The sequence below is a fragment of the Mustela putorius genome, unplaced genomic scaffold (genome assembly GCF_011764305.1).
Source record: "Mustela putorius furo isolate JIRA1106 unplaced genomic scaffold, ASM1176430v1.1 tig00003987_pilon_pilon_pilon, whole genome shotgun sequence".
Taxonomy (NCBI): domain Eukaryota; kingdom Metazoa; phylum Chordata; class Mammalia; order Carnivora; family Mustelidae; genus Mustela; species Mustela putorius.
Window position 1 is genome coordinate 17829703 of NW_025422126.1, and position 72089 is coordinate 17901791.

The following is a 72089-nucleotide window of genomic DNA, read 5'->3' on the forward strand; positions in this document are numbered from 1 at the left end:
GAAGATATCTTCCATTTGAGCCTATAGCAATTGTTGCAAATCTGCTAAACATTAGGTTTGCCAGATCCTTAAAAAGAATCGCTATAGCATTTCTGGTGAGATGCTTTTTGAACGGAAAAGCTTTTACTGCTTTTGCAGTGGTCAGCTGCAAGTTCACCACGTTTAAAATAGAATGTCATGCCTTTTTCCTTTTTCATCTCCTGATTGACCTCTCTGTCTCTGAGATCACCCTTCTTTTGTTCATCCTGGTTTAAGATGATGAAGGAATCTTCTCATTTCTCAGGGCTAGTGCAACTATGATAGTTACCTACAAAAGGACAAGGAAGTAAGTAAGCCCCTTACATACAATGTCTCATTCAATTCCTTGTAAAGATTGTTTTACAGATTAGGAATCAGAGTGGTTAAGTAGAGCTCACTCATTGACTTGGGATTAGAAACCAGGTCTCCGTGTTTTCGAAGTACAGCTTTGTTCTTCCTCCCTCAACATGTTCTTTCTCTTCCTTCCCCAGTTCTGTTGGAGAACCACCCCATTGTTCCATTGATCAAAATTTTTGGATCAATAAGTGATAGTGTTGAATTGACTTTTTCAGGAAATGGTCCCTATTACTCTTTTTGTTAAAGGGCTTACCACACCATCTGGCACAAAGTAAGACTTTGATAAATGGTAGCTATCATTATCAATAAAAACAACTAACTGGGTGCAAAAATCTAGGACATCTGGCAGAGTTAAGTTGGAAGAGATAATGGCGAGAAGGTGACCACGGTCCAAGCTGGACCTGAACAATTAGAATTTCCTTACCTCCTCGCCTTGCTTGGAATGTGCGATCTGCCCTTTCCCACAGTGGGAGATCTTCTAATGCCATTACCTTGAGGAAGATGTCCTCGAGGCCATCCAGATGGTACACATGCCTGAAACCAGGTAAGGCCTCTTAAGATGCTGGTAGGCATGTGCAGAGATCTACCCATCTTGTAGCTGCTTCAGATGAGCCTTGTAAGTTCTCTTGCTTATTAAACCTGCCACAGATCAGTCTGGAGTGACCTCCCTCTTTCCTCAGTCTCTCCTTGCCCTCTGTGTATGGCGTTGGGGGGGAGGGGCAGTCTGTGAACCACCAAGGAATGTCCTAGCTGAAGCTACCACAGGGGGCCGGGGGCAGCAGTGGGTTCAGGGGAAGAGGCCATAGTGATGCTACTGGTGTGGATGGCGGAGATGAAGTTCTAGAATATAGGTGACGTTTGGTGGGGTGAGGTCCGGAGCTGATGACCAAGAAAGAATTCTTGAGACATCTTTGGTGCCAATGGTGCTTTATTAAAGTGGGGGAACAGGACCCGTGGGCAGGAAGAGCTGCTGCCCCGGGGTTGTGAGTAGTTGCAGGTTATGTACCATGGAGTTGAGGAGAGGTAAGGAAAAGGGAGGTTTCAGTAGAACTTTCATATGCTAAAGAGGACCTACAAGATACGGATACCAGAGGCCTTGCCATTGCCAAGATTGTTTTGCCCTCTCACAAGGTATTAAGGAAAACAATCTGAGGGTTTTGAAGGGGCGAGGGGTGGGGGGAGCGGAGGTGGGGTGGGTTGGGGGAGCCAGGTGGTGGGTATTAAGGAGGGCACGTATTGCATGGAGCACTGGGTGTGGTGCAAAAAAACAATGAATTCTGTTATGCTGAAAAGAAAAAAAATTTCACAGATGTCCCACCCAGGAGTGGGGGTAGGGGAAGGTTGGAGGGTGTCACCTTTTTCTTTGATCTCAGCCAGCCTTCTGTTCCCTTATCAGTGGCAGCACAGTCGTGGGGCTCCAGTACTGAAGAATTCTTGAAAGCAAGCAACAGAAGAGGCTCTCCACTAGTGGAAGCACTGTTCTTGCCAGGTGGGGTTTTGCCATCAGAGCCCTGCTCTGAAGACACCAACAGGAGGAGTAAGACTAGGTCCTGACCCCAGAGAGACCAAGACAAGGGGCTGGAACCAAAAGAGCCACTAGGGTTCAGAGAACAAATGGGGAGCTCAGTGTCCAAACAGGATCTGACCGAGGGTGGGATTATGACAGCAAACTGAGTTACCCACCAGATACAGGCCCCCTGAGCCCCACCTGCCGAGCCCTTTAAAATGGTTCCTCCCAGTCTATAGCTGAAAGAAAATGGGTAATGAAATTTCCACTGTGAAATGACTACTCACTGGGAAAAAAAGTACCTGTAGGCACAGAAGTATGCTTCACTATGCTGGGGCTTGTACATCTCCAAGGGGTTACTGAAATTTTATGCAGAATTTAGGATTAGTGTGTGCTGTTTTGATGGGGAACGAATCCATCATTTTATCAGTCTCAGAACTTTTATCTGTCTCAGCGTCTGTGGTCCATGACCTCGCAAGGACAAAGGAATGATGTTTTAAAGAAATTTTTTTTTAAAGATTTCATTTATTTATTTGACAGAGAGAGATTACAAGTAGGCAGAGAGGCAGGCAGAGAGAGAGAGGAGGAAGCAGGCTTCCTGCTGAGCAGAGAGCCCGATGTGGGACTCGATCCCAGGACCCTGAGATCATGACCTGAGCCGAAGGCAGCGGCTTAACCCACTGAGCCACCCAGGTGCCCCAAGAAATGTTCTTTTTAAGCACAAATACTACAGTCTAGTTTTTTCCTCGGTCAAAAGTCTGGTGAGTTGAGATGGGGTGTTCACCTTCTATGGCAGATTTGTCTCATACACCTGGGCCTCCAATTACCATTCTATCTTCCCATTTGCTCCTCTCTATTTTGAAAATACAGATTCAGCAATTTCTGGTCCACTAATGAGCTCCATTCTTACTACATGGCTAAGCGTTTAATAAGTATAACATCTTTTTCAGATCATAGTGTGAGTTCCTATGGGGTGAAGGCTACCATAAGATGGGCCCAGACTGTTGTCCTCACATGGAGAAGAAGTGGCCTGTCTTCTCTCATTTCTTCCATCCTCCCCAACCGCTCGGGCCTTGCACATCTTTTACTCCCCGGTCTTCATTCTTCACAGCCCAACTCAAATTTCATGTATTCTCTGGAAGCTTCTGGGATAATGTTAGCCCCCTGGAATTCTCTGCCTTCTCTGAAGTCTATATTACACTTAGGTGCTGGGAAAAATGCGTCAGGCAGTGAGCGTGTTGTAGGCAGGCTTTCTCCACCATGGCTCCACTCAAAATAATTCTTCATTGTGGACTGCCTCTCCTCGCCCGGCATGACAACCCAGTGTCTGCTAACATCGGCAAACGGCCCCTGAGACAAATCACCTCTGGCTCAGAACCACTGTTGAAGCGTGATCTTCATGTATCAGGCGATGTGATGTGTTAGACTCTGTACAGACCTTATTCAGGGTCATAGCCCATTCTCCTACCTTTATCTTCCTTTACTGCCGTTCACCCCTGGCTTCTGAGCTCACCTTGGACTGTGCTTTACCTTTACAAAGCACTTCAAACTCTTTACAAAGGGGCAGGTAATATATAAACACTTACTGCTTCTTTTACCCTTTGCCACACATAACCCAGAGAGGTAAATGTTACCATTGCCTTCTAACAGACAGACACCGAAGGCTAAAAATCTGTGTTCAATAACTGAACTCTAAATAACGAACACGAGAGCAGCGAAGACTCAAAGTCAGGATTGTCTTCTTCCAAAGTTCACGGTATTTTCAGAGCACAACGCTGCTTTGGTTACTTTCTCTCTAGAGACTCCTTGTTACTGCTCAACTGTATTTCAGCCTGCAGACCAGGGATCATGTCTATTGCCTCTTGGGAATACTGAGCATTTCTTAAGATGCCACAGGAATAGTTAATTCAAGGGAAAATAATTCATTTAATTTTTTTTTTTTTTTTTTTTTTTAGCTCTCCAGAACCTCACAAAAGAGAATGCTGGTATTAAGAGCATTCGTTTTCTACCACTTAAAACTACACTGCAACTGTTCAATACTTTTGAAGGGTCAGAAAATACATTCCAGGAAAAAAAAAATCATCTCTATGATTTCTTTAAAGCACAACCCTAGCTTCATGGCATTTCCCTCATTTCCACAGGGGAAGCCTACTTCTCCAGTTTAATTCTTTTCCATTGATTGCTAGGATTTCAATCTCTTTAGGCCTTCTGCATTAGAGACAGGAACATGTCTGTTTTTCATTTTTCCCAACTTGAAAGGTTTGGAGTTTATCATATTCTTTCCCCTTTTAATGACGTGTAGAACTGAATTTCAAAAAACAAATATGCCTTTTAGGACAGAAAGCTCCAACTCAATGCTTGGATCTGCATCACATCCTCAACTTTGGAAAAGTAGAAGTTAAATTTTTCACTTCTGCTAACTCTTAGAAAGCATTTAAGGAAAAGTAGTCTTGATAAACAGACTTCTGAAAGGAAAGAGGAGGAAACTAGCAAAGGCGTTGTGTTTCCTGTACAAAGGCTAGTTTCTCTCCTGAGATTTTGGTCAGCTGTCATCACGAGGACATTCTGTAGCACAAGCAGGTCCGCTGAGGTTTCAATTATTTTACAGTCCAGGCGATTTCACACTTCCAATCACAACTATGGTTCAATGAGGCCAATGTTTTACAGCTGATGAAACGAAGACCCAGTGGCTAACTGACCCGCTACCAATATTCAATTTCAAGTTCACCCAATTCCTGTCAGAGCAGAAGACTTTGATACATTTAAAGCTTTCCAGTTATGGTCAGGAAGTTTCCACTTAACCTTCATCCAAAAATAAATCTTTATTACAGTTAAATAGAAATATTAATATCGCTGTATTTAGAGGACAACTGTTAAATTAAGCCTTCCAAACCACAGCATGTGGGCTGAAGCTTAAGAGTACTACTAGCTCCTGAGAGATAATAGGATTTCTGAAAGTTGGAAAATAACTTAGAAATGATTTTACAGAACAAGGTGAGTTTATGTGTCTCACAATATACAGATTTCCTCCTTTTGTAACTGGGAGGCAGAATTGGGAGGAATAGTAAAAGTTCTGGATACAGTGGAATCTAGATTTAGCTTTATGAACTAGTAGTTATCTATAGCTTTACTAACTAGTAGCATGCTACTAGGTAGTAAAGGTATGCTACTTCACCCACCTCTGTAAGCCCATTTTTATTTTAATGGGAGGTGAACCAGATGACCTTCCAGCACTAATGTTTTGTGACCCCATTATGCTTACCTTATCCTTACAGGAAAATCCCAAATAGGAAGATAAACGTATTATGACCTTAGATTAGTGTTTTTTGTTTCAAAATTGAGGTGACTTTTCTCTTAGCCATAGCCTTCACACTTGATGGCCTCACTGTTTTTCTCTCCAGAGGTAGCCACAGAAGCAATCACATGGTGAAGGATGTAAAAACCTCTGTACCAAGGGGCGCCTGGGTGGCTCAGTCAGTGAAACGTCCGCCTCTTGGTCTCCGCTCAGGTCATGATCTCAGGGCTGTGTGACTGAGCACTCACTGAGCACGGAGTCGGCTTGGGACTCTCTCCCCCTCCCTCTGCTCCTCCCGCTTGTGCTCTCTCTTTTTCAAATAAATAAAAACAAACAACCACATCTGTACCTAAAAATCAAAATTATCTCCCTCAAGTTTTTTAAAGTTTTTGTTTCTTTGAGTTAGTGTTCCTCTGTAGATTCTTTTCTTCCTTAAAAGAAAAAAAAAAATCTCCCAAGCCCCTCCTCTACTCTCATAGAGCTTGTTATTAATAGAACATGTCTCAACTGCCTCCTCACAGCAAACAGTTATCTTACGATTTGAATTTAGAAAAGGAAGACTTGAGTAATAACTAATATTTACATACTCCTTTCTATGTTCCAAGCACTGTTTACATGCTCTACATAATAGGAAGGCCTTTAATCCTCAGAGAACTCAATGAAGTAGCTACGTATATCCCTTACTATTCAGTCCCTGGCTTTCATGCTTGGAGGTCAAACAGAGGTCAGTGAGCAAGGCTGCCTGGCTGGGAAACTGAGTTATCTGAATCTACTTCAGTTTCCCCACTTGGGACGGTGAAAGACTTGAGTTTAAGGAAAGCAAACAATGGTGCCCCAAAGCGCAAATCTATTTGGTTCCTCGGTTGCAACAGCAGGGTTTAGAGGGAGAGGTCACAAAGGGAGGGTTATCTATCCAGTTCGCTCTGGTTCACAGCTCAGGCACCTGAAAAACAGGTGGGTTAAGGAAAACTGCCTCAGGCCTTATGCTAATATGAGGCAGAGCCAGAAAGGTGATCCAGGCACTGGGCACCCAAGTCACCCAAGTCAATGCCATGCTTGTGGCTTCACTGCCCAGCTAAAACTTCACTTTCCTTTTTGGACGGCGTTGTCTCCACATGTACAATGCCGTTCTCCTGGATAGGTCTTTGGGGAGTTTAGCCAGAGTTCCCATTCCACATTTTTTGCAGAGCTCAATCCGTCAACAGTGATTAAATGTTCTATTAACACCACTATAAACAAGTCTGAGATTACGAAATTTGTTTTTTCTACAGTTTAAGAGTTTAATCACAGGTCTTTAGGAACAGTGACGTTCCATTCAGTCGCCATCTTTAATGAATTCTGCCACGGGGGATGAAGCAGTGATCTCTATCATTTAGAAACCGGAAAAGCAGACTTCCAGAGCAGATAAATGCAGGTTGAAGTGCAGTGGATTCTCGGTCTCGGTAATCCCTCTCATAATGTCAGGAAAGTTAGGGTCCCCGAGAACCACGGCTTGTCAACTAATCACACTTGTGAGAATTGCTCCCCATCGCCAGTTAAGTTCCCACCTCTATGTAGTCTTTCAATTTTTGCTGAAGTATTTTATGAATGACACCAGCAATGATTTCCTTAAGAGTTCATCCCAGATTCTCATGAAATTATGCAAAACCATGGGTTCCCTCTATCTTCATGACTTACTCTCTTTGGGGTCAGCAGACAGCTGTGCAGGTAGAAATCCAGAGGATAAGCTCCTGTTTTCCTGTTAAATAATACCTTATCGGTTAACCTGACAGGTAATATCTCTATAAGTTCTAGTGAAAAATAAATCCATGCTTGGTTTCAAAGTCAATTTACACTTTCACAATAGCAACAAGGCAGGCAAGGAATAAAGCCAAGACTAAGAGAGCATTCATAGCTCCTTGGAGGCCTTCCACATGACAAACGTGCTGGCTCTGCACAGCATTCAGTGTCTGCTTTTGAGTCACCATGAGGGAGAGAGTCAAAGGTATGGGGCCGGGGCAAGGACACCCCAGAAGCCACACCTTACACACGGGGCATACTCTTGCAAGGAGAGAAAAGACGTCATTGTAGTGAATTTCAATACAAAAAGCCTATGAGGTTCCGGACAAAACTCTGACGCTTAACGTCAAAGTGGAAATTTCCAAGTGTACACCTAGTATCTCTGGTCATTTTAGATTTTCTGGTCGAAAATGCTGAGACTCAGTGTATAGGGCGCTCAGGGAGAACTGGCTTTAGATCTTGGTTCTAACCAGACCCAGTCATTACCATTTGGTGACCTCACTGAATCACTTGCCCTTTTCTAAGCTAGGCATTCTTTCCATGCAGAGAGAAGAACAGATCCCATGAGCTCTATGGCTCCTACGGGTTCCAAGAGGCTTGTGGGTTTTGCTTATGTGTTTGAACTCTGACCACCCAATCTGCCTGATTGTCACATCATTTCTAATAGATGCTATCTGTTTAACTCAGCAAAGAGGTTTCATATCACTGTGAAATATCCCTTGGAGATCTCAAAGATCTGTCCCAATCTAAACTGTTAACTTCCCACTAATGAGGCTGTAAATCTCACCCAGGGAAGGCTGACCAATACTTCCAGAGACAAGATAAGCCAAAAGTTTAACCAACCCAGTTTCATCAAAACTCATTTCTCCCTTTGGCCTCTGGCTTATCAAATATCCAGGGGATAATTTTAGGCTAACCAGTCATTATTTGAGTATGCTCCTTAGCATAAAGGTCCATAGTTGTTGTTGTTGTTGTTGTTGTTTTTTCAGTTGAAATATACTCACATTCTTTGTTTTTAAAGTACTTACATAGATAATAACCATGAATCTAACTGAACGGTCAGTGGTGAAAACTGTTAAGCATGTATATATATTTTGTAATCTGTATCACCTGAACACTTACAGAAAAAAACTTTTTTAAAAAATGTAATAATCATTGCCATATTTTCTTGCGATTTTTATTTTAAAGATTTTATTTGAGAGAGAGTGCGCGCATGTACTCCTGAGCAGGAGGGTGGGTGTGGGTCATGGGGGCTGGGGAGGAAAGCAGAGGGGAAGCAGACTCCTTCCTGAGTGTGGAGCCCAACCTGGGGCTCAATTCCAGGACCCTGAGATCATGACCTGAACCGAAGGCAGACGCTCAGCCGAGGGACGCAGGCGCCAGGCTCTTGTGATTTTTACAATTTAAAAGTAAGTCTGTGTTCTCACAAAGGCTTGGGAAAAATGTAACATGTTTGACTTACACATGATTAACAAAATCCTGCGTTTTGTTACTGCAGAGCTGTCAAGTAGGCCAGAGGTCAGTTCAAATTAAAGGCAGTTTTAATTTTAAAGGCCACAATCTTGATAGGCATCTACCTGGAATCCCTGAAAGTGCTGCTCTAAGGGGCTCCCGTCTGGGAACGGGGCTCCCGTCTGGGAACGGACCCCTCCCCCCACCGCCCGTGGCGAGCGGGGAGGGCCGGGAGCGCCCCCTACAGCTGCGGAATCGGCGTGGCGGCCATGGCGATGCTCTCGATGGCGCACTCGTCGGTTCCTCTGCGGATCCGGAAGTACCCGTTCTCCCCCCAGCTGGCGCCCCAGCTGTTCTTTACAATCCAGTAATCCATGCCAGAGGCCGCGTCGGTGCCGTAGCCCACCAGCAGAACGGCGTGATTCGTCAGCTCGAAAGGGTTGAAAGGGTCCCGCAGGCCCGTGTGGTAATAGATCCCAGAGCGGTAGTGGAAGAAGTCATCGTAGACTTGAAAAGCGACGGCCATGGGCCCGTGGTGGACCAGCTCGAGCTTCATCAGGGCCTCGTTGCAGGCCCCGTAGAAACCGCCCACGTAGTGGTACTCCGAGGAGTAGTGGCGGGGACAGTCCTTCTTGGGTTTGCAGGGCGAATCCGCGGCCTTGTAGGGGAAGCAGGCCTCTTCCACCAGCCCGAAGTCTTGGGCGTACTTTCCTGCGATGAGGTACGGGAAGCCACCTTCACAGCCTGAGGAGGAATACCACACACACTGGTCACCCCTCCGTTAGAGAGCGGCACGGAAGAAATGGTCCCCTTTCTTTTTTCTTTTTCCCCTTTCTTTTCTACTCCATCGATCCTGTTACACTCAGGAGCCGTTCCTAGCTTAAATGCTACTGGGTCCACTGCCCACAGCCCTCTACGTACCTGTCCTCTCATCGCCATCGCATGAACACACAGTTATCTGGCATTTGGGCTGGAAGGAACTATAGCCTAGTGCTTAGGTGGGAAGGCTCTGAAGCCTGACCATGCAGGTTCAAATCCTAAACTGTGGAAGAATTTCACTTCTCTGTCCCTCTGTTGACTTGTTTGTAAAATACAGATAGGAAGAGAACTTTCCTTGTGGGAGTAAATTAGTTACTTCATGTGAAACCAGGAAAAGTTGGCCACTCTTGTCATGATTAAATAGCCAGACACCACAACATGGCTCTTCCTGAAGGAAGTCTGCTCTGACCACCACCTGCAAAGAAGCTCTAAATCAGGTTCCCATCACCCTCCTCCAGTCCTGGCCATATTGTACACATCCCTAAGCCTGGATTTTTTCTTCAACGTTCCTTTGATTATTTAATTTCTACTTTCCTCACTTCAGTCTAAGCGTCATGAGGGTAAGGACTGTCTTTGATACTCAGTCCCCAGGGCCTAGAAGTCACCTTGGTGGTAGTTTTGTAAATATTTCAGAAAGACTAAAAGGTCCAATGACAAAGAATCATTCCTAAGCAGTTTCACTTCATAATAGCCAAATCTGGGGATGACAGCAGAAAACTTTACGACGAGAATGTTTTGCTCTAAATCAATGGCAGCTGGGCTTTCTACACCGTCACCTGAGGCCTGTTCTGGAAGCCAAGTACACATCTGTCACTCTCCCCTAGAGAGAAACCAGTGTTAGCGTGGCTGTAGTATGAATTCGGATTCAGAGTGAAAGTTTAGTTGGAACTGAAAATCTAATATTTAGAATCTATGTGGCCTTCAAAATGTTATAGAACAACTTCACATCTGTCCCGGCTCTGTAAATAGGGCTATAAATAGGACTGTCTACTTCTCAGGGTTTTGAGCCTTGTTGGATAACGTACATAAACGGCCCCGAAGAGCTGGTGCTCACTCAGTACAGAGTAACTACTGACATTTTGCTGAATGGTGCAGTGAATTCCATGAGAAGCACTTGTTAGTAAGTGAGAAGGCCTGAACTCCAGAACTTGCACCCAGGCACTCTTGACTGTAGACACTGTGCTCTGTGCCACACCATCCTTTTACCTTTGTCGACCATGGCCAGATACACCCAGGTAAATAGCGCCTGAAATACGACACTCACCTTGCGCATATTGGCTGCAAGAGACCACCTCCTGAGGGCTCAAGATCGGGGTCTGCGTGTTGTTGGTTAGTATACGGATTCGCGCTTCCAGCATTCCCATCGAAGCAAATGCGTAGCAGCTTCCACATGATGCTGGTGATCAAAAGCAAATACATGTAACCTAAGGGAACTTTGAAGCACTTACAAAGAAACATGGACACATCTAGAAATCCGAGGGGAGAGATGCAGTTAATATATTTATACTGAGTTCTGCTGCTGTTGTTCATAAGGATCAGTCCAATACAGACGATTCAATCGATAAATACTATTAACCTCATAGCAAAACATAAAGATCTCAGCTTTTTCACCGAAAGGCAAATGTTATGACATGGGGCTTTCCTTGAGACTATTTAGGAGGCAAAACAAAAAAGAAAATGAAATCCAAAACACTCCCCTAGTCTCTGCAAAGCATTTGACAGTATTCTTGACAATGAAATTATATAGGTCTATAGCACATGGAGCCTCTCAGTTGAGAGAACCCTTTGGAGGGATATACGTGAGCTGAGCTTTCCAGTATCTTAAGAGCAGCATTTTCTTTTTCTTTTTTAAAGATTTATTTATTTATTTGAGAGAGAGCATGACGAGCACGCACACAGGGCAGAGAGGGCCAGAGGTGGAGGAAGAAGCAGACTCTCTGCTGAGCACAGAGCCCGACGTAGGGCTCGATCCCAGGAGCCTGGGATCATAGCCTGAGCCAAAGGCAGACACTTAATCAATGAGCCACCCAGGTGCCCCTAGTGATGCCTTTTTAGATACAATACAATCTTCTAATGCAGACTGTGTTCTTTTCAGTTTATAGGTCTGCATCTACTTTAAACAATCTTTACATTTTCTTCCCCATCATCTTGTCACTAAATAGGCCAAAGTTAACTGGCACATTTTGTTTTTAGAACCATCCAAGTAACACTATCCTTGGAACCCCGCTTTCAAACGACAGAGTGTCAAAGAACTAGATTAGCGAGAGTAAACTGACAAAGCCAGTGTTCCTTTCATGAGTCTGCTAATAAATAACATCCCAGGAATCTGGAAATGGTCCCATTTTGATTATCCGGCATTCCTGGGCCACAGCGGCCACAGAAATAATCACTCTTGCTACTAAACACAGAACTCTTCTCATCAGACCATCCAGCACTGTGAGAGGGCTAGGCCATGTGTCCATCCAAGAACTCAGTATGCTGTTAACAGAGACACCATGGGAATGAGGTAAGGAGATGACCTTTCTCAAGCCAGTGACGTTCCCAGAAGAATCTGTCAGTTGCCAAGAAAATTAATGCCTCTCTTCAGTTAAGGCTGGAATACAGATTTTAAAAGGTCTATTATCCCTTAAGAATACTACAGCTTAAAAAAGAATAAAGGGGATCTGGGGCGCCTGGGTGGCTCAGTGGGTTAAAGCCTCTGCCTTCTTCTCAGGTCATGATCCCAGAGTCCTGGGATCAAGCTCCACATTGGGCTCTCTGATCCGTGGGGATTCCTCCTCTTTCTCTCTCTCTGCCTTGCCTCTCTGCCTACTTGTGATCTCTGTCTGTAAAAATAAATAAAATCTGAAAAAGAAAACAAAAGAGTAAGGGGATCTGACTCATTCAGAGGTCTGTGGTGAATACATTTATTTCCACCACCTCAAACAGGTAATGTTATTTTTACACGGTTTAAGTGTTTTCAGCTATAGCTTCCCACAACAGAGAACACACTGAGCTAAGAAGAAGGAGTCAGGAGTTTTCTCCATCCTCAGCCTGTCTCTCAGCCGTGTGGCCCTGGGTAAGTCACTGGACCTTCCTGGCATTTCTTTTTATCTTGTGTATAAAATGAACAGCATGGAATAGACAGGGTTAAGGTCTCTGCATTCCAGTACTCATGGTACAGGTGGTATTTAGAACAAGGCTTAAATGAACTAGAGTTTAGACAGTAGGAAAACACTACACTTCCTAACTAATATGACCTGAGAGACATTCCCCCCTCTCTCTTGAAGATACAATAGTAAATAAAGACAGCATAGCGCAGAGAAGAACCCAGAAAGTCCAAGCCTTCCAATTTCCTAGCTTCTTCTCCCTCTCAAACTTGGAAGAAATCCAGCTACATGGCTGGTGCTTAAAGCTGCTTTCAATTGTAAAGGTAAGACCTCATTTGTCCTGCCAATATTTCTTCTTTTCATTATCTTGATCTACTCTCTGAATACAGAAAAGTTGTGAATTCCCTTCACTTGGGTAATTCTGAATTCTGAGTGTTCTAGAATGCTGGTGTTCCTGAAGTCAGTGGAAATTTCCAAGTAGCCCTGTTTTTAAGAAGAGAAAATAACTAATATTTTCCCCAACCTTAAGTAAAGAAAATTAATAGGAAGTCAAAAGGGGAACCTTAAAAATTGCTCATGTCAGTACAAACCATATTTACAGCACTCAAACAATATGGGATATCAGAGATAATAGCTTTTGCCAAACTACAAGAAAAGCAGTGTCAAAGAATTTGGCTTTAAAGAGTCTAATTTCTGCCCCCTTGCAAAACACCCCCCCACCCCCAGATTATTGTCTTGTCACCAGTCAGCTGTATCTTTTAGGAAGTAAGTGGAACTAAACTTCTCTTTTGGCCATCTCCCATGCCCCCGATGGATTTTAAAAACTCTCTGTGAAGTAGTTACCCTTTGGTTATTTTAGTACTTTGCTTGCAGATCTTGTGAAATGGCAAGTCCCTGGGCCAAGAGCCATGCCACAGTACTCTTTATATCCCTAGCCATTAAAAAAAAAAAATCTTAACAGATGTTAGATGCTCTATAAATACTCTATAATACAGCAAAAGCAACCATGCATCAGGCCTTCAACAATCAACACTTGACATACATTATATACTTAATCCTGTCAGAGAGGTTTAGGGAATGCTTGATGACAGTAAATTTTAATCCTCTCTTAATATCCCTTTAATTTCACTTTCCATTCATTCCTCAATTTACCTTCAAAGTTCTCTCATTTCCTAACCCCCCTTTCCAAAAAAGCCCTCCCCGGGAAAGGAAAGGTAGGGAAGAATGTTCAGGATCCACATATTCTCTCGAGTGGAAGAGTCCCAGAAGAATGTGTAGAAGCAAAAGCAAAGAGTCGAGTCTGATGTCCTCTGTAGGACAGGAACGTGATTGGCTGGGCTCTAAGACCTGCTTGAAGCTCCGCCCACTCAGAACACTTGGCAAGAACTCACTGAGCATGGAGCTGAAGGGCTTGTGGTGACTGCTGAGGAGTGAGAGGGGCTGATTATCACTGAGTATCTAGGGAAGGGGAAGGACAATTTATCTTTGGGTGCTATTAATTTATACTCCTCTCAGGAGACACTAATCAGAATGTTTCTAGACAACAAATACTACATCTATTTTATAGTAACAAATCAGTCATGCATACTATAATTATCTTCAAAATGAGCTGAGAAGCAATAAACCTGAGTATGGCATAAATGATCCTCCATGTGATTGTTGGCTAAAATTTAGGATAACAGGATAATTTGCTAGTGAGTACTATTAGAGGAAGAGTTATTAAATCTATTCATATTGGATCAAATTTCCAGAAATAATGGGTAAAATGCAACAAGAGTGACACTTTTGGTAAATCTGGGCTGTGTAAAGCCTCCATTCAGGAAGCGGGGTTAATACTTACCATCATGTGTCATGTTCTGACAGAAAGTGAATTAAAAATGTCCTTACACAGTTCAAAAAATCTACTTTACCAGAAAAAAAAATTGAAAGGATGCATTTTTCTGGGCTCTTACAGTCATTAAAACTAAATGATGGGGGGCAGGGAGAGGTGGAGAGTGGGTGGACAAGTAGCAAAGAAGGATTCCACCAAACCACTTGTAGGAGGAAGACCAATTTTAACTCTAGGTGAACCTTTGTTTCTACATGAGTCTCTCCTGCGAGAGAGGGCAGAGTTTGTCTTACCTATTACTGATTAATTTCATTAGCTAGCTAGAACATATTTTGAGAAGGATGCCCAAGAATGCTGGGCTCTGCTGGAGAGCTTATCTATTATCCAGGTCTGTCATGGATACAAAAGAAGAGGTGGCCACTGGCCACGTACGTTATATTTCTTTACTAAAGTGGATCATGCCTGTTGCATCTCTGTATGCCCTGAATCTACCCAAGAGCCTGGCACATAGTAAATGTCCAATAAACACTTCCAAATGAATAAATGAAAAATCAGTCCTTTTTACCTTGGTTTCGAACAGGAGTAACAAAATTGATACCATGAACATTTCTCCAATCCCACGATGCTGGCAAATGTAACATCTTCTCATTTATGTCAGCGGTCAGTGGTGCAGGTTTGGGCCTGGGATGGAAATACACATCAGACTTCAATATAGAGTCTTTTTTGAGGATAATTTCCTAACCTTTAATTCCATGACTTTAGCTACCTGGCTGCCTAGAATCTAGATTCTGGCCTAAAGAGCACGTGTCCCATCAGAGTTTCCATTACACATGTCCATTATGCAATCTATCAATTACACCACTAAGCTGTGTCAATGGCTTTTATTATCTGTGTCTTTTTCAGGATCCATTATCTTTCTTCTATGAAATGACACTGGTTCTGTACATCACGGAGAGGTTACTGCTAGTATACTTAAATACTGCATTTTCTTAAACAGATTTTGACCAAGAAAGTAGACACATGGGACGTTAAAGATGGCCTTTGAAGGATACAGAGAAAAGAGAGGAGTGAGGCAGGTGGAAAAGAAGGGAAAGTCTCAGGATAAAGTAGACTGACCAGCTCCTTCAACAACAGACCAAAATCCTTCATCAGTATCGAAGTGTAGCCTATACAATGTAGTTGGAAAGTAAGACCCGAAAAGCAGAGTTGCCTGGAACAATAGATAGACACATTGTCTGGAAATGAGAAAATTGTCCTACAAGCTTCTTCGTATTAGTAATTTAAGACAAATAGCATTCCAGCTCTAGACATGCTAGATTTCTTGGGAGCTTTCCAAGTCTGCTAAATGACTTCATTGTTCCATGTCTTTGTGCTGCTACTCCTTTTATCTAAAATGCCTGTTGCCGGGTGCCTGGGTGGCTCAGTGGGTTAAGCCGCTGCCTTCGGCTCAGGTCATGATCTCAGGGTTCTGGGATCGAGTCCCGCGTCAGGCTCTCTGCTCAGCGGGGAGTCTGCTTCCTCCTCTCTCTCTCTGCCTGCCTCTCTGCCTACTTGTAATCTCTCTCTGTCAAATAGATAAATAAAATCTTTTAAAAAAATAAAATAAAAAATAAAATAAAATAAAATGCCTGTTGCCCACTGCTTAAAAGAAATCCCTTTAGGGGTTTTTCTCTGATTTCTAATTTAAGGACTACTCCCAGAGCAGCCCCTCATCACCAGACCCCAAGTAAAACTCACTGCTCTTCTCTTTCAACTCTTTAGTTAGGACACTACTATTATACCCTGATAATATGTATCTTTCTGATACTGTAACTACTTGAATTTCTCATTCAACTTGGCATTGCCAGACTGCACTATTCCAATGTTTCAGTGGTTATCCTGTACTTTAGACCAGATTCCAATTTAGTCACTGGTAAAGATTATTTCTGGACTTCTTTGTGTCCTCTGTAAGTACTCCCAAGGAGCTCCCTTCTGCACATGCTTCTTTTAGAGAGGATGTTAAGTCAAGGCTAGGACACAATGGAAGGGAGAGGAAATAAAGGGAGAGAAATAAGAATCACATATTAATAGCCATCATAACCTTGAGAATTATTAAAAATAGACAGCACATTCCATACAGAAATGTCAACTTTTCACTAAAATATTAACTAAGCCAGGACACTGCTGGAAGCTGTATGTGACACAGAGATGAACATGAGATGGTCTTTGACCATATGAAGGTCAGCATTAAGAGACATGAAACAGAGCAATCACAATCACAAATACAAAGAAGTTGTATTATCATAAAATATACAACTTGGATAGTACCCATGGAATAACCAAGGTACTTTAAAAATCTATGCACCATGAAAACTGTATATATAGGGCAGGGGAAAAATCAAACCAAGAAACAAATATTGGATACTTCCTTCAAGATTTGTAAGTAAACATTAGGGTATGAACAACTTTTGGAAGGAAATAAATAGTTTCTGTGATTTCACACTGAGAGCCCAAAAGATTTGATCAATCAACAGATATTAACTAATTGTCTTGTATATACTTAGGAATACACTATGTAATTTGAAAGATAAAGAAGGAATAGAAATTTGGCAGCAAAATGTAATTTCAGAGCAGGTATTTATCTTAGGGTCATACTGACCTCCTACAAGTGATTTCACCACTTACTAGCTGTGTGACATTTGTCAAAGAGTTTAACATCACAAAACTCCAACTGACTCCTACTAAAATGGGTATAATCACCTATACCTCAGAAGATTATTATAAAAGCTCAACGTAGTAATGATTAACAAGTGCTTAGAATACTTCCTGTCTCTGCAAATCCTTAATAGAGTAAGCTCTTATGATGGTAACTACCACTATCATCATCCGTGTCAGTAACAGGACTAAACATGATGCAGATACATTTATTTAAGTGACCATCTGGCCCAAAGCAGGCACTCAAATGTTAACTTGCTTCTTCCTGGCATCCTATAAGGCTGGGTGTTTGCCTGTCAAGATACAGACAGACAAAACCAACAATGTGACAATCGATCTCAATGATGTGAAAACAAAGAGTGAAAGAGGAACTGGTGAGACAAGAAGACTGCCAACATTACTGGTACACTACACATTACAGGCTCTTCCTTTGGCTCTAGATTTCTTAAGAATCTGGTGAAAGCATTACTCTACATTCTACATTATTCTACACTTCTGGCAGTCTCAATGACTCTATAAACCTCAAGTTAAGAATCTCTGAGAGATTCTATTATGTCACTGGATTCTTCTAAAAGAACTAATTCATGTACAAAAATGCTACCAAAAACCAAGTAGCCAGACCACAATGTCTACTTTGGTATTTCCCATTTCACTCAGTTCTACCTCCTACCCTTAAACTTCTGAATGGAGCCTTAGCCTTAAAAGCAGCCCTGCAGGAAGCTAGCCTTTCTCTAAAACAAAGATGGTTGGGTGGAGGGACAGAATCATCAAACATAAAAGCAGCATGGCCCATGAGGCATGGCCATGCAATTGTGTCTGAGGCTCAGATCTTTCATGTGGGAGCTCTGGGACCCATAGGCTCAAGTGCTGACACTTCTTCCTCTCATGCTCCTTTGGATTTTCACTGAACAGTTCTCGACTTCCTGTCTCACATATGCACAGTAGAACTCTGTCACTTTAGCAAACCTGAGAAGGGACACAGCGTGCTCCCTTCCCTAATTTCCATTAACCAGAGCGTCTCATGGACTAGAAATTCCTTAGAACACACTTTAATACTGTAGGAGATTCTTTTGAGAAAGGGGCAGAATAATGAGAGAATGCTATCAGTTGTGACAGGAAAATTCTCCATATAGCCTAGTAGTTGAAAAATGTCAGAGCATTAGGATTATTAGTCTGCAAATGAAAAAGTGAGAAATGCATTTTAGTTAATTAACCAATTAGTGGTCTGTTCAAATAAAATCTGAACCAAAAACTCTATAGATGTTAAGGAAATAATCATTGTATTCTCTGAAAACTGGAGAATGTTTCAATATACTAAGAGAGAAAATAACCGACCTACATAATTTATTGAGTCCCACTGACTCCCTATTGGTTTCCAGTTCTCTGCCCTTCAGTTATACCAATTTCTTCTCCTGGAACAAAGTATGGCATCACAGGAATATCCTTGGTCATTTAACCCATGTTAAGGGACCACATATCCTGGTATATATAGTTTGGAGGAAATTTTTAAAAATCTGCCAAATTCCTGACTCTATAAATTCGAAGTATATTTGATTCAATCTCCTTAAGAAAGAACTAAGCTATGGGGTGTGTAAGCTACAGATGGGAAGTGTCACTTCTGGCTGAGGGTAGCTAATAGAGATAAATTGATATAGAAGAAGCCATTTTTTTTTTGCTGGCCCTTCTAACAAAGAGGTTTTGAGATTTTTATAGGTGACAAATCTGAGTTATTACAGGCTAGCTCGTGAGGGATACTTGAAGCAAAGGGAACAGCATGAATGGAGGTAACTTGAAAGCAAAGATTTCGGTAATTGTGTCATATTGTTTGAAAACGGGCCATGGTACTAAATATAGGCATAGTCACATTTAGATGGCTTTGGTTACCAGTAAATGTATTAAGAGATAACAGGTAGTGATGCAACCATAGCTGGATACAGGAAGATGAAACTGGCATTTCAGAGAAGGGCTGAGAATGGGGCCCGGGAGGGGAAGAGACCCAAGAGATAGCACTAGAGAGACAGGAGGTGGGAGGCTGATCATAATGCAGCAGAGAAATGATCAAACCCTACACCAGCATGTAGAAAATGGCCAGGGAATGATGGAAGTGGCAGATGTTGTGAAAGCAAGACCCATAAACAGGACTCGGAGAGCATCAGAAAACCTATGGAAAGGAGAGGGAGAGAGAACAAAGATAACCTAAAAAAGATTAGGCTTTCATGGCCAACAGAATGGTGGGCAAACCAGGGAGAGCAAGATGAAAGGGAGGGTGACCTTCAACACAAATACCTTCATTAGCAATACAGGGATATATGCTTTATTACCTGGGCATTCTCCAGCTACTCCGGCCACCGCCTCTCCTCATCATGTCTCTCAGGGTCAGTGTCTCATATTCCATGTATCTGGTTGCAGTCCAAGACTTCTGCATGGTATTGATCGCTTTCACAAACTCATCGTTATACTTGTAGAGCCTATGAGAGCTGCCAACAAAAATAAGGTAGCCTCAGTTATCCTCTTTATTGATGTAATTAGACTCCATTAAAAGAGGTACCCTTATGCTCTGGACCTTAAGTGGAATGTGTAATCATCTTTTAGGAAGGCATTTTTTTTGTAATGTACCTGAACCACTTTATTCAAATCTATAAAATAATCTTTATTCTATATTTTTAGTATAAAAATCCATAAGCTAAGTGCACCTCACTGCAGAGAGAGACATGATACTGAATTTCCATAGCAGTCAATGGTATAGTCAAACATCACATGTTCAGAACACAAAATTTAGATAAACTGAAATGATCAGATAAAATAATCGAACTTCAGAAAACAAAAACCGAACTAAAACAAAAACTGATCCCTGAAATATTCTTTAAAAAAAACATATTTTATTTATTTATTTGACAGAGAGAGACAGTGAGAGAGTGAACACAAACAAAGGGCAGAGGGGCAGGGAGAATCATGCGGAGCCCGACTTGGGGCTCAATCCCAGGACCCAAGGATCATGACCTGAACTGAAGGCAGACACTTAACAACTGAGCCACCCAGGTGCCCCAGATCCCTGAAATATTCCTAACCCTCATGAAACTTCACTGGTCTCAAGTCATTTTGTAGTGAGGCATTCAGAGTATGACCCCATTAACCCAGCTCAAGAATCCTTGGGAGCCATGAGTAACTGCATCATCCTCTCTAGCATTAAATTTTACCAATTTTTTTAATCAAAAAATCCCCTTAATCTGGCTCTAAATTTATCAGGCTTCTGAAATGCATCCCACTCCTTGCTCCTCATATTTTAAACAAACCGTTGTTTATAGTAGTTTCTGTTGATATCTTTTGTTCAAACAAAAATCGGTTTTTCTGGTACCAAAGCAAATTTGAGTTTGGTTCATACATGGAGAGACAACCTATGAGGAGGGTCCAAAAAGCACCCTTCACTTTTGCCTGAGGAGGTGCACAGCCTGGAATTGGAATATCACCTATAAATATAAAAATTCAATATGTATGTATAAGGATGGTCAATGAAACACTTTAATAATAGCAATACATTATAAATACCCTAGGGGTGCCTGAGTGGCTTAGTGGGTTTAAGTATCACTCTTCACGTCAGGTCATGATCCCAGGGTCCTGGGATTGAGCCCAGCATTGGTCTCCCTGCTCAGCAGGGAGTCTGCTTCTTCCTCTGCTTCTGCCCCTGCTCACTACTCGTTCCTTTTCTCTCTTTCTCTCTCTCTAAAATAAGTAAATAAAATCTTTAAAAAAATGATAAATAACCTAATAAGCATCTGAAGATAAGGAATGATTAAAGAAATAATGGTACTACATAGTTTATTCAATGAAACTGTATAGAAATCATTTAGCGTGTGAATATTAAGGGAAGCCACACTAAAACGGGAGTAGGGAGGTTGGCAGGGAGCTTTCATGCCCTACTACTGGTCATCAACTGTGAATCCAACAGGAAGATAGGGACCTTGCATGTGAACACCATCTACTACCAGTAAGAGGAACAGCCCAGCCTAAAGAGATTGCCACATCACAGCCAATGAGAAGCCATGATACTTTCACCTCCTGGTTTACTCCAGTGGACTTTTTGTTCATAGAGCCTTCCCAACCCTTCCTTTCTCCTATAAAAGAGCCTGCTTCTCCTTCGTTTTGCCGCCTTGCCTACAGTTTTTGCTGTAGCTTGCCTGTCCCAGTTGAGGTTCCCTGCTATTCCCTAATAAAACCATCTTTTGCTGGTAAAATAATTGGTAGTTTTAATGTTAACAAGTGATATGGAAGAGTGTTCAAACTTTATTAAATAATAAGGCAAGTTATCAAAGTTTAGATAGAATTAATCGCTTTTTATGAAAATACACTTATATTCTAAATACATTTTTGCAAATGCCAAAAATGGTACGTCTGAGTTGACAATGTAGGATCACTACCTTTCCTCACCTTCTATAATTTCTACAATTTACCTTTCTTTTTTTTTGTTTTAAAGATTTTATTTATTTATTTGACAGAGAGAGATCATAAGTAGGCAGAGAGGCAGGCAGAGAGAGAGGAGGAAGCAGGCTTCCTGCAGAGCAGAGAGCCCAATGCAGGGCTCGATCCCAGGACCCTGAGACCATAACCTGAGCCGAAGACAGAGGCTCAACCCCTTGAGCCACCCAGGTGCCCCTAAAATTTACCTTTCTAACACTGTAATAATGATAATAAAAGGAGATGATGGCAGAAACTGTGTATCATGTACATATAACATGGCAAACATTATTACCGTATGGTGCAAAAAATATATTACTACATGGGACCTGGGTTTATAACCTTGTTACTCAAACTTGGTTCTTGAGTTCCATATTAGCAGCTGTACCTGGAAGCCCTCTAAGTATCCAGTCCAAACCACCTAAGTCAGAATCTATGTTGTAACAAGATTCCCAGATGATTCAAAGTACCACTAAAATTTGAGAAGCACTGGTTTCCCTGTTATCAAATGCCTGGATATAGATACAAATAAATCTAGCACAAAAAGCATGTTTACAAAGCAAAAAGATTGGGGGAGTTGATTAGTCACACAATTCAAACCCGCATCAAACTTATGTGCCAGGTGGCAGGAATGACAGAATATACAACATTATTTCTACTAAGGAAGGGTCTATTACTTAGGCGTAACTCATTATCCAAGACTTCCCAATTATCCAAAGCAAGACACATCTAATCTGAGTAAATTTAGCCATACTGTGAACTTTTCTTTCTCTTTTTATTTAGATGTTCACCAAGGAAGTATTCTGATACAGTCAAAAAACCTGGGAGCACTGAAGACAGTAAGAAACATGTGGAACTACATGCAGAATGTTTGTGTGTTTTTATCAAAGTTCTTCCTTTCTTGGTGCAAAGTGTGGAACCAGAGAGGCACCTTCACTGAAGAGATTTTAAAACTGCCCTAATCATATTTCTGACAACACTCCTACAACAACAAAAACAAGTTGTAGTTGTTTGTCTCTTTAGACGTGGGGGTAAAATTTTAAATTGTAAATGTGTATTTTTAAGTATTTTCTACTGATGAGTCACTACTGATTTTGACGTATTCAAGAAGCAGAATTCAGTCCTACTTCCCTTGCTTTATCGCTGATAGCTGGCAACCATCAGACACAGACATGTGCATTGTAATAATGACAAGCTAGGTCCCAAACACTGATTTTCAATGTTTAAGATCCAAGGATACTGAAAATAATGTACTTTACTATGGGATGACAGATCATTGAGAGCTGAAAGGGACCTTGAAGGGAATTTAGTCCCCAGTGTTCATTTTATAGGTGATCTAACAAACACAGGTTCTGAGCACTCCAGCTGGTGGTAGTTTCTTCATAAAATGAGGCAACGTTTGAAATAATCAAGAAGAGCACATTAGTACATAAAATCTCCTAAATGGTGGGGTGAAAAGTGAACAGTTTAATAAGAACTGCATTGTTCAAGGATCAAGCCAAGCAATTAAAAAGATAAATTCAAAATGGAGGGGATGTATTAGTTTAGATCTTGGTGCGTACTTTTCCAGACAAGTACAACATGTCCTCTTTAAACCCATGCCCCCAACCTCTCTACAACAGAATCATTCATTGCCAGCATGACCTGGCTTAGGAGGATTTATTCATATGTACTTTCAGTGGATTTCATAAACTAAATGAAACAGAAAAAGTTGCTACCATTAATATCCATTTGTCTTCTCCTTCCAAGTGAATAAAATCTGAAATCTCGTTTGTATGGTTCAGTTACTTAAACTGGACCTTACTTAACAAGAATATTAGCTACTTGTTTTATGTTGAATTGTGTCCTTCCAGAATTCACAGCTTTAAGCCCTAACCTCCAGTACCTCTGAAAGTGACTATATGTGGAGATATGAACTTTACTAGGGAAATTGTGGTAAAATGAGGTTGTATGGGTAGTCCCAACCCTGATTAAGATTGGGTGTGCTTAAGAGAAAAAGAGAGGACACAGAGAGAGGGTGGCAGTGTAAGGACACTGGAAGAAAGTGGCCGTGTCAAGCCAGGGACAGCGGCTTCCCAAGAAACCAAACCTGCTGACACTGATCTTGGACTTGTAGCCTCCAGAACTGTGAGAAAATAAATTTCTGTTGCTTAAGCCACTCAGTTTGGGGTCCTTAGTTAGTAGTTAGCCCTAGCAAACTACTACACTCCATGAATACTAAGAATTTTTATTTCACTTACTCATTGTCTTATGTAAAATTTATTTCAATTAGTATCACCAACATTTGTTGCAACATAAACATATGTATCTATGAGAGTTCTACAACATGTTATCACATGGCAATAATAAAATGATTTTTCTTTATTAGTCACTGCAATTCTATGGTCTCTCATACAAATTTCCTTTAAAGCCACCATTAGTCCATTACTTTGGGAGTGCTATGGAGAAAAACACTTTCTCCTCTCAGTTCCATTACTCAACACCAGGGAGGTTTTACAGAATATGGCTTCTGTTTCTAAGCCAAATAAACTTTATGTAATCAAAATAAAAATTTCCAAGAACTAACCTAGACACATACTTCTACATACTCTACAGCAAAATTAAATGTGTCTCCCACTGATGACAACTCACTTTTCCTGGAGCCTCCCAGAATCGGCTGTGTTCACCTTCACCTTCTCAGGGGTACTTCCCACCTTGGTCCCAGTGAAACAAGCCCAGTTCCGGCCCAGCACATCATGCACCCATCCGGGCAGGGTCTCATTGCAGTAACTGGTTACAGTGTGACCCTCTTCTTTATACTGCAATTAAATCAGGGGAGGAAACGTCAAGTGAATCAATGATCCTCTCGTAGGTCCATTTCCCTGGCTCCCATTCAGTCAAGAAGCTCCTTTTTTCATCTTGGGAACCAGACTCTGCCAACCAAAATAAAAACTTCACCCTGAGAGGTTACATTCTGCAAATTAGCTAGAAAAGGATGAGAAATAAACTTTTCTATGATTACCATCGCTGAGTGCCAAATAATATTTACATATGAAAACATTTCTGGGAATCAAAAGCAGGGGAAGAAACATTTTTAGAGCATCTGCCACATTCCAGGCATTTTACAAAAGTTCCCTCCTTCAATCTTCACAGGAAGCCTATGAGGAAGGAGGCTTCAATAACCTCATTTTACCAGCCAGCAAGTAGAAGTCCAGCTCAGAGAGGCTATGGAGCTCCTAAGGAAACAGAGCCGTGAAGGGGCAGAAACAAAATTCTGCTCAGGCCCTCAGACTATACCTTCTTCTACTCACAAACTATGGACTCCAGCAAAGGACAAAACAAAGAGCGAAACATTTCCACACATAAAATCTTTTCTTCTGTCAACCTCACAATTGAGTAGGACATTCTGATTATGGGGGAGCTAAGAGAAACCTGATGATTAAATATTCTCTCCATTTAATGACACGAATATGGCCCTTTGTCTCATCGCAAAGTTCATACTGAAAAACACCTACAAAGGAGAGATCTGGGATTTGAACTCATAGTTAGGCTCCAGAGCTTACAACCCCTCAAGTGATAATATCTCCTCAAGGAAGAGGGACATAATATGCAGAATGAGAGAACAGTGTGGGAGGAAGGAAACAAATCAGGCTCCACTTCAATGAGGGGGGACTTGGGCCCATGGCAGGCATTGATTTAATCTAACAGAACAAAAGCCCAAAAGCAGCCAGACAACCAAACAAACTGGCATGGCAGTCAGCTGTGTTGTAATACTTTCCAAAAGTCCACAGTAGGTTATTTTTGGTTCACAGGATATCATTTGCGAACTCCTAATAAATACGACGGATATTACTTTACCTGTGTGCTTGGGTTGGCAAGCTTCTTTTTTAAAAGCCAGAATATCAATATTTTAAGGCTTGCAAACTATAAGGCCTCTGTCAAAACCACTCTACTCTGCCACTGCCATATAAAAGATGTACAGGGAATACAGACCTGCATGAAGTAGGATGCATAGCAATAAAATTCTATTTACAAAAATAGGCTTGAGGGGTGCCTAAGTGGCTCAGTTGGTTGAGCGTCTACTTTCAGCTCAGGTCGTGATCTCAGGGTCCTGGGATGGAGCCCCCGCATTGGGCTCTCTACTCACTGGGGAATGTGCTTCTTCCTTTCTCCCTCTGCCTGTCTCCCCTGCTTGTGCTCTCTCTCTGAAATAAATTAATAGAAATCTTAAAACAAAAATAGGCCTGTGGTTTGCAAACCCTGAGTTTAGAGTAATGCATGGGTTAAACTCTACATAAAGTAAAACTACCGTATTATAACTGACTCTTTCTAAATTTAAAGCATATATTTAGGAATGGAGTTAAAAACATCTGGCTTTATAATCCCAAGGAGCTAGATTTGAATCTTGGCCTTCAATGTCCACTAAGTTCCCTAGCACTGGATATGTTATCATGGATTACTCATACTTAGCATTGTGCATCTGTGTTGGTGGTTCATGATATCGTGAGAGCTGTCTGTCTGCCTCTGGCTAAGAATATCTTGACTTGCAGGACTTCAGGTTTCCATTCCTTCTGTCGCTGCCAAAGCCCCAGCCAGGACAAGGAACACTGCTTAGAGGCCTAAGATATGACTGAGCTATGGCATTACAGGGTGTGTTGTATGAGAAGGTTATTAAAACTTTTATGTATTATGTCAAAACTATACACAACTGCTATTTTTATAGACGAAAACCACAGAAATATGGGTAACCTCAAATGATGTAACTTAAACCCCTTAGCGTTGTATTCCGTTTCTCTTTGGCTCAGGCTCTGAATCACGTTCCCTCCTCTGCTATGTACTGGTTGGAGAGGCCCAGTGGGGCTAGGCCAAGGCCCCCCACCCCTGCAGTTTCAGAAAGCGGTCTGACCAGGTTTTGAAGAGTTGTTAAAATATACCTTATAGAAACTGTCAGATACACATAAGTGAAAAAAAAATGCTGAACACAGGAAGGCACTCATCACAAGAGAACCGAAAACTTAAAAACAAAACCAAGAACAAGAGTGTGTCCTAAATGTTCATCTATAAAAATAATTTAGTAAATTAATAACTCAAATCGTATTATACAGCATTCTACATGATAAACGGGAGTTCTGTAAGACAGAGGTAAGTAAAGTAGGGTGAGAGAAGACTGCCTCCTTCTATGAATACAGTTTTACAGAGCACAACCAGGCCCACTCCTGTCTGCACAGTCCATGGCCGTTTTCACGCTACAGCAGAAGGGCTGGGTAGCTTCCTCGGAGAACACAGGCCCACAAAGCCTGCAACGTTTACTATCTGGCCTTATAAGAGAAAGTGCATCAACCCCTCTACAGAAAAATAAAACAAAACCTATGTTAAGAAGGAAAAAAAAGGGACGCCTGGGTGGCTCAGTTGGTTAAGCAGCTGCCTTCGGCTCAGGTCATGATCCCAGCGTCCTGGGATCGAGTCCCACATCGGGCTTCTTGCTCCGCAGGGAGCCTGCTTCTCCCTCTGACTCTGCCTTCCACTCTGTCTGCCTGTGCTCGATCTCGCTCGCTTTCTCTCTGACAAATAAATAAATAAAAAATAAATAAATAAAAAAAAAAAAAAAAGAAGGAAAAAAAATTACAAGACAGTGCTTAAGTTGAATACAAATACATAAAATTTTTCTGAAATAAGGTTTTTAAAAATAGAAACAAAAGGTGAAACGGGTCTCTGGGTGGAATTTTCTTGTTTATAAAATGAAGGTTTATAAAAAGAAAAAAAGTTTGTTTATAAAATAAATTTTGTGAAATTAATCACTTAAAAAAAAGACTCTTATTTCCTAAGAATGAGACTCACAAAGTCCTAGAAGAGGACACCCCCGAGGGATGATCCACGCATTGTTAGAGGCTACTCATGATCTTCTGTTTAGAATTAGGAAAGCACTTTCTGAGGAAAAAAAAAAAAAAAAAGATATTTATGCAACTGATTTTGTATTTTGCTAGGGTCTTTCACTTATTTATCAAGCACTTATCGGTCACATTTTTCTCAGATACCATGCATGTGCCAGGCACACATGCACACATGTACTGAAGGGGCCCCAGCCCAGCCCTTAGGAGGCTCACAATTCAATGAAGAAAACAGATGTAAATAATTCAGATGTAAAAACAGATATAAGTAAAAATGACATCATGTGGTTCAGCAAGTTAACCATACTGGAGAAGCCCGGGAAACTTCCCCATCTAGACAGAAATTTAGATCACAGATAAAATAACTTTCCCTCGAAACCAAAAGAGTTAGGGGCATTCAAGTTGGAAGAACTGGGCCCCATGTTTTTTAAGAGTGTAGTTTCAAACACTTGCTTGACAACTCTGAGTCATAGTCCCAAGCATCACATCTAAGACCAGATGAACTTTCCCTGGGACAGGAAGGCCATCTTGTTATTTTGAAAGGGGGAAAAACTTCAGCACAGCATGACTGGTATCATGGCAGCCTCTCACCACATTTGTCGGAGGACTCGAGATTCCTCACTGATATTACGGCGTGATGGCACCTCCACATTTATTGTCACCTCACGCTTCATAAATACAGGTCACTCAACAATCTTAGAAGTTCAGGGGATAAAGAGCCCTAAAGAAGGTCAAATGAGAATTTATAACCAAGGGCTCCTAGACCCAAGGGTTTTTCCCCATGCTGCGGACCACTTCTTCATACCTTTTATCTTCGCACAAAGAGCTAAAGAAGTAAATGTACTGGTCAGTGGCCAAACATGGAGAGGAGATACCTAGAAGCCATGCAGCAAAGGTTTAAATCCAAACTGTGAGGGGCTTCTGTCTATATCATTTGAGGCTCACAGGATTCCTTGGGATAAGAGGCATTACTCTTCCCATGGGGGGAAAAATTTGTTTTGCAAGGTAAATGGAGAAGAGAGAATTCAAGTATGGGCTCACAGGTGATAGTATCATTGCTTCATCCATTGTTTCCCTAAAAAAAAAAAAATTGGAGAAGATTAACGGACTCCCAGAAGTCAGGTCCAACTTGCTGTCCAGGCCCTTTAAGGGCAACCTACATTCTCTAGCAGCCCGAACAGGTTAACGGTCCTTCCCTACAAGTCAGGTGTCTATGCTGCCTTGGCTTGTTCAGTCTTTTTACCACTTTTTGTCAAGGGTTTTTGATGGGGGTGGGTAGAGGTCAAGGACATGGTCTTCAGGTTGGACCGCCGCTACCAACTTACTGGCCGTGTGATCCTAAAGCAGGTTATTTATCCTTTCTATGACCTCATTCATAAAATCAGAATGACAAAAGACACCACCTCATAGATTCTGTTTTATACATACTAACCCATTTAATTCTCACAGCATCTTCTGAGGTTATTCTGGTCTTGAAAACAAGCACCATGAGCACAGGAGTTTTTGTTTATTCGGGAAGTAGGAAACTGGTATTAGGAAGCAATTACTTATGGAATGAGTGAATAAACAAATGAAGAACAGAAGAGAAAGAACAAGTGTTAAGTCCCATTTAGCAATAACACAAGAAACTCAGAAAAGATACAAAGTTTGTAACAAAAGTATGTGCTAAAATATTAGAGAGACCCTGAAATTACCTTATTAAAGGTAGGACATGGTTGTTAATATCACTGTGCAGGACTCAGTAGGAAGGAGGAATTCATCACTTCAGATGCCAAGTGCTCACGACCTTCCAACCTGCGAGGACCACATGCTGTGCTCTGTTATTTTCTTGACTGGAATGTTCTCATGGTATCTGTCTTTTTTTTTTTTTTTTGCCGTTACTACAAAATACTTTCTCTGTGATTTCTGACATTATTACCAATTAAGAAGTTGAAATTTTGGCCACACTACCCAGCTTGAAATGTTTCCAAAAAATTTTTTGAAAGGTTTATTTATGTAAACATCACTGTCTGAATACAGTCTTGTGCAGATGGTATGATTTAAGATTCTATTCATTTATGCCAATTTCAACAAATAGATAATTTCAGAAAATGTAAAGAAATCCCACACACCAGCCCTTAGCGTTAGGAATCTACTAGGATTCCACAGTTATCCATTTGCCTCTTCAAAATTACTGCTGGATTGCCAAACACTCCAACCTCTCCTGAAGTGCCCGCTCATTTTATCAACTCTCCAATTAACATTTACCTAGTAATATTCACCACATGAAAAAGAACTGACTGGGATATTTTAGAACTTAATGTTATTTACCCTGGATCTCTCCCAACTGCTTTTTGACATGGAGGGCTTTCAAATCAATTTGTTCCACTGTTTCCCTGACTAATAATATACTTGGCAAATATTTGAATACTTTATGTAATGCACTAGGAGAAAAAAACAGTTTAGTAAAAGGACTTTGCCCTTTAAATCCCGTTCCTCCACTTAAAATTTGCGTACACTTAAGCCACAACTGAAGAGCCCCAATTTCCTCACCTGATTGGGGAAGGAAACCTACACTTCACTGGATTCCTGTGAAGGATAAAGAGGACACTCAAGTGTTAAGAGTTTAAAAAGTTACAAAACACTCAAAAAGCAACAATATAAACACTACTACCTGTTACCATGGGGGATACAAAGTTGTCTTAAGACTTTACCTGTGGCAGGGAAGAACTTAAATACTAAACCCAATCTGTCAAAACGCAACATATTCTGTCAACCAGTGGCTTTCAAAATGAGATGAAAAGATGATCCCCTGGAATATGGGGGAAACACGGAATTTCTATTTATATTTGTACTTATATAAATAACACTGAAAACCCACTTCCATTGTTATCTAATATCCAAAATGACAGACAGGACCACTCAGTTTCAAGGTCTGGCGTTCACCGGCCCTGCAGCTTGCTTACCTGTGCGACCGTTAGGACACTGCATCTTCCCTTGTACTCGTGCCTGCCTAAACTGATTTATGTACGTCTCTGCTTTAATTCGGCTAATTCTCACAAAATGAACAAATGGCTTAAAATACTTGCAGAGAAACCAGACCTTGAAATAAATCTAAGCAGACACGAGAAAAGGGCACAGCTTACATCTGCCCTATTCCTAGTAGGAACTGTCAGCCAATATAAAAATGTGAGTTTTTGAAATCGGATGTTTTGAAAGGGTTCCATTGCTGCAGTCTTCAGCTTCTCATCTTATTTATCAACAAAACAAACATTTCAGTTAAAATTTGTCCAGCTACACCTGTGAGCATAGCGGAATGCACAGAGCTGTAGAATCACTATGCTGTACCTCTGACCATAATCTAACATTGTGTGTCGACTATACTTCCATTTAAAAAACTGTCCACTAAACTGTCACTAACCCTAATACCAAACAGCAATTCTTCCAAACTTGACTGAACTTTGACACTCCTACTTTTAACAAAATGAATCAAAACCAGTGAAATCTTTGAAAGATTTTCAGTGGAAAAACTGCTTCCAAATGTTTAAAATTTTCAGTATGATAATTATAGGGAACAGATTCTTATGATAATGAAGCATACTTTTCTATTATTTTCAAAGGATATCATCATGAAATATGTTTGGGCAGGAGCTGTATTTGTGATAGCAAGTGAATCAAATATTTAATCATTTAATATTATGCCATGTGTCTGACAGCAAACATCAGTACAGTACTGTAGGTATATAATTTATTAAGTGTACCTTTATACACCATGGAATACATAATAAAAGTTTTGGAGTACCAGGTCTTATCCATCAAGGTCATTCATCACTTCCAAAAAGAACACCCAAGCATGAAGTTGAATGACTTAATGGCAAACCATACGCTAAAGATATTACATTCTGGCAATGCAGAATAACAAAAAATGTTTACTGGCATATCACCCTTTGTTTGTTGTATATATCTATGTAAATATAGATTAACTACTTTCAATTGCAGTCAGGTCTAGAGGTGGGTAAAAGCCAAACAAAAGAGAATAAGACACACCCTCTAAATGGATACTTGGCCAAACTTCCCCCAAGAGTACCACATTTTTCCTCAGAAAGAAACCTACTTCCCTCTGTCAGTTTCAAGGATTAGCTCTAGTTTTCTGACTTAAATATTGTTTAAAAATTTGAATTTCGAAGAATTTTGAAACTGCTAGGAAATCATAGTGGTTGCAACCAAAATACCTTCTAGCATTTTACTGAAGGAACTGGCAGCTGGATAGGCATGTGAAAAGGGAGGGGCATACATTTATTTGCCTCCACTCCTTAAAAGACTTTCAGTTTAAATGAAAATATATATCCCAGAAGTAGTTAAAACCAGGTTGTCACTCAACAAAGTAGTCAAAATCACTTGGCTCCCTCCTCACTTCCTTGCTTATAAAACTGTTCAACTGGGAGACTAAGAGATATCTGAGAGTTCACCTTATCTAACTTTTGGCTGGTGCCTTTCACTATTGTAAAGACAGAGGAAGGCAGGGCATAACCTAGAGCATTCCAGGCTAGTTCCTGGTTGTTGCCTCTCCAGGCTTTGGGGAAACACTGCCATCGTAAAGCTCACTATTTACCCTGACAGCTAACTTAGTTTTGAGTAATTCTGAAAGTTAGAATTTTGAGCCCTATCTTGGCCTTTACAATCTCACACAAAAATGAAAATCTAAGCAAACCAAATAAAGTCTAAACATCTCCACTGTTTTCTACCATGTCATTCAACAAATACGGCCTGAGGGTCCACCACAACAGACTTTCAGTACATAAAGGTAACAGAACTCCCAGGAACACATCAATGAAACAAGACAACACAACAAATATTACTCAATTTTCTTCTACAGACATTTATTAAAGGTCTATTTATCACAGATCACGCTATACATAGAGAACAAAATGATTAGTTGATACAGAGTACATTACTGCCCTCAGAATTTAAAGACTAGAGAAGACAAACAGCAATCATGAGAGAGAATGCTAAGCAGTATATAATATGGAGCCTCCTAATACAAATATCTGTAATTCTGTACCCATCAAGTTGTCTTCTCCATAATCAAAACATTTATGTGCAAAGTTGCTCAGAGAAAAAGAAAAAAAAGACTTCAGTAGAGGTGATTTAAAATTCCATATGAAATACATTCTTATACACATAAGCTGCTTTGTCACTATTCACATCCTGGAAGTTAGGTTGAAAATACACAACTCTTTTAGAGCTCTGGAGACAGGTAACCGGGTATGTTTTTTAGAACACAAGAATGAAAAATATTAAATAGCATTGTTCCTGATTTGTGCTTCTAGAATCCTCTAGAATTAATTCTTTGTAAGCTGATAATACTTGTGAAAAGCCTTTGAAGAGACAAGGGAAGTGCGGTCAATTTTCGAAACACTTAAAAAATCCTGGGTAATTGGGTTCTGAAGACACACAGGGAGAAGTGACAGATTTTCAATCTGGAAGAAGGTGAGAACGTGCTATCAAAAATCACTCCACATTTACAGCACTTAGAATAGTACTACCTGAGTAGAGGTGATTGCAAAGAACAACATGAACCAAATAATGCCATTTCTCCCACTAACAGAGAAAGCTGGGGAAGGTTTCACAGAGGCAGCATCAAGGTCCCGAGTGATGAATTACGGGGTCCAGAGGTAGGATGGAACAAACCATCTAGGTTTAAGTTCTTGGGTACAGGAGGACTTTACCTTTATAAGGCATGACCTGCCCAGAATAACAGACCTCTCAGAGATCATAAAAGTTATCTGAACCAATAAAATAATGAAAATCTGATATCTAGAGCTCCCTCCATTGAAGCAAAGATTCAGGATAAAAGCCCTCCAAGAATATAGGGACTAGGTGTAACTCCACATTTTCAATTTACCATGGGTGGTATTAATTCTGAACTGAGCAGGAAACCAGTACATTGTTTAGTAGGAAAGAGCTGAAAGATAGCCATCAGTGTGAACAATAGTGTAATGAAAGAAGTCAACTTGGCAAGAGTACTTAATTTGTAATTAATTTGAAACTTAACAAAATTCTCCATCCAATCTGGAGGACTACAAAAGGAAAGAAGTAAGTTATCCTCTTGAAAAGAACCCTGGTTTAGGAAAGAAAGGGAATAGCCAAGTTTGGTAAGGAAATAGAAGCTTTAGGCCAGTTCTCCTAAAATTTCAAAAGGAGCCATGCAATGCAATTGATTCCATTAAACTAGCATTTGTGATGCTTACAAACTAGGATTCACGAGAAAATCTACTGAAATATTATTCCAAGTACCACTGTTTCTTTGTGAAATGGGTTTTCTTTTACTCTTTAGCCCCAAGGAGGTCCTTAGGCTTAAGAGATTAGCTCTTGTCATTTTACAATTAGATGCAGTGTGAGCTTAAACACCATTGAGACTAATCTTCCCCATCTATAAAATAAAGTTAGTTAATGTCTACTTCATAAGATTCTTGTAAGGTAAAGCAGGTCAAGTTCTTAGAACAAAGCTGGTATCTAATAAAAAAACAGATGAAAAAAAGTACTAATCACCCCATCTTTCTGGCCAGGGTAAGGCAGGCCTATGATCTGCAAAATTACCTTAGCAGTTTGACTTATCTCTCAGCAAGCCCAGTCCTCCAGACCAGTCCTCCCCATAACCATCTTTCCACCAACAACCTATCTGTGAGTCTCAAGATATCCTGAAGCATTTTCTCCTTACAACAGGTGCTGGGGTTTCTCAAGGTAATTAGAGAAAGAAGGTGCACAAGAAGATAATATAACTGGAAATAAAATCTGCATGATGAACAAAATTAAACACAAAATTCAAATCCTCATCAATCTGGAAACAATCATCTCAATAAAACAGTATTCGAAAGGGAAAAACGGGAGTTGCGTATCGTTCCTTTCATTCAAAGGCTGAATGGTGGAGCCACCTAAGACTTCCAGACTTTTCTTTCGTTTTTCCTGTGTAGTCTCTGGTTGTTCACATTTCAAAATGGCGGTTGCTGCTTTCCAAGGAAATGTTCAGGAGGGCAGCTGCCTTGGAGGTAGGTCACCAGGACTCCTCAGCATTTTACAGGCAAAGACAAGACTCCAGAAGGGAATGCAGCTGCCCCAGGCCTCTGCTAGCTGTCAGAGGAAGGCAGGTCCATGGCTGCATGCGGCTCTGCCTCTTAGCCCCAAAGTCTCTGTGTGGCTGCTGTTTTAAAAGAGGCCCTCAACAGATGCTCTATTTAACAACTAAAAGACAATAAAAACTAGAGTTACAAGCCAACAAGGATCACACTCTTAAGAATGTTTAATTATATTAATTTACGTAACACACACACACACACACACACACACACAGTACTAGCATTTGAAATGCTTGTAAATTTTTAGTGCTATTTAAGACATTCACAAAAAGCTGCCATTCTCAAAAGCTGAATGCTTAAGCAACATGTATCAGGCACACAGCCAACATGCTCAAGAAGCACATGCAGATGCATCTGAAATTAACTACCACTGCAGAAATCTAATTTTGAAATGTACTTAGAAGAAACAGGCTAATCTAACAACCCAGATGCATTAACACGTGTATCGTTCAAATTCTACATGGAGGCTTAAGGATGTTTTGATCTGTACTTTCATGTACCAGGCTATTTATCCATTTACAGAGCAAATACCTACTCGGGGGGGGGGGCAGTAATCTTCTAATGGAGATGTCCCTTTAATTAGAAGGAACAGTGAGAGTTTTAAGACAGAATTTTGTAAACTGCACAAAAAATGAGAAGACCTCATTTTTTTTGTGAGGAAAAAGTGATAAACTTATTTGGGGAAAGTTTCCTATTTTATCTTCCTAAGCAACAGCTCTCTAATATAGTAAAGATGCTGATAAGTTCTGAAATAAAGGAAATGATTCAATACCATCTATACTTATTCAAGTACTAGGAATTCAGAAAAAAAAAAGCTTATTAATTTTGGCTCTAATTTCCACTTTGATCTATTCACAGCAGCTGCCTGGAACCACCTTCAAAGGTTCACAGGATGGAGTGAACAGAACTGATGAGCAGTTCCTTCTTAGCAGATGTGTGGGCCGCTGCTGGGCCATCAATAGTCTGGAAAACGCTGATACAGGATAAAGCTGTGGCGCTTCCAACACTTGCCCCCAGTTCCCTTTTTCATACTCCCCTTCTGTACTTCAGAGATTGTAAAAGAGGTAAGGAAAGGGGAAATAATATTGTGTTAAAATGCAAGGAATAGTTAAGTCCCTATCAACTTTACTCTTTAATCACCCTTTGCCCATAAAAATGTTAAGACCTTTATATTTATGGATCCAGTGAGAGTGAGATTTAAACAACTTTTCTAAGTATGAGGAGAATGTAAAGAGTGAAAAAGGTCCTCTTCCTCCTAGTCAGTAGTCTGTGCTCTGACCAGGAGCCAGTGGGAAAAAGATGGGGGAGTCTCCCAAGAATGAGCGGCAGGTACATGGATTTCTCTGGAAGAGCTGCCCTCTCTACCAGAAGGCAGACCTAAAATGTCAGAGCCTCCCATGGTTCCCTCTTGAGCCCTTTTAGAAAAAAAAATGAGCAACCCCAGGAGGCACAGCTACTTCAGGGAAGTGAAACAACCTTGGGCTGACCTTTTCTTAACCGAGTCTTGATCTTTTTGGGTTCGGGTCTGCTCAAGTTAGCAGTATCAGACTCGGGAGAACCAATTTGATGTGTGCAAAGAGAATAAAGTGAAAGCTCACTCACATACAATAGTGCAGGCAGGTAAGAAATTGCAAATAAGCAGGCTCAAGCAAGGAATCTGTGCAAAATCCCTAATCTTTCCAGTCTCTCTCACCCAGATGAATCAACAAACATTGCTCGCTTTTAAGAAGTTAAAAATTTCAACAGAGCTCACCCAGTTTGTTCCTCAGATGTCTCAAATCATGTACCCTCACAGTTCCCAGCTGCATGAACAACTGACTGATAAAATCAGTGACATCCTATGAAGAGTTCACAATGGGAAACTAAGTCATCATGTTAAGATTAAGTATCACCATGAAAGAAAATGAAATTAAGCATGGACTGTTAAACTTCCCATCCATTCCCTAAACTGAAACACTCTTAAGAGTAAACCACAGGGGTGCCTGGGTGGCTCAGTGGGTTAAAGCCTCTGCCTTTGGCTCCGGTCATGATCCCAAGGTTCTGGGATGGAGCCCCACATCAGGTTCTCTGCTCAGCAGGGAGTCTGCTTCCCTTCCTCTCTCTGTTTCTCTGTGCCTGCCTCTCTGCCTACTTGTGATCTCTGTCTGTCAAATAAATAAATAAAATCTTAGAAAAAAAAAAAAGAGTAAACCACAAGTTGTTAAAATTAAAAAAACAAAAAAACAAAAAAACACCAAAATCTGGATCTCAGTATGCTGAATCTATATTAAATTACCCGAAAAAAACAAGTATTCTGAAAGCTGAACCATCAGATCTTAAAAATGAACCCAGAAAGCGGAGTGAAAAAAATGTGACAAGATTCCCAAATCTTTAATTGTAGAAACGTAATTGACACTTCTGGCTGTTGAGACAAACTGGAAATTGACAAGTCAGTAGCACACAAAATGAGCTATAAATCCTCTGGTATGGCTTTCCCAACATACAGCTCGTTTCCAGTACCAACCTGCTTTTGGAACACCCATAGAAGTGTTTTTTAGCTTAGAGTTTTACTAAGACTAGTGGGCCCTAAACAAAATCTATGAAATTTGCTTGATGGTCATAAAATAAAATTTTCAGCCATGAGTCTAGTTTCCCTTCTATACATCTTCAGCACCTGGGTGACTTATTCTTCAAAACAAAATCGGTTCCTGCTCTACTGCTTCTTTCTATAGTCTCGGAGAAAGTGAAATGAGAAGCAGGAAAAGGCTAGAAAGTCTATTCAACCTGAGTGTGGTTTTTGGGACTTAGTATCTTTCATATGACTTTTTCTTCTCTGTACAATTAGATAGACAGTGGAAAGTGAGCAAAATATATAAAAGCATTAAAAAGTCATTTTTCGGGGCACCTGGGTGGCTCAGTGGGTTAAAGCCTCTGCCTTCAGCTCAGGTCATGGCCCCCAGGTCCTGTGATTGAGCCCTACATCGGGCTCTCTGCTTGGCAGGGAGCCTGCTTCTCCATCTCTCTTTCTGCCTGCCTCTCTGCCTACTTGTGATCTCTGTCTGTCAAATAAATAAATAAAATCTTAAAAAAAAAAAAAAGAAAAAATAAATAAAAAGTCATTTATCCACCAAACAGCAAGTTGCCATAATTAAACATCCTGTCTCATTACACTTGGTTTTCATTTAAGGGGTCTGCTGCTTGGGCACCTGGGTGGCTCAGGCAGTTAAGTGTCTGCCTTTGGCTCAGGTCATGATCCCAGGACTCTGGGATTAACTCCCACTTCGGGCTCACTACTCAGTGCGAAGTATGCTTCTGTGCCCCTCCCTTAGCTCCTACGCTTTTTCTCTCTCTCTCCCTCTTGCTCACTCTCTCTCAAGTAAATAAAATCTTGAAAAAAAAAAAAAAAAAGAGGTCAGCTGTTTTTAATCTGCAGATATTCTCAAGCGGTACCTGGGTTTGAGAATTACAACCAAATGGTAAAGTGATTAAATCTGAGGACTCAGAAAACAACCTGCAGTCAGTACTGTCATTTATTTTGGCCAGTACATTATTTTAAAAGGAAACTGAATATGAATGCCTCTAAGAAAGTTTCCATTTTGTCATAGGTTCTAACTCCTCCTTACTGTTTTACATTAGGGTCATTTCATATGCTTAGGTACCTGCCTGGGTGGGCCCTAAATGCATTTGAGTTTGTAACCCCCTACAAAGGGTTCAGATAATTGAATGTATGTGGGAAGTTGAGTAGAAAAGCTTACCTTCTAAGAATATATACCCAGTACTTCCTACAAAACTGAAACTATCCAAAAACTTTCAGTGTCAAGATGTATCTCCTTCCAAGCTTTTATCTAGCTTGAAATCACATGCAAAAAAAAGATTATCTCGACTTCACTCCCAGTGTCTCAAGCAGGTAAAACTAAGGTGCGGGGGGGGGGGGGGGGGGGGGTTGATAGGAAAAGGTCTTACAAACCTTGAGTCATGAAAAATGCCCGTCTTCCAAGTGAGGCCTGCAAATTTTAATAAGTCAAATTCCTACCAATAGCAATGGTATCACAACTGTTTCAAAGTCGGCATGCAGGGAGAACAACATGGAAGCTGTATGCTCTGTTGAGATGTAGTGTCGTCTGGGGAGCAGGTGGCCCAGGAGCCCAACAGAATACCCTGCCCAGATCACCTGCTCTGCTCGGCAAACTCTAGTAGCAACAGTAACAGACAATCAAATGCAAACGTGTCATGTAATGAAAGCATATCTGAAGAGGACAAAAGGAAACAAGCAGTAGGGTCTGGTATGAGTCAAAGGAGCAATCTAGAAACCCACTTGATGTGTAGACTAACAATAGACAAAATCAAGAGGACAGATGGACATAGCAAAAATGTCAGATGTTTCTTTAACAGCGGTAGACTAAATGGAAGATGTTGTAGTTTACAGGACACATTTTAAATACAAAATTCTGCTTATACCTCAGTAATTCTTCATTTCTAAAAATAAATTAATGTTGATTCTCAAAGCTATTTTCTAAGTCTGTAAAAGAAGCCAAGAGTGCTTTGTGCATTTCAATAGTACTCTTTTGCAAAATAAATCATAATTTTTTTTAGAAATTATTTATTTATTTATTTGACATAGAGAGAGAGAGATCACAAGTAGGCAGAGATGCAGGGAGAGGGAGAGGGAAGCAGGCTACCCGCTGAGCAGAGAGTCAGACGCAGGACTCAATCCCAGGACCCCAATACCATGACCCGAGCCGAAGGCAGCAGCCCAACCCACTGAGCCACCCAGATGCTCCCGCAAGATAAAATATTAAAAAAATAAACTCAATTCCACTCTATCATTTTTCTCAGATTTTTAAAAAATTCAGTTCCTCATTACCCTGTCAGCTGGATTTGCTAAAACGACATAGATTTTATCACACTACAAAACATGTTGACCTAGAACTACTTGATTAGGTTAACAGAAATTTTAAAGCCAACTATCTTATATATATCCTGCTGTTTACTGAAATTATGATCTTATCACAAAGCCTAACTATTGTCTAGTCAGAGTGATTGATTTCTCAGCACGAAAACAGCTCTGATAACGATTCTGGTCAAACAGGCACTTCAAGAATATACTGTAATCAGTTAATGGAAGAACATTCTTCCTATTTTTATTCCTAATCAGAGAACACCATTCAGGAGCCTGCGATTAGGTAGGGTTCTGGCCTAAAACAGTGTGACTGAGTACACTTATAACCTCATTTGGCATTATCAAGTGGTTCTCTACTGACCTAGGACTTAAGTTCTAAGGCTATGGAAAAATACCAAATGGGCTTACACTGTGATTTAAAGAGAAACACAAAGAGGTATTCCGATTCCTCATCCAGCCACTGGCTGTTGCCTCTGTCACTACCAGCTCTGGATTCTTCTTTAAGCTGAAAGCAGACTTCAAGTACTAATGCAGGGAAACTCGTCTGTATCTATTTCCAGTTATGGCTCAGGAAATTAAGTGGTGACTTTAGAAGTCTGCCCAATAGTTTCTTTCATTCTACAGAAAGGAAGAATGAAAACTTTCCTAAGCCAAACGGGTAAAACTATTTTATTAATTCATCTACACTTAAATACAACTCCCATCTAACCCTTAAATAATTTTTTATTCAATCTCTTTCTCAACTGAATTCTACTTCACAGATTCATTTTCATTTTTTTGAACAAAGTCTCAACCAAGTGCCTAGTATGTGTCAGGCGAAAAAGGACAGGGTGCGGGTTGGGGGGAGGCCTTGAATACCTCCTTGTACCTCAGTTCCACAGGCAAGTGGTTCTCAAAATGACGGCAAAGAATTTTCAAAGGGCTGCAGCGGAGTACCTACAAGTCTGTGGAGCCCTAGGCTCATCAATGTGCAAACCAAGATTTATATTCGCAATGAATTATACTCACCACCAAAGTATTACAACTTTAAAGACTCATACAGGTACTGTCATGTATTTTTTTTTTTTAAATACACAGTATCCAGGGGTGATAGTGCAATGTTTCATAAATGGTCAAGCATGAGCTCCAACCACTAAAATGAACAGCCGGCCCTCCACAGCCCAAAGGACAGATCAGCACCCACCCACTGATACCAGAGCAGCTAACCCAGGCATGAGGGGATGATTTTCCCTCTTGTTCCCGCTTTCCTTTTTTCATGCTCAAGGGAGATTCTCATGGGGGGGGAAGGGGAGTTATTATTCTAAGAAAAATAGTTGGCTTGGATGTAACACCATATTGTAGTGATTAAATCGCAAGAAATCCCAATACATTTAGAGGTTACGTTTTTGTTGGTGCTTTGTTTTTCCATCATCTTTAACAGATTCTTTCCCCACTTTCCCATGAATCGCTACAATTGGCTAACTCTTAGCAGATGTTCCAAAGGCTGTAAACCCTACTTTCTGAGAAAGTCTGTGTTTGTTTATCTCTATTTATAGTAAGAAACGGCAAGCCTCAGGTTTGTGTCCTCAATGTACTTAAACCAGTTAGCACTCTGCTAACATTACCCTAGAACGTGTCTGCAGTTGGAAGCACTGTGTTAGAACAGAAGGACAGACAGTGAAAGAAGAAAACAGGCTGCACTGGCAGGGCTACCTTTTACTTTAGCCTAGGGAGTAACTCAAGTTCTCTGTTTGTCTCAGCTTAGTAAAGTGAGTTATTCACATTAATATATCTAGCACATTCTAACAGTCCCCGACTTTACAATGGTCCAACTTACCATCTTGGGCTTTATGAGGTTGTAAAAGTTATACAGATTCAGTAAGAATCAGAATTGGACTATTAGTATTTTCCTGGGCTAGCACTATGCAGTAGGACACTCTCTTGTGGCTCCGGGCGAATCAGGAGCGAATCAGTCAGCCCCGTGATCCCAAGACCAGGTGCAGGGCTTGAACTCAGAACCCCGAGATCAAGACTGGAGTGGAGATCAAGAGTTGGACACTTAACCGACTTGAGCCACCCAGATGCCCAGTGCTGTCACTTCTAGTTATCTTAAACCAAAAATCAAAATCCTGAGGGTCTTGTAAGAAGAAGCTTCAGATACCAAATCACTGAAAATACATTTCCAACAAAACTAACCTTAAAAAAGGCAAACCACTTGTAGTCGTTCAACACAATCTCAAAGCCTTGATTGTAAATGATGGTGAAATGGCCGGTATTGCCGAGATCATCACGTACTGTGTCCAACTTCTCAAGATGAACCACTACTTTTTTTTCCGGTTGTCCTAAAAAAAAAAAAAAAAAAAAAAAAAAAAATCACAACACAGGAAAATTATTTGGATTTCAACAAATGGGAGGGGAAATCTCCTCTATAGTTTCCATTATTTTTAAGCAGCTTTCCCTTCATGCTACTGGATTTGGACCAGGCTAGCTTGTGAAGATACCAGTTTCCATCCTGTTGCTTCCCTCTGCACACTCCCACAGGGATCTGAGGCAAGCCTGTGAAATGGGGCTCAACAGAGCTGTCAAGTAGCTGACCAGGCAGAGACCCCAGAAAGTACAGCCCTTACCTTCCCAGAACATCCAAACACTGAGGAAATTTGTCCACTAAGGAAAAGGAGAAATAAGGGATGTTTAAAATGATACACAGAAATGGGTTGAATACAGGATGCCTATCAAAAAAAAAAAAGGAACTATAAAAGGATTTGCTATCAGATTATAAATACAAAGGGAATTATCTCTTCAAAGAAAAGGGGTCTCTTTCAACTCAATGGCTCTCTAGTTCAGAACCTCAGAATCTGAATCCTTCCACAGTATTCAGCAAATGCAAGGTTTCTATCCTATAAAGATATTTTGTGCTGACAGGAACTAAGCTTTCAACTTTCAGAAGATGGGGGTGTAGATCTGTGTGCGTCTTTACTAGATTAAAGTCAAAGGTCTGACTTACAAACACAGGCTGCCTGAAAGGGTTCTGCTCTGTCCATCTGGAGGTTTCACACTTTGGACGGTTTTTCCAAGTTTCAGATTAATGCTCTGAAATAGGAGATTGCATGTGACCGAATAGCACCAATCCTGATCTCCCTCTCCTTTGGACCTCCACATTATACATTTAAAACAGAAGGTTTGGAAAGCCCAGGATTAGGAAATGTCACACAGTCATATGGAGTTGGACAGTTGAACAGGTCTATTTTAGTAACAAATGACCTGGCAATCATCCTTCTGCTGACAAGGAAATCACAGAAGACAGATTCACTTACTCTGCACAACCACAGGGTGGTTAAGGGTTTGCATACAGCAAGAGTGCCTCTTCTGAACGGGAAATAACTTTTTTCCTTCTCCCTTCACTAAACTCTTCATCCTCGGTATAGCTATGTTATCTGAGGGCATGTGGAATATCCCAGTGGTGTTCTAACACTAGGTATTTATTGACAGCTTTCCACCAGCCAGACACTGTGCTTGTCTCTGGCATTCCCAAAAATAATTACAGACTAAAGAGTTATTTCCCAAAAAAGAACGGAAACAAAGAAACAGGGAGTGTTGGGGGGCAACTTTTATATATCTCCCTGCAATACATGAAACAATGTAGCATCATACCAAAAGTTTTCTTGGACTAGCAGCATCAACACACGTGTAAATCAAAAACGCTAGGTATAAGGACTCTTTCCCACAAGCTAAGAAAAGGAAAAAACAAAAAACAAAAACCAACAATAACAAAACATTTTCTTGCTATGCTTTTCGGTGTTTGAGCTCATTTTCCATGGGCAAAATTTTTTAAAAATTCAGATTGGACAGGGAGATCATTAGACTACACTGTCTCCACTCTCTTCCAAACTAAAAAGACAGAAAAAATAAATAAATAAATAAACAAAAAAACAAAAACCCAAGGGGAATGTTAAGTTCCTGAAAAAAGTGTTTAGGTCCGGTAACAACCAAAGAAACATGAAATGAGAAGTTCTCAGCTGCTGAACTTAGCCTTCTTGGTCCTGGAGCGGTAAAGGGCACCCCAAGGGGTTTTAGGTCCACCCGGCTTCCCACCGGCACCGGCCCCGGGTGGGGGCGCTCCTTGTGGGCGCTGCGGAAAGAAGAGCTCGGGGGACTGAAAGGAAGGAGTCCCGGGCTAAAGCGGGTAGAGGTGGGAGTCCGGGAGCGCCGCGGCTTACCCATAAGCAAGCAGTTGACGTTGCGTTGGGAACCAACGGGGCCCACCTGGAAGACCCACGTGCCCAGCAGCTCAGGGTAGGTGCAGTTGGCAGGTGTATCGCCGTGTGCGGTACCGACGCCGCAGAGGACCAGGAGGAGGGCGGCCAGCAGTGAGCGGGGACAGGGACCCATGCTGGCGGGGCTCCGGAGGGGAAATGAAGAGACAGAAAGCGGACCGCCGGGAGTGAGGCGATCCGGACAGCGCGTGTCTTAAAATAACCAGAGCTGCCGGAAACCCGCGGCCGGCGGGGGCGGGGTCTGGGGCGCCGGGGGGGGGGGCGGGGCGCTCGGGAGCAGTCTCGCCCGCAGGTGAGGCCCCCGGAGTGCGCACTCTTCGGTACCTGGCTGCCGCTGGACCTTGAGCCCTGGGAGAAGCGAGGCACACGTTCTGTGACCATGGGACGTCTCAAAATAGGACTTAAGAGCCACAGTGACTTTGCTTCTTGAAAAGTAACTGGGCGGGGGGAGGGGTACGTGGAGAAAAAGAGGAATGTGTGCGGGCGGGAGGAGACCAAAATCACAAAGAGGTCCTCGGAGGGAGACTGAAGAAGGTAAGGCTAGGGATGCAGGAGGTAACAGACGGAAGGCGGGAAACATTCCCAGATAGGGAGAGATCTAGTAAGTGGGGTTTTCTTTTACTTGCTTTTCTTCTCCACTTAGTCCTCAACCAACTCAGTTTTTTTCCCCTTCCTCGGAAAAATTTTACTCGCTACCCCCAGTCACCCTAGCTGTTTGAGAACTGGTCTTCCTTCCGTTTTCCAACAAAACTTTCACAACCTTTTTTTTTTTCTTTTCTTTTTTCTTTTTTTTTTTTTTTTTTTTTTTTTTTTGCTTGGTTTTGTCTAGTTTCCTGTTAATGTTATTTATTACCCACAAGAGAATTCATTTGTAGTGCAAACTTGCAGTTTTTGAGTATTCGGGTTTTTCCCCCCTGCAAACTTTATAGGATTTGGTTAACAAAGAGGTTATCCTATTTGCACAAATACAAGCACACACATGCCCAAAAGATGTCAGATTGTGTGACTCAACCCCTTCTCTTCTAACGATGAAAAGCAGGAGGCTCAGAGAGAGGAAGTAACTTGGGCAGAGTGAGGAAGGAAGCTGGTGGGAGAAAGCTGCTCTTACCAGCAGGTTCCAGTGTGCCAGCCAGTCTGACTGCCAATTAATTATTAGGTAGCACTGTTTCCAAGTGCCTCTTTGCTTAGTTTAAATATCACCCTTTTCTGTGAGAGCTTCTCTGACTTTCCTGGCTGTTGGTGGAAGTTGGGGCTGCTTTTGCACACAAAACCCATTGTGCGTGTCAGGCCTTGTGTCAGCCCTTGTGTCAGCATCAAGGGCAAGTGATGAACAAAACAAACTTTTCTGTGTCCCTGCCCTGTAGGGCACAGGCATTTTGCCCTCATCACACTGGTTACAAGTAAATATGCACATTTAACACACGATTCGCCTTTGTCTCCCTAGATCCTAATGCAAAAACACTCAAACTTTCTTGGAGTGTTAAAATAAATACGGAAGTGAAGGGGCTCAAAGCAAGTCTTCTCAAAATGTGCCCCTTGTGCATGTGGACTGTTTTGAGCTGAAGGTAATTAAGACTACAAGGTCAAGAGAAGCATGTTTGCCCCTCAACTACCTAGAAGAATCTAAATGGGGATCTTTCTCAGAATGTGGGTTATTACCAGAGATAACTTTTTTTTTTAAACTCATCTGTGTTGTAGGGTAAACATCTAATTATCAAATACCTGCTCTTACTGCTGTGTGAATCCTACATCTGTCCTTTGAGGTGCCAGGCCCCGATCCCGTCCTTAGCACAGGCTGGCGTACATACCTCATTTCACCTTTCTGGCTTTGAAGTGCTCATGTATGTGGGGTTCCCGTACAGACAAAATCACATTTAATTTCCTCCTGTTAATCTGATCCATGTCAATTTAATTCTTAGCCCTGCCAGAACTTTTGAAGGGTAGAGGAAAATTTTCTTCTCCCTGATATTTACCTCGGTTTCTCAGCCTGAAAGCCGATTTCAGTTTGGCAAGAGGAGTCACTTTGGAAGCTCAGAAGTGTACATATTCTGTAATGCAGGCACAAACTGCGAAGGCAGGGCTGGGGCCTTTTAGATTTTATAGTCCTATACTTAAGATTCAAAGTTGACATCATGTAATTAAGCTAACACACTTAGAGATGTAGCACCGCCTTTCCAAGTCCCTGGGAAAGCAAGCTATTTGTTGTTAAAACATTAAAACTTTTACTAGGTTGTCAATATCAAAGAGTCGAAGAGTTCAACAGTCCCGTTGTAATTTTCTTTGATAGCTGTAATCAAAGTAGTATACCTAATTATGAAGAAAGTTTAAATAGTCTTTTATTTTTTTTAAATTTGAGAGAGCGCATACAAGCAGGGGGAAGGGCAGAGGGAGAAGGAGAAGCAGACTTCCCAGTGAGCAGGGAGCGGGACATGGCGCTTGATCACAGGGCCCAGGGATCATGACCTGAGCTGAAGGCAGGCACTCAATCAACTAAGCCACGCAGGTGCCCCTACATAGTCTTTATTCAATGAATGATAACTGAAAAGGGATTTTGCAGACCTTTTAGTCTAATGGGTTCATTTTAATATTGGAAAATGGAGATCCAGGGATCATAACTTGCTCAATGTCACATTGCCAGTTACTGAGATTCAAAAATAAGCCTCAGGTAACTTAATTTTTTTTTTTTAAAGATTTTATTTATTTATTTGACAGACAGAGATCACAGGTAGGCAGAGAGGCAGGCAGAGGGAGAGAGGGAAGCAGGCTCCCTGCTGAGCAGAGAGCCCGACTCGGGGCTTGATCGCAGGACCCTGGTATCATGACCTGAGCCAAAGGCAGCAGCTTAACCCACTGAGCCACTCAGGTGCCCCAGGTAACTTGATTTTAAATTTAGTTTATCTCCAGGGTGCCTGGGTAGCTCAGTGGGTTAAGCCTTTGCCTTCAGGTCATGATCTCAGGGTCCTGGGATCAAGCCCTGCATCAGGCTCTCTGTCTACTTGTGATTTCTCTCTCTGTCAAATAAATAAATAAAATCTTTTAAAAAATTAGTTTACTCCAATTATCTACTAATTCCCAAACTGTTCCCCCTCAAAATAAAATATTGCCCTGTCTCCATTAGCAGGGAGGAAAATCGGTGATTCTCAAACTGATGTGGCCCTAAGTTTTAATTTTTAACAAATATTTTATAGAGATCTTTATTACTCTGAAATGAAATGTATATATAAGCCAGTTATATACTTAATAAAAAAGAAAAATATGGCAAATTTTTATTCAATTTCTAATTCAAAGACATATTTCAGCATCTGGAAAACAGAATAAGATATTCAGATACTTTTTTTTGCCTCTATGCAAAATTACAGAATCAGGATAAAAATGACGGGTACCTTTTCTCTGAAAACAGAAATCATTTCAGCGAGTTAGAACACAAATATTAGGGTGTCTGGGTGGCTTAGTCGGTTAAGTATCAGACTCTTGATTTTGGCTCAGGTCATGATGTCAGGGTTGTGAGACTGAGCCCCATATCAGGCTCTGCACTGGGTATGGAGCCTGCTTAAGTAAGATTCTTTCTGTCTCTCCCTCTGCACCCTGCAAAAAAACAAAAAACAAAAACAAAACCAACAACAACAAAAACCCACAAATATCTCATCAGATATTCATCAGGTCATTCAACTACCATACCTAGGTGCTGATGCTAGATAACTCTTGGTCATGTCTCAATGCTAGATAGCTCTTGGTCAGGTGTCAATGCTGGATAAATCTTGGTCAGGTGTCAGTGCTAGAAAACTTGGTCAAGTCCCAGCAGAACAAAGTACAATCTCCTATTGATTTACCTGGGAGTTTCATTCCTGAAAATCTGGCATGTATTGAAATGATATGATACAAAACTGATTTTTTAAAAGACTTTGAAGGAGAGAAAGGGAAAGAGAGCACAAGTAGGGGAAGGGGCAGAGGGAGAAGGAGAAGCGAGATTCCCTGCCGAGCAAGGAGCTGTCACAGGGCTCAATCCCAAGACCCTGGGATCATGACCAAGCCAAAGGCAGATGCTTAACTGAGCTACCCAGGTGCCCCATAACCCAACTGATATTCTATGCAAACTAGAATTTGGTTCTCAGATTATTATAACAAGTAAGTTTCTAGAGAGGCTGCCTTGCTTAGAAGTAGTTCCCGAAGTGTGGTCCCAGAACCAATAGGACCAGCAGCAGCCACATCTTCTTGGAATTTGTAAAAACGCAAATTCCTGACCCTACCTCATAACCTACTGAATCAGGAAAATTCCGGGTAGGTCCCAGCAATCTGTGCTTTAACAATCCCCTTTCCAGAGTTGCTGATACAGCTATTGTTGCGAATCACTGGTTTAAACATTGGCAAGGACTCAAGTCACACTGCTTGAGAGGGAAGCCTGGCCTCTGCCTTTCACCAGATGTTTGATCTTGGAAGTTATTTTTACTTCTTTTTGTGCCTTGATTTTCTCATCTATAAAATGTACATAATTATGTTCCCTATCTGCCTCATCTGGTTTTGAGAAGACAAAATGAATAAATACAGATCTCTATGAAGATCTGACTGCATTTATTATTGTGTTTATTTCTGTTAGAAAACTTATCCCTCTTAATTAAAAATAGGCTCCAAATCTTGTTCTCTATTGTAATCCTAGCACCCTGAATAATTTCTGGCACACAATAAGTTCTCAAATATATGTTGAATGACTAGTACTATGATGGACATGAATGTACCTATATCTCATGGTAAAGAGCAAAAAGCGTCATGATTTCCAAGTTCCCTGCCTTGAGTGTAAGTTTGAAAGCCACTGTTCTGGAATGCATATTAAAATAATGAAAGATCTTAGAAGTAGAGAAATAGAGAAGAAAATACTTGACAGACCATTGTGGCACGTTATTTGGTTGCGTGTACACTTAGAAATAGAGAAATAGTACTCTTAGAAATAGAGAAGAAAAAACTTGACATATAGTTGTAGCATGTTACTTGGTTGCATGTACATCTCTGTCATTGGGAGTCATAATAATCATCTTAGTCATTTTATTTATGTAGGACTTTATACTGTACCAAGATAATTCACATATATTAGGTCATTTAATTATCACACAATTGTATGAGGAGGATATTATCTGAGACTCAGAGAATTTATTAGGGACCAACGCCCATGAAAGTGGAAGTTGAGAGGAAAGAGGAATAGGAGGGCAAAGCCTTGGATTTCATCCCGTGAAAGGAAGGAGGGAAAGAGGGTTGTGGAGAAAGAGACTCAGGAATACAACTCTGAGATCCCCAGCTAGCACGGCAGAGATGAGCTTGACGTGGGCAGACATGGCCAGGCCCTAGTACCTGAGCTGCATTTAGTTGTCTGCCTTGACTGGAAAGCTGAGGTGGTTCCTGAAGTCATTACAGGGGGAGGCTGTTGGCCAGCTGCCCTCTATGCAGGCTGTCTCTTAAAGAGACATGGAGCAATGCTGAGCCATGGCACCTACAGTGGGGACCTTTGTTTGGAAGTAGGGTTGACCCACAAGCTTAAAGGTCTTGTCGTGTCCTGTCATGTTCTGAGTATGGTTTCTGTCCTTCTGATCTCCTGGGCAGATGGCAGAATGCCCTCTTGTGTTACCCCATGTTCCTGTGTTTTATGATTCATTTCAATGATCTGTCTGCTTTTTCCACTAGGATCCACGTTCCTTGATAGCAGGACTCCATTATTTTTGTATGTCAAAGTTTTTGACAGAGCCTGGCCCATATTCACTCATTTATCCTCTTCATAAAATTTATGAAAGAAAGGGTGGATCCTATGCAGGAAGGAAGACATAAGAAGCAAGTAATTAGCTTTCTGTACATGAAAACAAGCTAATTAGAGCTTACCCTTGCTGAAATAAGAGGGTTTCTAGGAATGCTGCACAGGTTGGCTGATTGCACTATAAGGTTTCTCCCACTTTTTGTTCTTAGGACCCCTTTGCATTCTTAAAGATTATGAAGACTCCAAAGAACTTTTGTGTGTATGGGTTATATCGGCAATATTTACCCTAGCAGAAACGGATGTAAAAAGTACTGACTTACTGAATAGTAACAATAAAGTGAAAGTAACACAATTCTAAAAATATATAGCTATATTATCAAAAACATGAAAAAAAAAAAACCCAGGAAAGTAACATTGTTTTACCATTTTGCAAATTCCAACGCCTGGGTTAATGGAAAAGTGCTGGATTATCTGCTTCCACGTTGCATATGTTGGGATAAGTTGTTCTGGTTGGAGAATATGAAGAACACCCACCATCATATAGGTGTATAGTTGAAAAAAAGAACCTTACAGACTCCTAAAGAAGTCCCATGGATTCCCACAAGTTCTTGGAGCATGTGCTGAGAACTTCTTCACTAGAATAACTGCATACTCTGAGATGCTCTCAAACGTGCATGGCCTTGGTCGTGAGGTGGATAGAGATGGGCAGGATGTGTGGTTTTCCAACCACAAACACAACTGCAAGAACGGAGAAACTGCTTAAGCCATGTTCCCTAATGATTGGGGGTTACTTGTGTCATTTTTTTATAAGAGGGGTGGTAATATTCTAAGTTTACTCAGTTAAGATGTAAAAATTGGAGGAGAACATCCTTGCATTTGATGGAATATGAGCTGATGAAGTTAGAGAATTATTGTGCTCTGTTATTTGAATAAAACACTTTGTGTTTCTATTTGAATAGCTTATCATAACTTGCATAGTACAGTCACATGTTATGTAAATTTGATAGCAATCTTACATATCTCATTACTCCCACTCTACTGATAAGGAAAATGGGGTTTAGGAAACAGAAGTCACTTTTCTGTAGTCACGCTGCTCGTGGGTATAGATAGGTCTGATAACCAACCGAACACTTTTCTGCTTTCTGTTAGATTGCTGGAGTGTGATTTCAGAAGAGAAGCATGGTCTACTTATTGATGCCATCAGATATAAAATTAAAAGAAAGAAAGGTTCTACAAGTGAACCGAACAGAAGATGTATATGTTGAGGCAGCTATGGAACTGTAAGTTATGGAGAAAGTCTCTACCATTTGATCCTATTCTCACTTCACTATTCCTTCTGTGAAATAACACAAGTTTGGGAAATGAAATTTTTTTTAAAAGATTTTATTTATTTGACAGACAGAGATCACAAGTAGGCAGAAAGGCAGGCAGAGAGACATGGAAGCAGGCTCCCTGCTGAGCAGAGAGCCTGATGTGGGCCTTGATCCCAGGACCCTGGGATCATGACCTGAGCGGAAAGCAGAGGCTTTAAACCACTGAGCCACCCAGGTGCCCAGAAATGAAATTTTTAAGAAGCATTATTTTTACTGATAGACCAGACTAATCCTGTAGGTCACACAGAGTAAGAGCCAATTATGGATGTGTCCACTTTGTTCCCTTTCCACCAACATCACTCTGGTCCCATATGCCATCCTTTCTTGCTGAACAACCATGGTTAGCTTCTAATTTCATCCACTTTTTTCTTGAATGTAGTGTACAAGCCAGGAACCTAAGGGACATCTTTGACGCTTCCTTTTCACACACCTTCCTTCTGATCAGCCAGTATATCACACAGAGCCTACCCTCTGCACTGGTTTTTTAATAAATGTGAATCATATCAGGTTACTCCAAATATTGGAAAGCTGAATACTTCCTAATAGGTTACCTTTCTATCACCTTTGAATAAAATTCTATAGGAAAGATCTGCATGAACTGTCCCCTATCTCTTTGTTCTTCCAGTTGCTCACTGTACTGGGAACTGTCACCCTCTGTTTGATCCTCAGACGCTCTAGCTTTCTTCTCTCTTCCTTACCTTTGTACTCTGCTATCCTCTCTGCCTGAAATAACTTACCTCCTCACATGACGGCTCATTCTCACCATTGATGACATTGTCACTGATAAGTATTTCGCCTTCTCAGGAAGGCCTTCTTTACCCCTGCTACCTGAAGCTGCCTTCTCCAGCTCTTCAGTTTTATTACTACATTTATTTCTAGGTAACACCTAAAATTGCTAAAAACTGCCTGTAATTATTGAATATTCTTGTTTATTATGCTTCTCCCCTCCTCAAACATAAGCTCCATGAGGCGTGGGACTTCTCTGTCTTGTTCGCCATGGTATTTCCAACATGTGGTAGGTGCTCTGAACTTAAAAAAAATAAAACTGCCAGTGTTTTACCAGCAAAGACAGGCTTATTCGGGAATAGCAGAGAACTGCAATCCAGGCAAGCAAGCTGTGGCAGAAGCATAGGCAGGGCAGCAGTGCAAAGGAGATAAACGCTCTTTTATAGAGGAAAGGGGGAAGTTAGAGAGGTTGTTGGAAACACAAAGTCCACTGCAGTAAACTGGGAGTTGCAAGTACAGTGCCTTCTATTTAACTTAATATACTTGTGTGCGTTAGTTTGGAAGTTGACCCTGCACGGCTCCACAACTGTTTGGTTTGCTCTTCTGAAGTGAAGTTACGAACACATGCTGGGCAATAGGAATGCTAACCCATGTCTCAGCATTTTATTTCAAAGGTTCATATTTTGATTTGAATTCCCTTTTTTGTATATGTTATCAATGACAAGGAAACATGAAATCAACCAAGGTGAATTCTAAAATAGCAAAACTGTATAGCTTTTGCATGAAGAGCATTATTCAGGTTTCAAGGTCCAGACTGTCCAGGATGACAGGTTTCAAGGTGAAGACTGTCCATTACTCCAAATAGAGAAAGACATCCTTTTTCTAAGAATCAGATAACTTACTCAAGTGATGATATGAGAACATTTAAAGTATTTCATTTTAGTAAGTCGAAAATAAATTGACATTATTTATCATGACTTTTTATTATTTAAGTTGACATAATCAAACTGATTTATGCATTCCTCCCTTTAAACATTTAGTACCCTTAGAATTTAAATAAATAAATAAATAAATATATATATATATATATATATATATATATATATATAATTAAATATATAAATAACTTTAGTGTGGGTACAATTAAGGTAACAACTAACGCTGAGGAAAAATGACCTCAAATTTATGATCATTTCTATTTGTTCTGTAGGGGCAGAAAACTTCTCTGTTCTTCCTTTCTAGGTTCTTTGGATAGTTTAATAATTAAATTGATATAACACAGATTGACAGGAGAAAGAGAAACAAAAGTTTCCTAACATGTGTGCCTACTGTTCACATAGGAGAGACCCCATGAGACTGGACACCTGATTCCTGGGCCTGTAATGAATGCATAAGCAGAATTATAGTTCTATTAGTTGCATTATTAACTTAGCTCCACATTTGTTTGGTTCCCTACTTAATTATACTTTACACACCTCTTATCGTTAAATTTGCCTTATTCACTCCTACCCCGTGTTTACCCACTGATTGTAGAAACTTAATAGGAACCCTGCAGTAACATTTCTTTTGGAAATTAATGGACATACCTGATGTACCAGTTTCCAAAAGGCACCTCACTGTCCGAAAGAATGCATACCTCCAGATTGTTTCAAGCCCCCCATTCTCCTAAAGTTTTCAAGAAGCCCTTCACCCTCTTCTCCTGTATTTACTTCCTTTGCAAATTTATAAGCTGTCCCTAGGCTCAACAGGACAAGACCTGTCCTCAACAGGACAAGAAGCCCCTGCCTTCTCATTGGGCTGTCCTTCTGATAATAAAGCTTTCTTTGCTTTGAAACAGGTGTTTCAGACATCAGCTTACTGCCCATTGGATGCATAGACAAGTTTGAGTCTGATAACACCAGGAAAACTGAGTACCTCTCCAAAATGGCCAAAGCCATCACCTTAAATACCATCTTCAGCTAAAGACAAAAGATATTCACGATGGGAAGTCAGTGATAGGAGGTTACCAGGAAAAGCACAGTAAACACGAGTAAGATTGTAATGGAGATTTAAGTCCCTGCCATCTCCATTTATAACAGTTTCTAGAGATTTAGAGTCATCCCCATCTTCCTGGTGCAAATGGAGATTTCCCTTGTTAACTTCTCTTCTAACTTCCACTGGGTTTTCAGAACTTTACCTTTATCTGCTGTTTCTTAAAAATGGCCAGCTTGAAATAATCGATAGGCCAAAGAGGCATATTTTTGGGGAGGTATAATTTGTTCTCCTTCAGTTGCTACTGCTGATTTTTGTTTCTTATATTTAACCATATTTATCATATTATGTAATGAAATAGAAAATTCAATAAATTTTGTTTAAAATTACACCAAGTACATTTTGCTATTGTGCTACAAAGTTTCTTCCCCACTTCCACCCCTTTTCCTTTTCCTTCTTGTCCTCACCCTGCCGGGCAAGGTAATCTGTGTTTACTTCCTGGTGAGCCTGCTCCCAGATCTTTTACTAAACTTACCAGCCATTTACAAACCTGCATAAGAAGCAGAGCCCATGATTATAAAGCCACAGATTCTAGATCCTGAATGCCATGGTTTAAATCCTGGCACCACCTTTTACTATCTTGTGTGACTTTCGGGAAGCTACCTTTTCTGACTCAGTTTTTACCTTAATAAAATTGAGATCATAGTAGTATCTACATCACACGGTTGTAGTGAAGTTTTGAATGAGTGAAAATGTGAAATGCTTTTAATAATGCTGTCACAGAATAAGCACTATAGAAGTGCTAGGTGAGTATGGATTTTGCGGTTTATTTTTATGACACAGAAGCAGACTGGATATATTTCTCCTCCATCCGATTTCATTTTTTAATAAAAATCTTTTATTCTTGAGGCCTGAGTTGGTCTCTGGTCTGGGTATGGAGACTGCTTAAGAGTCTCTCTCCTCCCCGTCCCCTACCTGCTTGCACGTGTGCATGCCTGCTCTCAAAAAATGTTTTTCATTCCTAAAAATGAACTACAGAAATCTCTCCACTTCAAGAAATTGAGTTTGTTTAAGAAAAATGGAGGCATGGTACCTAAGGCATATAACAAACCAATGTAACTGTTATTTAATGGGCAGTTGGGTTTTTTCTAGGTATTTTAGCATTATTACCTTTTTACCATTGCAAAATATGCTGCAGTAAGAATTTTTGAACATAAATCCTTCCTATAGCTGCCTTACTTTCTTCGTTCTTTCCTTCTTTTCCTTTTCTTTCTTTTTTTTTCTTTAGCTGCTTTTATTTCTGTACGAAAGTGACAGCAACTCATTGCTGGGTCAAATAGATACTGCAGCACTGAGTATCCAGGAGAGCCCTAGCATATAGGACTTCTCCCAGTGTCGCCAGTTAGACTCCAAGACCTGACCTTTACTGCCCGTCTGTTTGTACCCACTGATCCTGTCACATTTTCCCTTAATCTCTTCTTTGTAGCTTATTTCTTAACTCAAGCAAAAGACCTGTGAGCCATCCCCTGATGGAAACCAGCAAGACCACCCCGCAAGCAATCATGACTACTCTGAGGAAGAGCTCTGGAGGCCCTGATCACCCGGGGCAGTTTGTGCTCAACCCCCAACTCACACCTGCTCTGCAGGTCCCTGGAGTGACTCATGGAGTGCCCAGCACTTACCTTTATCTCATTATAATCCTAAAATCTCTACCCAGGAGGAGCACAAGCCTCATTTACATAATATACAATTCAGGTACAGGCATGTTTCCTTAAGATGCTTGCACCACTGATGTCTGCCTCTGTATGTGATGACCAGGCTTCCTGTTCTAAATATCCATCCTACTCCTAAATAAAAGGAACCCATTCACAGGGAATCTTGGCTTTTGAAGTTATTCCTTGTGATCTCCTTACCTGCTACAGATAACCTTTGCTTTGTGTGACAGTCCCACCTACCATAGTTTCTGTGACTCACTAAGGAGCAAACTCAAGTTCATTCAGTGACACCAGCAACGTAGAGAATCATCCCCTCTCCCGGGCCTGGCCTGCTCCTTGCAAACCTCCTCTCCCCCCAGAGTTATAAATCTTTTAAATTGTTTTAAATGTAAATATTTTAAGCTGTTTTAAATTGGTTTAAGTACTTAAAGTAATTATTATTTAATTTTAACTGTGTATTTCTGAAACACACCTAAGGTGTGTTTTTGTATATTGTGTGATATAGGAGTTCAGTTGTCTTTTCATTCAGGCAACGGTACCAACGCTTTATTAAATCTTATTCCCTCTAAATTTAAACACCGAATTTTAGTATGGTCAATTCCCATAAACAATAGAATGCTTTGTTTCATTTTGTCTTACCGATTGACTTTAAAACAAGTTTGATCCTTATTCTTCGTTTTCATATTTTCAGCTTTCTCGGGCATTTTCCCTCCTCCATAATGAATTTTAAGAGCACTTTATTTGTTTTAACATTTTTTGCCACCTTCAAAATTGTATGTTTTGCAACCCATCACCTTTGGTTTACTTGTTTGTTTGTTTTCTTAATGGAGCATTCAATGGATATTATTTTATTTTTTAGGTTTTTATTTTAATTCCAGTTAGTTAACATATAGTGTTATATTAGTTTCAGGTGCTCAATATCATGATTCAACAATTCCATACATCACCCTGTGCTCATGAGAACAAGTGCACTTGTTAATCACCAATACCTATTTCTACTATCCAACCCCCTTCTGGTAACCATCAGTATGTTCTCTTTAGTTGAGTCTGTTTCCTGATTTCTCTCTTTCTCTTTGAGTATTATTTTATCTCATTTAAAAATTTTTTATTTAGAGAAAGAGAGAGTGGGGTGGGGTGCAGAAGGAGAGGGAGAGAGAGAATCTTAAGTAGGCTCCATGCCCATCACAGAGCCCAACTTAGGGCTTTATTTCATGACCCCGAGATCATGACCTGAGCCTAAATCAAGAGTCAGATGCTTAACCGAGCTACCCAGGAAACCTTGAGTATTATTTCAACAGAATTAACTTTGTATTTATTCATCTACCATAATATTCTTTGTGTTTCCTTTTTCTTTCTTTTTCAACTTGAGGATCTACTTGGCTTTATTAAATGGTATACAAATTGGGTAGCATCACATCTAGCCAGTAGAAGGAAGCTCTGAGAAGTTGTACAAAAAAGGAGGTTTTTATAAAGGAGGATGGGGCAAGAAAATTATTAGCAAAAGGAAAAGATTGTTCCAGGCAAGATTTTTGTTTGCTTTAGTTAAACATCAAAATAAACTCTTATTTTACCAGCAAAATATGTGTTTATTTTGGGAATAACAGAGAACTAAGATCTAAGACCAGCAAGCTATGGCAAAAACCACAGGCAAGTCTACAGAACAGAGAAGAGATATGCTCTTTTATAGAGAAAAGCAGAAAGTTGGGAAAGTTGTTATAAATAAAAGGTCCACTGGGATAAAAGTATAGTGGCTTCTCTTTGGCTAAACTGTGGCCTTCTTTTATTGGCTGAGCTGTTGCCTGGAGAAGAAGTAAGACTTTCTTCTTCCTGCTGGGATAGTAAAGTAGTACCCATGAGCAAGGTCCCTGTCTTCCTGTTGGATTTGCCATTGATGAAGAGTGGTAGGGCATAAGAGCTCCCCTGCCAAACCACCCTGCTCCATTTTGATGAGGTTTCCCTTAATTAATTTTCACATTTCCCCATTTTGATCAAGATCTTTCTTTTAAAAGTATTGCTGATTAATAGTTGGATTCTTTATAGTTAGTGATTTTGCCCCTCAGTTCAATGAAGGACCTTTTCTGGTTCTCATATCCTCTGTTAGAAAGAAGTATTTAGTAATTAGAAGCCAGTTAAGATCATATTTGAGTAACCAGAAAGGTTACGAGGGAGAAACTCTGAGGTATTCTAGTCTAAAGTCTACATCTTCTCAAAGTTGTAAGTGTTGGAGATCATCTTGAAGCATTGAGCCAACCTCACCTCATTGGGTACTTTTTTTTTTTTTAAGTTCAACAGTCAACAAAATACAAAACTTAAAATAATTATACAAAACAGATAAAGTAACTTAACAATTCCAAATTGTATGATAGTTCTCAACCAGACTCTAGGTCTAAAAGTAGCCAGCTCATATATTTATTGGCACTTATTCCAACTTAGTGGAGAAAGGATCTCCTTATGAAGGCAAACCTGGGGTCTCTGTGTCTAGAAGTCTCTGCTTAAAGCAACCATGAAAGCAGATGAGTGGATACAGCAAGAGCACACAGAAAGAATTAACGGACTGCATTTGGGAAGGTACAGCACAGGTATAAACATGAAGCAGGATCGAGGAGTCAAGATGGCGGAGAAGTAGCAGGCTGAGACTACTTCAGCTGGCCGGAGATCAGCTAGATAGCTTATCTAAAGATTGCAAACACCTGAAAATCCATCGGCAGATCGAAGAGAAGAACGGCAATTCTGGAAACAGAAAAACAACCACTTTCTGAAAGGTAGGACTGGCGGAGAAGTGAATCCAAAGTGACGGGAAGATAGACCCCGGGGGGAGGGGCCGGCTCCCGGCAAGCGGCAGAGCAACGGCGCACAAAATCAGGACTTTTAAAAGTCTGTTCCGCTGAGGGACATTGCTCCAGAGGCTAAACTGGGGCGAAGCCCACACGGGGTCAGCATGGCCTCAGGTACTGCAGGGTCACAGAAGGATCAGGGGTGTCTGAGTGTCGCAGAGCTTGCAGGTATTGGAACGGGAAAGCTGGCTACAGAGACAGAGCCAACAGTAAGCTCACAGCTCGGTGTTACCTTGAACCGGTCGCAGGCTCGGTGAGCTCGGAGCATGGCCGGAGGTCAGGCAGACAGGAGTAACTGGGCGCTGTTCTCTGAGGGCGCACTGAGGAGTGGGGCCCTGGGATCTCGGCTCCTCCGGGCCGGAGACCAGGAGGCCGCCATTTGTATTCCCGTCCTCCGGAACTCTACGGAAAGCACTCAGGGAACAAAAGCTCCTGAAAGCAAACCCGAGTGGATTACTCACCCCCCGCCCCTGTTAAGGGCGGTGCAATTCCACCTGGGGCAAAGACACTTGAGAATCACTACAACATTCCCCTGCCCCAGAAGATCAACAAGAAATCCAGACGAGACCAAGTTCACCTACCAAGGAGTGCGGTTTCAATACCAAGGAGAGCAGCAGAATTACAGAGGAGGAGAAAGCAAAGCACGGGACTCATGGATTTTTCCCTGTGATTTTTTTTAGTCTTGCAGTTAATCTGATTTTTTTCTTTTTCATTTTTTGTTTTTTTTTTTTCGCCTTGTGGTAAAAAAACAAAACCCATCTATATGTTGCCTACAAGAAACTCATTTTAAACCCGAAGACACCTCCAGATTTAAAGTGAGGAGATGGAAAAGAATTTACCATGCTAATGGACATCAGAAGAAAGCAAGAGTGGCAATCCTTATATCAGATCAATTAGATTTTAAGCCAAAGACTATAATAAGAGATGAGGAAGGACACTATATCATACTCAAAGGGTCTGTCCAACAAGAAGATTTAACAATTTTAAATATCTATGCTCCCAACCTGGGAGCAGCCAACTATATAAACCAATTACTAACAAAATCAAAGAAACACATCAATAATAATACAATAATAGTAGGGGACTTTAACACTCCCCTCACTGAAATGGACAGATCATCCAAGCAAAAGATCAGCAAGGAAATAAAGGCCTTAAACGACACACTGGACCAGATGGACATCACAGATATATTCAGAACATTTCATCCCAAAGCAACAGAATACACATTCTTCTCTAGTGCACATGGAACATTCTCCAGAATAGATCACATCCTCGGTCCTAAATCAGGACTCAATTGGTATCAAAAGATTGGGATCATTCCCTGCATATTTTCAGACCACAATGCTCTAAAGCTAGAACTAAACCACAAAAGGAAGTTTGAAAAGAACCCAAATACATGGAGACTAAACAGTATCCTTCTAAAGAATGAATGGGTCAACCGGGAAATTAAAGAAGAATTGAAAAAAAATCATGGAAACAAATGACAATGAAAATACAACGGTTCAAAATCTGTGGGACACAACAAAGGCAGTCCTGAGAGGAAAATATATAGCGGTACAAGCCTTTCTCAAGAAACAAGAAAGGTCTCAGGTACACAACCTAACCGTACACCTAAAGGAGCTGGAGAAAGAACAAGAAAGAAACCCTAAGCCAAGAAGGAGAAGAGAAATCATAAAGATCAGAGCAGAAATCAATGAAATAGAAACCAAAAAGACAATAGAGCAAATCAACGAAACTAGGAGCTGGTTCTTTTAAAGAATTAATAAAATTGATAAACCCCTGGCCCGACTTAGCAAAAAGAAAAGAGAAAGGACCCAAATAAATAAAATCATGAATGAAAGAGAAGAGATCACAACTAACACCAAAGAAATACAAACTATTATAAGAACATACTATGAGCAACTCGACGCCAACAAATTTGACAATCTGGAAGAAATGGATGCATTCCTAGAAACATATAAATTTCCACAACTGAACCAGGAAGAAGTAGAAAGCCTGAACAGACCCATAACCAGTAAGGAGATTGAAACAGTCATTAAAAACTTCCAAACAGGGCGCCTGGGTGGCTCAGTGGGTTAAGCCGCTGCCTTCGGCTCAGGTCATGATCTCAGGGTCCTGGGATCGAGTCCCGCATCGGGCTCTCTGCTCGGCAGGGAGCCTGTTTCCTCCTCTTCTCTCTCTCTGCCTGCCTCTCTACCTACTTGTGATCTCTCTCCGTCAAATAAATAAATAAAATCTTTAAAAAAAAAAAAAAAACTTCCAAACAAACAAAAGCCCAGGGCAGACGGCTTCCCAGGGGAATTCTACCAAACATTTAAAGAAGAACTAATTCCTATTCTCCTGAAACTGTTCCAAAAAATAGAAATGGAAGGAAAACTTCCAAACTCCTTTTATGAGGCCAGCATCACCTTGATCCCAAAACCAGACAAGGATCCCATCAAAAAAGAGAGCTATAGACCAATATCCTTGATGAACACAGATGCGAAAATACTCACCAAAATACTAGCTAATAGGATTCAACAGTACATTAAAAGGATTTTTCACCACGACCAAGTGGGATTTATTCCAGGGCTGCAAGGTTGGTTCAACATCCGCAAATCAGTCAATGTGATACAACACATCAATAAAAGAAAGAACAAGAACCATATGATACTCTCAATAGATGCTGAAAAAGCATTTGACAAAGTACAGCATCCCTTCCTGATCAAAATTCTTCAAAGTGTAGGGATAGAGAGCACATACCTCAATATCATCAAAGCCATCTATGAAAAACCCACCGCAAATATCATTCTCAATGGAGAAAAACTGAAAGCTTTTCTGCTAAGGTCAGGAACACGGCAGGGATGTCCATTATCACCACTGCTATTCAACATAGTACTAGAGGTCCTAGCCTCAGCAATCAGACAACAAAAGGAAATTAAATGCGTCCAAATCGGCAAAGAAGAAGTCAAATTATCACTCTTTGCAGATGATATGATACTATATGTGGAAAACCCAAAAGACTCCACTCCAAAACTGCTAGAACTTGTACAGGAATTCAGTAAAGTGTCAGGATATAAAATCAATGCACAGAAATCAGTTGCATTTCTCTACACCAACAGCAAGACAGAAGAAAGAGAAATTAAGGAGTCAATCCCATTTACAATTGCACCCCAAACCATAAGATACCTAGGAATAAACCTAACCAAAGAGGCACAGAATCTATACTCAGAAAACTATAAAGTACTCATGAAAGAAATTGAGGAAGACACACAGAAATGGAAAAATGTTCCATGCTCCTGGATTGGAAGAATAAATATTGTGAAAATGTCTATGCTACCTAAAGCAATCTACACATTTAATGCAATTCCTATCAAAGTACCATCCATCTTTTTCAAAGAAATGGAACAAATAATTCTAAAATTTATATGGAACCAGAAAAGACCTTGAATATCCAAAGGGATATTGAAAAAGAAAGTCAACGTTGGTGGCATCACAATTCCGGACTTCAAGCTCTATTACAAAGCTGTCATCATCAAGACAGCATGGTACTGGCACAAAAACAGACACATAGATCAATGGAACAGAATAGAGAGCCCAGAAATAGACCCTCAACTCTATGGTCAACTCATCTTCGACAAAGCAGGAAAGAATGTCCAATGGAAAGAAGACAGCCTCTTCAATAAATGGTGCTGGGAAAATTGGACAGCCACATGCAGAAAAATGAAATTGGACCATTTCCTTACACCACACACAAAAATAGACTCAAAATGGATGAAGGACCTCAATGTGAGAAAGGAATCCATCAAAATCCTTGAGGAGAACACAGGCAGCAACCTCTTCGACCTCAGCCACAGCAACATCTTCCTAGGAACAACGCCAAAGGCAAGGGAAGCAAGGGCAAAAATGAACTATTGGGATTTCATCAAGATCAAAAGCTTTTGCACAGCAAAGGAAACAGTTAACAAAATCAAAAGACAACTGACAGAATGGGAGAAGATATTTGCAAACGACATATCAGATAAAGGACTAGTGTCCAGAATCTATAAAGAACTTAGCAAACTCAACACCCAAAGAACAAATAATCCAATCAAGAAATGGGCAGAGGACATGAACAGACATTTCTGCAAAGAAGACATCCAGATGGCCAACAGACACATGAAAAAGTGCTCCATATCACTCGGCATCAGGGAAATACAAATCAAAACCACAATGAGATATCACCTCACACCAGTCAGAATGGCTAAAATCAACAAGTCAGGAAATGACAGATGCTGGTGAGGATGCGGAGAAAGGGGAACCCTCCTACACTGTTGGTGGGAATGCAAGCGGAGAAAGACAACTATCATATGATCTCCCTGATATGAGGAAGTGGTGATGCAACATGGGGGCTTAAGTGGGTAGGAGAAGAATAAATGAAACAAGATGGGATTGGGAGGGAGACAAACCATAAGTGACTCTTAATCTCACAAAACAAATTGAGGGTTGCTGGGGGGAGGGGGTTTGGGAGAAGGGGGTGGGATTATGGACATTGGGGAGGGTATGTGCTTTGGTGAGTGCTGTGAAGTGTGTAAACCTGGTGATTCACAGACCTGTACCCTGGGGATAAAAATATATGTTTATAAAAAATAAAAAATTAAAAAAAAAAAACCATGAAGGAGTAGCTGATAAAGCTTGCTGCAAAACAGCAAAACTTCAAAGAATCTTTTTAAAACAACTTTGCCATCTCAGAGGTGTCTGGCTGGCTCAGTTAAGCATCAGACTGTTGATTTCGGTTCAGGTCATTATCTCAGTATTGTGAGATTAAGCCCTGTGTCAGGCTCTGTGAGAGTTTGCTTGAAATTCTCTCTCTCTCACCCTCTGCCCTTCCTGATGCTCACTATCTAAATAAATAAATAAAATATAAAATACAAAGCAAAATAAAACAGTATTGTTATCTGATAAGAACTGTTTGGAACCAATCCATGATATTGGGAAAGGTATATGAAATACATTTACCAAACCTAAAATGATCCATTGTTTAATTTTAAATGTTCACAAGTGGTTCCCGGATTATATCCTGATTAAGTGGGACAAGCAAGATAGGCACTTTCTGTGGCCTTCTCAAATTTCTCCACCAATACTGGTTCATAAGCATGATCATTTTTCAGTAGAAAAATGGTTTAATGTATGTACAGTGGTAAGTAGTGGGAATTTTAGGATTTCTAAGAGGTCTGGACTGTTATTTGGCCCAAACCCAAGTTCTCTTTTTATTGAGGCAACAGTTACTAGATTGCCAATATTGTTTCTCCCACCCTGGGGCCTCTTTTTCAATGTCTTTTGTCAATTTTACCAAATTCTCATTTGGGAGAAGATCTCTTTGGGCCATGACAGAAGTTTGGCTATTAGTTTCCTTGACAGCAAGCATTTTTGGTGGAAATATCAGTGAGGTGGATTAGGTCTCCAGGGACTGCCTGGAAACCTTAATAACCAGAGAAGCCAACAGGAAAATGGCTTCTAATGTATTTTGGATAAAGGAGCCATTTTGATTTCTATCCTCCTTGGAGGTAAACACATCTCGCAGTTTCTCTAATACTCCAATGTCAGGAGCTACCCCAAATGTATACTAATTATCAGCATAAATGTTTGCTATTTTACACTTTGATGTATAATTCAGCATTTTGGGCTGAAGTACCAAAGGTAAAGGAGCTGTCTCAATGACTTCAGAAGACTTAAAATAGCATATCCAATATAATATTTACCATGTTTGTCCTTTAAGTAAGAAGCATCAGTAAAGCATGAAAACTCTGCATTAATGGGTGCCTGGGTAGCTCAGTTGGTTAAGTGATGGCCTTCGGCTCAGGTCATGATCCTGGAATCCCGGGTCCAGTCCCACCTAGGGCTCTTTGCTCAGCAGGGAGTCTGCTTCTCCCTCTGACCATTCCCTCTCTCATGCTCTCTCTCAAATAAATAAATGAAATTTAAAAAAAAAAAAGATCTGCATTATTAGAGGAGTTTCTCTGTAATTGTCACAGAGAGTCAAAAGGTGATCTGTCAGTATTAAACAGCCGTAAGGGGTTTTGTATGACTCCAAATGTAGTCCCTGTTTTGAGATTAGATGCCTTAATCTGAGTTTCAGCAAACTGTAATTTGTCTTTGGAGAGTTTATGTCTCTTTAAGGCCAAAAGGTACATGCTGTCTTCCTTGAAGAAGTTTGAAAAAGGGGGTAAGGGAAGCAAATCGTCTATGTATTAAATCAAGGTAGAGCCTACAGAAAACTTTGTATCATCCAAATCAGCTTTTAAGGTTTGTGAAAAGAAAGAAGGACTCTCTTTGTAACCTTAGGGCATTACTTATTGTCCAGCTATATTTCTGTTCTTCCCAAGTGAAAGCAAAAAGATATTGGCTATCCTTCTCTACAGAATACTAAAACTGCACTGCCTAGATCAATTACATAGACAAATTTGCTTTCACGGGAATGGATGTTAGTAGCATGTGGGGGTTAGGAATGATAGGGTCCCTAGGGATAACAGTATTATGTATTTCTCAGAGGTCCCGCACAAACCTTCATCCCCAGTCACACATTTCTCGTGTGTAAAATTGGGGTATTAGAGGGGCTAGTGCAGGGGATATTGAGGCCCTGGGTCTTGTAATCTTCTATTATGGGCTTAATGCCCTGAAGGAATTCTTTATTTATAAGGTATTGATTAATTATGGAAACAGATTTTGGGGGATCTGTTTGAATATTGATGGGAGATGCACTGTGGATTCTGTCAACATCAATTGAAGATTCTGCTCTTAAAAGAGGATGGTGGCTGATTCAACAGGAACAAATGATTATTGCCCAAGACTCAACTACAGTGTCATTACAGACAGAGCATAGAAAGATGTCAAATTCCCCTGGTAGGCTATTTTGATTACTACTTTTAGCCCACTGAGCCACCCAGGAGCCCCTGATCACTACTTTTAAATTATAAAATCATTTTCCTCTTTCAGGAGAAATTCTGACATGATACTTTTTAAGAAATCTCAGACTGATAAATTTATAGAGGTGGAGGAACTAAGGAGAAAAAGGGTGAGTCTCTCTTGAAAGACCTAGACAAAGGGATTAGGTTCAGAGACAGGGAACTGTTGCAGTTGATTCGACTCCCACTATTTGAACTATTTTACTGCTCTGATGCAGGTGCTGTGTTATACCTGTGGGATTAAGCACTATGAGTGTATCTCCATTGTCAATACAGAGATTCATTCTCAGTCTGAGGAGTGGTTTCTCCAAGTTGATTAAGAGAGAGAACTGGGAAAAGATCCTCAGTTCCTAGTGGAGTTCCTGAGAGACGTTCCTCAAAGCTCCACCACTGGGAATTAGGAGAACACTAGAAAGGTTGGTTAGAAGGTTCCTGGAGCACTTATAACAATCCTCTTTCCAATGCCCTGTCTCCTTGGAATAATAGCAGAAACTAGAAGGTTTGGGGGTTTATTGAGGGCATCCATTTGCCAAAGTTGAAAAAATGATTTTAGCAGTCTTTCTTTCTTTCTTTTTTTAAAGATTTATCTATTTATTTATTTGCCAGAGAGAGATCACAAGTAGACAGAGAGGCAGGCAGAGAGAGGGAAGCAGGCTCCCTGCTGAACAGAGAGCCTGATGCGGGACTCGATCCCAGGACCCTGAGATCATGACCCGAGCCCAAGGCAGCGGCCTAACCCACTGAGCCACCCAGGCACCCAGCAGTCTGTCTTCTTTTAGGAAGCTCATCTAGGATTAAGTAAGCTGGTTTGCCATATTAACTATATCTGGAGTGGACAATTTCCCATTCCATCCTGGTCCTTTTGACTAAGAGAAAAGATCCTAGTTCAGCTCATTAATAAATAGAATTATATGCTAGCAGGTAGAGACAACATCCAAATGAAGACCAGAATATTCTTAAAAGACAGTTTGGAGTTGATTGTAATCGTCATGAAAAGAGAGGTTCACAAGGCTTCTGTGTGTAAGCCTGAATTTTGTTCCTATCAACAGGCTTAGGAAAAGCTATTATAACAGCTCAGCAGAGATTCCCAGTGAGTTTTCTAGCTTGTTACCCAAAAGTTAGGAGTCTGTTTCTCTAATTCCCCTTCAAGATGTTCCCTTCTGGGTAGTTTCATAGAATGTTTGGTCTGATCCTCACCAACTGGTATGCAGACTAATTGATATAAACCTGAGAAATAAGGCAGATAAATTTCAATAACTATGCTAACTAAATTCTTCAGCAAACTTATGGGTGTTCTCAGTTACTTGAAGAAACTCCTTAACTATGAATTACAATCTAGCCTGAGTCCAGGGAACATAAAATATATGAGGTTTATTTAGATCTTTTAAGTTAAGAACTTTTTAAAAAGGCAAGTTTCAGTAGGTTCAGAAGAGGAGTGAGTGGGAGAGATGCAGAAGAAAAGAGTTCAGAAGAGAGAATAGAGGAAAATAGTGCTGGAGGTGGAGCCTGAGCACAAGATGGCCACCATGTGTCTACAGACAGAGAAGATGGAGGGGGACGAAAGAGGCCCCAGAAATCATTTTGACTTATTGCAATGGTTTGCCTCAGTTAATACAGAAATGGTATTTTGCAAAGACACAAACAGAATCCTGAAAACATCTGTAAGTTTCAAGGTACCATTTAAAAATAGGCATCCCATTCAGTTGCTCCCCCCACCCTTCCCTCAACCACAGCTTTCTAATTTAATTTTGAGTAGAATAAGTTTGGGGAAATCTAAAGTTCCTCATAATGGCCACTGAAGTTCTAAATTGTTTTCGGCTAAGTTTTGGTTCACTTAGTGAGAAATTCACATGAGCAGGGGCCATAGTTTTTGTTTTTGCTTTTGTTTGTGCAAAAAGATTTTTTGGGGGGGGATTTTTTTGTTTTGTTTTTTATTAACATATAATGTATTATTAGCCCCAGGGGTACAGGTCTGTGAATCGCCAGATTTACACTTCGCAGCACTCACCATAGCACATACCTTCCCTAATGGGACCATAGTTTTTTAAACATAAAACCTGCCCAAGTCTGAGTTGCTGGGGAGGCACCCTCAAAGCACTTGGTGACCGAGATGCCATTTTTAAAGAGGTTTTTCTGGAGAAAAGACAAAAATTTCCAAATACCAGTTTCAACAGAAACAGCCTGTTTCCAGAAGAAATCAGATCAAGTGCTGGAACAGGGCCAGTAGGAATAGCCCAGTTCTGAAGAAAGTGGACCAAAGGCTGGCATAGGTCCATCAGGAACAGTCCCATTCTGAAAAGAAGTTGGGCCAAACAATGACTCTGAGATTAAAAACAAAAACAAAAACCAAGACCTTGAAAGAGATCCCCAACAAAGCCTGCCAAGCTCAAACACAAAGCATGGAGCTCAAAGCCCAGGAGAAAACTTATCCTCAACTCCAAGGTCAGTGAGAGAGCAGTAAGCCCAATAGGCACCATCACCTGTTTGTTCTCCAGCCTTGTAGTTGTCAGAGGTCTTCTACGGATCCCACTTCTGGTCACCAAGTAATATTAATATTACAAGTAAAACTGCCAGTTATTTTATTGGCAAAAATGGTTGTTTTGGGGGAAGAGCAGAAAATTGCCATCAGGGACAAACTATAGTGAAAACCTCCTGACTCCATTTTAGTGTGGTTTCCCATGATTAATTTTCACAATGTTTAATGAATTAATTTCATATTTGTAAGAATTTTTCCTCCCAACTTCATTTGGTTCATTTTGTCTTTCTTTCCTTAATTTATTAGCATGAGTACTTAGCAGCTATTTTCACTCTTTTCCTTTAATAATTAAGGTATATTAGGCTCACACCTTTTTTCCAAGTATCCCACAAGTAAAAGTAGGAAGTCCTTTTTTCCCCTTCCTTTTGTAATTTAAAAGCTTGTAATTTAGACTTAGTTTCCTCTATAAGTTATTTAGGAGTCTCTTAATTTTGAGTAGTTAAGTTCAAATTTAACTTGTTTGCTTTTTTTATTAGATTATGTTCTGTAAAATAGCAGCATTTAAAATTTCTTTAGTTTCTTTGTGGCAAAATTTATGGCTGAGATTTATAAAATAAATATAAAAATTACATTTTCTTTACTCAAGCCAACTGATACACAAAGTAATTAAGTCTTTCTGTGGTTATGATTGTTATTTATTGTCTCTCGTATCTTTCAATTATGAAGAGTGACTGAAATATCTCAATGTAACTTCATTATAATACAGTTCTGAGTTATCTAATTATTAATATTTTATTTGTTTTGTTATCTGGTACATTTCCATGTAAGTATCTTATATCTTCTTTGAAACCTATGCTTTTTGCCTGTTCATAGATGTTCCACAGTAGCTCTTGCCTCTGGAAATTCTACCTAAACCTGCAGACTCAAAAGTACCTTCTAATACTTGCTAGCTTGCCATTCCTGGGTGTTGTTTTGCTCTAAGACTTAGTTAACTTTGAGCAAAGAGGGAGAGAATGCGTGGGGTGAAAATCCACACTGCTATTTGATGCTTTGGGTTTTTAATTTAGTTTTTTCTAATTGGCTCTTATGATTTTTTAAAAAATATTTTATTTATTTATTTGAGAGAGACAGTGAGAGAGAGTATGAGTGAGGAGAAGGTCAGAGAGAGAAGCAGACTCCCCATGGAGCTGGGAGCCCAATGCGGGGCTCGATCCTGGGACTCCAGGATCATGACCTGAGCCAAAGGCAGTCGCCCAACCAACTGAGCCACCCAGGTGCCGGCTCTTATGATTTTAATGGGCCTTCTAACCCACGTAGGGTACAGAATATTGATAAGAGTTATTAGTAGTAAACTAAGAGGAACAGAGAAACAGAATTAAAAGTGACAGCATGGATAGAAGCAAAAATGTCCAGGTTTAATTCCTTTTTATGATAACAATGACCATTTATTGGATGTCCACTATGTATACACATTATGTACACTTGCACACTGTTTAATCCCCATAGCTGCACTATAACACAGGTATTATTCACTGCATTTAGAAATGAAAGAGTGTTTAGAACACTCCTAGTAAGTATTAGGTATCTTACTACATGCCATGCAAGTTAATAAGTGGCTGAACTAGAGAAGTCTGGCTGATTCCCAAAGTATGTCTGAATTCCAATACCCATTTCTATCCATCAAACCCACTGCCTTACTTGTATGAAAATTAAGAGGATATCTGAATAAATGATCATACAGAGATAATAAAAGAAGTCTAATACTTAACCACAAAAATTGCATTTATTCAAAAATATTTGTTCAGCATGGTACTAGTGTTGCAACCACTAAAAGTAAGAGGAAATGATGGTGGAGTAGGTGTTTTGGGAAGAAAGACAAATGGAAATGTGTTATTTAAAGTACCTGTGGAATATCACAATGGAGATGTCTACTGATAAGCTGGGAATATTGGTGTAGGACTCAGGGGAGAGGCCATTCAGTCTTTCAACAGATATTTATGAGGCATCTTATCTGTTCAAGGCATAGGCAGGCTATGAAAATAGTTGCAGATGTTAAGACTACTATAGGTATTACTGATCACAGTTTTTATTACTATCTCCAAATATATGACAGTTGGCCCTTATAGGAGTAGAGAAGATCATCCAAAGCAAGTCAAGAGAATGTAGGGTGTGCAGGCATAGTCAACAAGGAAAGGCTGAAGATAGCTATTATAATAATTACCAAAATTTAAGAGGTAAGCTCAAGAAAAAAAAAATATGAAGGAAAGATTAAGAGAATCAGAATGAGGACCAAGAAAGATAATAATATTTTGAAAGTCAGAAAGAACCACTTTGGAGTCTAAATTTTAATGAGTGGAATTTTGCTTCAACTATCTGTAAGTCACGATCAACTGTGTCTTCCTCTTCTGGGTCCACCACCAAGCTGGTACTCCATTTCTTGGACTCAGGGGAAGACTCCCAGCTCTTTGGGAAACTGATCAGAAATCTGGGGTTTGATAGTCCCCAAATCCCCTAGAAATCAGAGGGCTCCCTGAAACTGTAGCATGGCTACTCCTCATAGACATTACTCTAAGTATTGTTTCATATGTTGTGGTTCTACAATATACACATTGAGTATTATCTTGAACCTGCTCATTTCCATTATACCATTCCACTACAATGTGGCACATACTGACAATTGCTTTAAAAAGTAAATTTCAGGGCGCCTGGGTGGCTCAGTGGGTTAAGCCGCTGCCTTCGGCGCAGGTCATGATCTCAGGGTCCTGGGATGGAGTCCCGCATCGGGCTCTCTGCTCAGCAGGGAGCCTGCTTCCTCCTCTCTCTCTCTGCCTGCCTCTCTGCCTACTTGTGATCTCTCTCTGTCAAATAAATAAATAAAAATTAAAAAAAAAGTAAATTTCACATATGAGCTTATTTATCATTGGCCTCCCCTTATAAAAGGATACAGATACATTACCATAATTTACTAGTTGTTTAGAACCTGAATAAATAGGAATTATTGTGATATGTTTCAATTTTTTTATTGATTTTTTGGGAAAAACTTAAGTTTAGTCAACAGACCTATTGCATCATTGCAAGAGCTAATGAAAAAATTCATCCACATGACTCACATGACATGTCTGAAAGTCAAAAATAAGTATTTCATTTTCTGTACAATGTGACATTCAGCATGGCTCCCTAAAGACCAGAAAAACAACTCAAATCATTTCTGATTAGGTTCAACTGAATCCTTTAATAGGAAGTAAATGATACAGAAGTATTAATATCTCTACAGACAGAGAAAAATGACAGAGAATCGCTGTAATTATCCCTAATTGAGAAACCAATTTACATGAATGTTATTTTTAATAATAAAAATAATCAAAATTTCCCCAAAGTATTGACTATATTTAAGGGGGAAACAAGTATCTTTCAAGGGCCAAAAAAGCTGGGTTTTAACTGTATCACTGCCATTAATTCACTTGGGGAGTTTGAGGAGATTAATTCTAACTACCCTTGTGACTCTTCCCTTGTCAAATTAGGAAAAATTGCCCTACCAACCTTAATTTGTTGTTATGAACTTTGAAAAAGATGAAAAAAATAAGAGAAAGAAAAAAGATGAATTCACTCTGGTAGTATTTACTAAGTGTTTACTGTGTGTCAGTAGTATTTACTGTGTTCTAGCACCACAGGTTCAGTGAAGAACATAGCAGATGAGGTCCCTGCTTTCCTAGAACTTAAATTCAAGCCAAGAATAAAATCATTACACAGTTACATGAGGATGAGTACAATGAAGGTAAGCATCAGAGGTAACAGCAATGTACAGTAGTTTGGGAAGTCAGAGAAGGACTCTCTGAGGAAAATGACATTAAGGTGAGGTGTGCAGGGTAGGGGTTCTATATGTTAATGGCATTCTGAGTCGAGGCAAGAACATATATAGAGGCTGGAGGAATTTGAGGAAGTGTGCAGAGTTTGGAACAGCAAACACAAAGAGTGATGGGGAAGAAGTGAAAAATAATGATTGTGCAAACACACCGTGGCATGGCTAGTGAGAACATAAATTGGTTTAACTTTTGGAAAGCATTTTGGTAATATGAAATAAGAATGTCAAAAAAGTATTTCTAGCCTCTGACTCAACAATCTCACATCTGGACATCTATCCTACTAAAAACCAGATTACATACAGGAAAAAGCTAAGAATAAAGATATTCATTAAAGTAATAGAGAATTTGTAACTGAGAAAAACCAGGAAAAAAGTATCTAACTCTAAAGAAATGAGCAAAAATATGGTGTGTGCATATTAAGAAATATACATAGCTATTAAGTTTGCTTTTGAAGAGTTCATAGTAATTTAAGAAAACATTGGACATAATATAATTTATTTAATAATACTAAGAGAAGAAGGGGCAATGAAGGAGTGGGCCCAGATAAATACTGCTCACACCTGGATCCAGATCACTGCCAAGGAACTGTCAGAAGAGGGTATCCTGATCTTATATAAGGGTTACTGGCAAATCAGCCTCACACCCCTCTAGAGAAATAAATTATCTTCATTACCCTGGAATGTCACTGAGAAGAAGAAGGAAAGAGCTCATCTTTCTTATTCTGATCAGCAATCCTGTCCTTTTACCTGTAGGGAGACGCAATTTCTAGCTTCCAAGGCTTTCTGTTATGGGAACAACCTTGCAAAGATAGTCCACAACAAATGTGTAGAAAGGCCATGGGGTGGGGTAACTGGCTCGCTCAGTTGGTGGAACATGTGACTCTTGATCTTGGGGTTGTATGTTTGAGTCCACACTAGGTATAGAAATTACTTTAAAAAAAAAATGCAGTGGAGGATCATCTCCCTATAGCCCCAAGCTTTTTATGATTTTTTATTATTTCTACTGCTAGTATTTCTTTTTTTAAGGTTATTTATTTTATTTGGTAATCTCTATACCAACATGAGGCT

General features: G+C 40.5%; 1 protein-coding gene and 1 long non-coding RNA gene across 4 annotated transcripts; one reads left to right on the forward strand and one right to left on the reverse strand.

Annotated features, from left to right (window-relative positions):
- Window positions 1–8117: 8117 nt before the first annotated feature.
- CTSC (cathepsin C) lies at window positions 8118–43610 on the reverse strand. Of its 2 annotated transcripts, XM_004763558.3 has the most exons (7): window positions 43348–43608; window positions 41327–41472; window positions 23922–24088; window positions 19160–19315; window positions 14710–14825; window positions 10492–10623; window positions 8118–9152 (listed from the first exon to the last, which is right to left on the reverse strand). In XM_004763558.3, exons 1-7 carry the CDS (start codon window positions 43517–43519, stop codon window positions 8650–8652), a joined length of 1392 nt encoding a protein of 463 aa, XP_004763615.1. In that variant the 5' UTR covers window positions 43520–43608; the 3' UTR covers window positions 8118–8649. The 2 variants fall into 2 exon arrangements, with proteins under 2 accessions (XP_004763615.1, XP_004763618.1); XM_004763561.3 differs by lacking the exons at window positions 8118–9152; window positions 10492–10623; window positions 14710–14825; window positions 19160–19315; window positions 23922–24088 and adding exons at window positions 31992–34378; window positions 36026–36110 and having other exon boundaries at window positions 43348–43610.
- Window positions 43611–43689: 79 nt separating this feature from the next.
- Window positions 43690–55278, forward strand: LOC106006935. 2 transcript variants are annotated; one of them, XR_001181296.2, is made up of 3 exons: window positions 43690–43938; window positions 50291–50421; window positions 54698–55278. It is a non-coding gene; the product is annotated as an uncharacterized LOC106006935 (long non-coding RNA). The 2 variants fall into 2 exon arrangements; XR_006604221.1 differs by having other exon boundaries at window positions 43690–43837.
- The last annotated feature ends 16811 nt before the right edge of the window (window positions 55279–72089 follow it).

Bases quoted from the DNA above. Each gene is read 5' to 3' on its own strand.
- CTSC (XM_004763558.3), bottom strand. From the start codon at position 43,519: ATGGGTCCCTGTCCCCGCTCACTGCTGGCCGCCCTCCTCCTGGTCCTC. The intron at 24,089-41,326 runs GTTAGTTTTGTT...ATTTAATTGCAG, and splicing joins AGTGGTTTGCCTTTTTTAAG to TATAAAGAAGAGGGTCACAC. The intron at 9,153-10,491 runs GTGAGTGTCGTA...ATTCCTCCTCAG, and splicing joins TTGCAGCCAATATGCGCAAG to GCTGTGAAGGTGGCTTCCCG.